Genomic DNA, 66295 nt, shown 5'->3' with positions numbered 1-66295 from the left:
GCGAGGGGGGCGGGTTTCTGGAAAGGGCGTGGAAGTGGGGGAGCCCCGGGTCCTCGTGACTCGGCTCATCCAGGACCGCCCCCGCCCCCAGCTTCAGGTCCGGCGGGTTCGTGGGGTACAGGGACCCAGCGGCCGGGCGGAGTTAACCCTTAGTTCCCACACAGGTTTAGGGATGGGGAGCTGGGGTGCGGGGGACGACGACCGGGGACCCCCGGGGCCGCTCCCGGAAGGCAAGTGTGAGTTTGTTTCGGGTTTAGGGGGATATTTAAGTGGGATTTGCAGTGGCGGCGGGAGACGGGGCTGGAAACGACCACCGGAGGCGTCCACTGGGCGCCGGGTTAGGGGTCCTGACCGCCGCCGCCTGTCCCTGTTGTGGAGCCGCTCCGCCCCCTCGCGGCGGGCAGGGGTCACTGACCCCCTTCGCGACACCCGCCCGCCGACTCTGCGTGGGCTGAAGGTGAGTATGCGGACGGTAGTGCCTTGGAGGAGCCTGCGTGGGGCTAGTGGTCGTACTGAGTGATCTGAGCACCACAGCGCAGAGATGGATAAACTGCTAAGAGGCCCAGGTGAGGATTTAACTTTTGCTTGCTTTGGGACCAGGAAAATCTCCCAAGAGAAATAATTCAGCAAGAGTAGAACAATGAACAGGGATTCTGTGCAGAAAGCAGAATACGGAAGTATATTCCCTATTTCTGGAATTTTTGGAGAATTTTGGGACCATTTTTTCTTATGGTCTAGAACAAATGGTATACCCCTGGGACCAACTTCAGATGCAGGAATGTTTTGTTCTGACTGCATTCTCTTTCTCTATATTTGACTTAATTGCCTACACTTAAAAATCAGCAAATGAGGGGCACCAGGCTGCCCCGGTCAGCAGAGGGTGGGACTCTTTTTAAAATTTTTATTTATTATTATTAGCTTTTAAAAGATTTATTTATTTATGCATGAGAGACACAGAGAGGCAGAGACATAGGCAGAGGGAGAAGCAGAGACATAGGCAGAGGGAGAAGACCACTCCTAATGCAGGACACGATCCCCGCACCCCAGGATCACCACCTGAGGTGAAGGCAGATGCTCAACCACTGAGCCACCTAGATATCCCCTTACTTTTTATTTTTAAAGATTTATTTACCTATTTGAGAGAGTGAGAGAGAATGGGATGAGGAGGGGCAGAGGGAAAGAGAGAACCTCAAGCAGGCTCCCCACTGAGCACAGAGCCCCTCACAGAACTCAACCCCAGGAACCCCAGATTATGACCTGAGCCGAAATCAAGAGTCTAATGCTTAACGGACTGAGTGAGCCAGGTGCCCTGAGGGTGGGACTCTTTGATGGCCTGAGTTCAAGCCCCAAGTTGAGCACAGAGCTTATTCAAAGTAAATAAATAAAATCTGCAGATGGCACATGAACATTTGGATTTCTGACTTGTCTTGAAATATCAGAGGGCTGGCAATAGATAAGTCTTGCATCCCTTCCTTGAGGTGAATCTAGTCTGTTACAGATCCTTCCTACCCACCCTGTCCGGTCATGTGCTCCACCTGCCTGGCTGCTGTAGGAGTTTATGTCTTCAGTCCAGAGCTGTGATGTAAGCATGCAGGAATGACTAGGAGAGGCAAGAGAGGGCAGTAGAGGGCAGGTCATGCAAGCTTTTGTGTGGTAGACCTAATGTCTGTCCTATATGGGGTGCTCCAGAGGCTAAGAGAGATAAATAGGAGATTGGGACACTTTTTTTGGGGGGGCATTCTTAAAAATTAGTTTTATTGAGGTATAACTGATATGGCATAAACTATACATATTTATTTATATAGTTGATGAGTTTGGACATACATACTACACCTGTGAAGCCTCACCACCACATCGAGGTAATAAACATATCCATCACCTCCACTGTTTCCTTGTGTCCTTGTGTGTGTATTAACAACACTTAACATGAGATCTACCCTCTTAAGATGTTTTTAACTAACCCCTTTATTTTTTTATTTTAAAAATTTTTTATTTATTTATGATAGTCACAGAGAGAGGGAGAGAGGCAGAGAGAGAAGCAGGCTCCATGCACCGGGAGCCCGACGTGGGATTCGATCCCGGGTCTCCAGGATCGCACCCTGGGCCAAAGGCAGGCGCTAAACCGCTGCGCCACCCAGGGATTCCCCTGTTTTGGTGTTTTTTTAAAGATTTTGTTTATTTATTCATAAGAGAGGGAGACAGAGACATAGGCAGAGAGAGAAGCAGGCCCCCCACAGAGAGCCTGTTGTGGGACTGGATCCAGGATCCCGGGATCAAGCCCTGAGCCAAAGGCTGATGCTCCACCGCTGAGCCACGCAGGCATCCTTAACCCCTTTATTTTTTTAAGTAAACTATCCCCCACTTGGGGCTCAAAGTCATGCCCCTAAGACCAAGAGTTACATGTGCTACTGACTGAGCCAGCCAGATGCCCCTCCTTTTTTAAATATTTTATTTATTTATTTGAGAGAGAGTAAGCAAGCAAAAGAGAGCGATAAACATGAGCGCGGGGAGGGGCAGAGGGAGAGGCTGAACAAGGAGCTGGATGTAGGGCACGATCCAGGACCCTGGGATTATGACCTGAGCCAAAGGCAGATGCTTAACTACATCCCAGGTGCCCCTCTTAACAACTTTTTAAGTGCATAATATTGTTGACTATAGAGAAATATTTTATATGTAGAATCAATTGGACTTCAAGAAGAAAAGACAATATACACATAATTGAAGTTTATGTGACATCAATCCATCTGCTGAAGAGCTGAAAAAGCAGGTTTTTGGGGAGTGATAACAATTTTAGTTTATTGGGTGGGGGGGTGCCTATAGATCCCCAAGTGGAAGTGTCCAATGGCCTATTGGATTAGTGGAGTGGAGCTCAGGAGAAACGACTACATTCAAAACTAATTTAGTAATTGAGCCCCTCTTTCAATAATGAATGGAACAATTTGCCCAATCCCTGAGCTGAAGACAACTGAAAATGTTAGATGAAGTACTTTGAAGACTCACAGCACTAATAAGACAGTGAGGAATTATTGGTGTTAAGAACATGAAAGACAGGAAAGCAGAGAGGGGAGACCAGTAGTAGGACTGCTTTTATCTTGGGGTTGTTTGCAGATTGGAACTGGTGGCAGCAAATGAGCTGTGTGGGGCAAATGAGACAAAAATTATAGTCCAAATGTCCCCCGAAATGAGAAACATGGCAAACCACCTTCTGATTTGGGTTTAGGATCCTGAAAACTGCCCTCCTAAGGGAAGCCTTGGAGTTGGGTAAACCAGAAATAAAAAAAATTCACAGCCCTAAAAAAACAAACAAACAAACAAAAAACCCACAATTGGGGACGCCTGGATGGCTCAGTGGTTGAGCGTCTGCCTTTGGCTCAGGGCGTGATCCTGGAGTCCTGGGATCGAGTCCCACATCGGGCTCCCTGCATGGAGCCTGCTTCTCCCTCTGTGTCTCTGCCTTTCTCTCTGTCTCTCATGAATAAATCAATAAAATCTTTAAAAAATAACATAAGAAAATTAAGAATCAATCAATAGGTTTACCAGTAAGACTCAATTGAAGAGCAAGTAATGCACTGGAAGAAAGAATGGAGGAACTACCCAAAATGAAGCACAGATTAAACAGGAATGTGTTTAGTGTTAGAGACAGATAGGATGATGTGAAAAAAATCTGACATACCTTTATCTGGAACCCAGGAAGGAGTGGGGAATAAAGCCACAGATTCAAGTTCAACAAATCTCAAGATTAAGAACGTCTACATTTGGGGGTTCCCCGGGTGGCTCAGAGGTTGAGCATCTGCCTTCAGCTCAAGGTATGATTCCAGATTCAGAGATCGAGTCCCGCATCCAACTCCCTGTAAGGAGCCTGCCTTTCCCTCTGCCTGTCTCTCTCTCTTTGTGTCTCTCATAAATAAATAAAATATCTTTTAAAAAGGACCTCCATATTTGAACCCACCAGGGTGAAATAGCAGGAAATTAAATCAAAGGCAAAATCTTTAACATAGGGACACGTGGGTGGCTCAGCCTCTGCCTTTGGCTCAGGTCATGACCCTGGGGTCCTGGAATTGAGTCCCACATCTGACTCCTGCATGGAGCCTGCTTCCCCCTCTGCCTGTGTCTCTGCCTCTCTCTCTCTCTCATGAATAAATAAAAAATAAAATCTTTAAAAAATATTTAAAAGAGAAAAAAAGATGACTAATTACCTTCAAGGGAGCAACCATGGGATCCCTGGGTGGCGCAGCGGTTTAGTGCCTGCCTTTGGCTCAAGGTGTGATCCTGGAGGCCCAGGATCAAATCCCATGTCGTGCATGGAGCTTGCTTCTCTCTCTGCCCCTCTCTCTCTCTGTGTGACTATCATAAATAGATTAAAAAAAACCCAAAGGAGCAACCACTAGGTTGGCCAAAAAAAAAAAAAAAAGTTTTTTCACAGCAAAAATGGAGGCCAAAGATAGTAAACTAATATAGCAAATGTGCTGAAAGAAAATAACTTCCAAGCTAGAGTTCCTTATCCAGAGAAAATTATGGGGCACGTGGGTGGCTAAATGCCTGTGGAGCCCCAACTTTTGATCTCAGGCTCCTGAGTTTGAGCCCCATGTTGAACTCAGGAAAGAAATAACAAAAAAGAAAGAAAAAAATACATACAGGATTTAAGTTCTGTATACATACACACCTAACAAGAGAAATGCACGCAACTGGCCCCAGGACTCTTGCACACAGATGTTCCCAGCGGCTTTATTCATAATGGCTCCCAAGTGGAAACAACCCAAATGTGTTCCCGGGGCCCAGTACGTGGGAGACTCTACAGGGGAGTGGACGTATTGATGTCATGGAATGCTACTCATAACTAAAATCTGCACATTGCTGATACATGCAAACACGTGGGAGGGTCTTGAACCGTGTCAAGCAAGAGAAACTGGACAGAAAGTACAGACATTTCTGTGAAGTTGAGAACAGACGCAGCCAACCTGTGCTCACAGAAATTGGAGTTGGGGTGGCCCGTCGGGCGGGCAGAGGGTCAGGAGCGCAGACACAAGTCCTTTGTCCTCATCTGGGTGATGGTTGCGCGGCGGAGCCCATCACTCAGTTAAAGTAGAGGAAAAGCTTGCGGTCCTGCATGTTGCTGTGGCCGTCTCTGAGAGTGAATGACCCAGCAGCCACCGCGTGTGACCCTGGGGCTGCAGCGGAGTCCTCCCTACACTGTCCACCAGCGGGGAAGCACACAGACCGCAAATCTCTGCTGAAAGTAGAAAACGTGCGGGAAGTGAAGTAAACGTATCCGGTGCAGAAGGCGAGAAGCCGGAGAGAAAGGACCCGGGAGGGACCGGCTGCCCGCGACCCGGGGGCGGGAGAAAGAGCGCCTGCCTATGCGCCCTGGGAGCCACCTGGCGGGGGTGGGGGGCAGGTGCCCAGGGGGTCGCGGAGGGAGGGGAACCTGGGGGAGCGAGACCTTCCCCAGGCGACTCGGGTTCCTCCTCCTCGGCAGCCTCCCCTCATCGCTTTTTCTGAACTTTTTTTTTTTTTTAAGATTTTATTTATTAATGAGAGACGCACACAGAGAGGCAGAGACACAGGCAGAGGGAGAAGCAGGCTCCAGGCAACGAGCTTGATGCGGGAATACATGTAAGGACCCCCGACATCACACCTTGAGCCACCCAGGTGCCCCTGAAGGGTCTTTCAAAGGCTGCCTCGGTTTCTCCTTTAGTCTAACCCGTTGTCATCAGGGCTTTCCGTCTGATAGTCTGATCGGCTTCTCTTGCCTCAGGTTCCCGCCTTCGGTGAGCCCCGCCCAGGCGTGTAGCGTTGCCTGAAATCCCTTCCCATCCCCTTCACTGCATTTTGGCAAAAACGGTTCTAAAGGCTGCATTTTTGAGGGAGGAAAAGGTGATTGTAAGCACTGAAAGGACGTGTAGCACCCAAGTTTTAAAAAGATATAGCACCTCATAGCAGAGGATGGTTTCGATCCATCGACCTCTGGGTTATGGGCCCAGCACGCTTCCGCTGCGCCACTCTGCTACTGCTGTTGTTGCTTTTTCAGCATCCTAGACAAGCTCTGTCCAGTCATCTTTGCACCGCGCCACCTAGTGCCTGGCTTAAAAAAAAAAAAAAGGTTGTTACTGTGAAATCTGTTCTTATTGGCTAATTTCTGACACAGCAGGCGCTTCTTATTGGCTCGCAGGCCGGTCTGCGAAAATAAGCCAATGGGCATTAGCGGCGGCGTAGAGCTGGGGCCAATCGGGCCAGAGTTTGTTGGGACGCTCCGGCCAGCCGCGTCTCTGGTGTCTGCTCCTCGGAGGCGAGGGGCGGTTAGGGTGGCTTCCATTGTTCGGGGCTTAGGGCGCCATGAGGTAAGGGCCGGGGCGGGAAGGCGGCGGGCGGAGCCCAGGGGCCGAGGATTGGGCCGGCCGGGGCCGGACGGCAGGGCGGCGGGCGGACTGGCCTTGACCTGGGGCGACGGCTCGGGGAATCCCGGGGTGTACGTCCCCCGGACGCGCGGTTGGAGCCCGGGCCCTGGGAGCGGGGAGCTCGGCGCGGTGGCGGTGCCTTGGACGCAGTGAAGACCTCCGGGAATGTCTGCCTTCCTAGGGGTGACCGAGGACGAGGGCGCGGCGGGCGCTTCGGGTCCCGAGGAGGCCCAGGAGGCGGGTGAGTGCCGGTCCCCAGTGCCCGCCAGCCAGAGGCACCGCTCGCGGTGAGAGTTGGCTGAGGAGTAACGGGGATCCCTTTTCCTCTTTCAGGTTCCGGCCGTTTGTGCCACATATTCCATTTGATTTCTATCTGGTGAGTAAGTGGCTCCTTTTGAGCCTCGTTGACCTCGAGTGCCCTGGAACCCCGTGCCTCGCCGCGGGTGCGCGGGGTTCACGGGGAGCTCGGGCCTGCAGGAAGCAGCAGGGTTTCGGGTCGCCTGCAAAGCCCGTGTGCTCACGGGGCTCCTGTGGGCGCTAACAGGACTGTGGTCTCTGCTCGGGATGATGAATGCCCTCTTTGGTATATCTGTTTCTGTAGCGCAATGAGAACTTAAACGATGGCTGGTCCTTCCAGCAAGTACTCTGGTTTGAGTACCTTAACGAGTAAAAACAAGTATTTTTGGTAAATAGCATGTCGTTTCTTTGTGCCTTAGTGTGAGATGGCTTTCCCCCGGGTCAAGCCAGCCCCTGACGAAACTTCGTTCAGTGAAGCCTTGCTGAAGAGGAATCAGGACCTTGCTCCTAATTCTGCTGAACAGGTCTACTCCTTGGGCTTTCTCCCTGAGATTTCTCTAAAAACCTCCCACCCAGGTTGCTGTTACCAGAGCCTATACTCCGCAGAGGCTCAGCTGATCTCATTTCTCACTGTGGGTACAGGGAGAGAGTCACAAGATTATATCAACAGATTCCATGTGCATTTATGTTTTTATTCAGGGATGCATCTTTAGGTCAAAAAGTTATGGAAAAATACCCCAACTCTGAGAAGTTGCTTATAATTTTTCACTTTAGGGTATCTTTGTTTCCTGCTGTTTTTCAGGCATCTATCCTTTCTCTGGTGACAAAAATCAACAATGTGATTGACAATTTGATTGTGGCTCCAGGGACATTCGAAGTGGTGAGTTTTAGTGATTTAATCATTGGAAAGGGCAGCCTTAGTGGTGTGGGTAGTGTTTCCTTTGCTCCTCCTGTCTCTTAAGTCTTCAGTTACTTATTCACCAAAGCCAAGCCTAAGATGGGAAGGAAAGTACAGTGGGATCCCTTTGTGGTGGTGATCTTGGGGACAAGACTTGTATCAGTGTTACCAGCTAGCCGTGTATTAGGCTCTTCATGTGGTGGATTGATTGATTGGTTGATAGATTATTTTAAAGATTTTATCTATCTATCTATCTATCTATCTATCTATCTATCTATCTATTTATCTATCTATCTATCTATATCTATCTATCAGAGGGAGGGAGAGAGAGAGGCAGAGACACAGGCAGAGGGAGAAGCAGGGTCCCTGCAGGGAGCCTGATGTGAGACTAGATCCTAGAACCCTGGGATCTTGCCCTGAGCCACAGGCAGAGGCTAAACCACTGAGCTACCCAGGCATCCCCATGTGGTGATTTTATGATTTGACTTCTGCTACTTCTAAACCTGGGTAATAATTGTGTTGTAATTGAGTTCTGAGAAGGACTAGGCAGTCCTTTATTAATTTTAAGGTTTTATTACTTATTTGAGAGTAAGCACGTGTAGATGGTGGGGGGGGGCAAGGGAGAGGGACAAGCAGAATCCCTGCTGAGCCGGGAGCCTGACTGATCCCAGGACCCCAAGACCACCACTGGAGCCAAAGTCAGACTCAGACATTTAACTGACTGAGCCACCCAGGCCCCTCTAGATAGTCTTTTTCACTTCTGCATCTCCCAATCCCTTTTCCAACAGCAAATTGAAGAAGTGCGACAGGTGGGATCCTATAAAAAAGGAACAATGACTACAGGACACAATGTGGCTGACCTGGTGGTAATCCTAAAGATTCTGCCAACATGTGAGTGCATCTCTTTCTGGCCACAGGAGCAGAAAGTTGAGTTTGAGGCATAGGTGTCTTCAAAGCCCAAATTTCTTGTGAGAAAGGTCATTTTTTTTTTTTTTTTTTTTTTTTTTTTTTTTAGAAAGGTCATTTTTTAACGTGTGTTGGGGTAATAAGGGACAAAGTCCGGACTGTGTGTCTGAAAGAACGTATGGCTGTTACTAAAGGGTAGTGTTTCTCAATTGGTGATTTTTTTCTTCCATGGACTATTTGGCAGTGTCTAGACACAGTTTGGGCTACTGGCAATAAAGGAATAGAGATCAGGGATGATGCTAAGCATCTTACAGTGCATAGGACATGTTCTGCCCTTCAGCCCTCAAAGAATTATCCAGCCCCAAATGGCATTTGTGCCACTGATGAGAAACCCTACTATAAAAAAAAAGGGTGTGGGTGTAGGAGGTATCCTGTTCCCTGAGTCTTCCAGTTTTTGTGTTCAGGTGCTAGTTTCCCTTGTAAAAGTGTTAATTCTTGCTTACCTTTGCTCCAGCCTTGCCTGTGGGGCAGAAATCAGAGTGTGGAGTGGTATAGACATGTATAGAAATCATTATAATATTCATGATGTCCTTTTCTCTCAATCTAGTGGAAGCTGTTGCTGCCCTAGGGAACAAAGTTGTGGAAAGCCTGAGAGCACAGGATCCTTCTGAAGGTTTGAGTTTGTTGCTGAACATGTATTTAATGGTCATAGGAGGCAGGTCTGTAACTACAAGGACACTTTTAATAAAGCCAGATCAGGCTAGAAGGAGGAGTGAATGCAGAGTTCAGTGTTGGGGAAATTTTTGCCACTGATCTCCAGTGTTTAAGATCCTGTTCATCTCTTTTACTTTTATATATATATATATATATATATATATATATATATATGATTATTTTTTAAAGACTTTATTTACTTGACAGCTCAAGTGCACCCACACATGCATAAGGAGGGAGGGGGAGGGGCAGAGGGCCAGGGAGAAGTAGGCTGGATCCCAGGACTCTGGGATCCTGCCCTGAGCTGAAGGCAGATGCTTAACTGAGCCACCCAGGCAGCCCTAGTTGGTTTTTTTTTTTTTTTTTTTTTTTTTTTTCCTTTTTAAGATTTTATCTATTTAGAGAGAGCAGGAGGAGGAACAGAGGGACAAGCTAATTACGTGCTGAGTGGAGAGCCAGATGCAGGCCTCCATCCTACAACTCTGAGATCATGACCTGAGCTAAAATTAAGAGTAAGACACGTAACCTGAGCCGCCCAGGCGCTCCTGCTTTTTATGTTTTTTATTATTTTATTAAAATATTTAGGGCAGCCCCAGTGGCCCAGTGGTTTGGCACTGCCTTCAGGCCAGGGCCTGGTTCTGGAGACCCGGGATCGAGTCCCACGTGGGGCTCCCTGCATGGAGCCTGCTTCTCCCTCTGCCTGTATCTGCTTCTCTGTCTCAGTGTCTGTCATGAATAAATAAATAAAATCTTTAAAAAAATAAATATTTATTCATGAGAGAGACAGAGAGGGAAGCAGGCTCCATGCAGGGAGCCCGATGTGGGACTCAATCCTGAGACTTCAGGATCACGACCTGAGCCAAAGGCAGAGACACTCAACCACGGAGTCACCCAGGTGCCCTTTTTTTTTTTTTTTAAGTTTATTTAAGTAAGCTTTACACCCAACATGGAGTTTGAACTCATACTCTAAAGATCAAGATTCCCATGTTCTACTAATTGAGCCAGCCAGGTCCCCCATCTCTGTTACTTTAAAAATTGTATTCTGAATCCTCATTCTGGACTCTTGCAATTTTTTTTTTAACGTTTTTATTTATTTTATTTGAGTGAGAGTTCCTTCACAGGGAAGAAGGAGCAGAGGGAGAGGGACAAGCAGACTCTGCTCAGTGCAGAGCCAACACGGGGCTTAATCTCATGACAGGTCAAGACCTGAGCCAAAACCAAGAGCCAAAAGCCCAGTAGACTGTCCCCCAGGTGCCCCTGAACTCTTGCTGTTTTTAAAAACCTATCTGTTCCCTTATTCCCACTGTAGATTTATCTCTGGTCATGTAAAGGAAATAGGAAAGTTATAGTCTTTTACTTTCTTTCAGTTTTAACCATGCTTACCAATGAAACTGGCTTTGAGATCAGTTCTTCTGATGCTACAGTGAAGATTCTCATTACAACAGTGCCACCCAATCTCCGAAAACTGGACCCAGAACTCCATTGTTAGTTCTTTTTTTTCTGTTGCTGGGATAGTTGGGGGAAATTCAAAACATGGTATATAAGATTGCATTTGAGTTTACTTATTAGCTTGTTGCTATTCCATGTGAAACCTTCTGGACCTAAATTGACCCCTAGACTTTTCCTCTGGAATTTGGAGACTGTTTTACCAGGTTGTTAGTGAAACTGTCAAATGGGATAGCCAAGAAAGCAACTGGAGTGCAGGACTTAAAGATTGAGGAAATATTTATGGAGGTTGTAGGCTCTCCGGGAAAGTGGTAGATCTTGCATGCTTATAAATTTGGTTTGGGGGAGGAATAGTGATTTTTGGACAAGTGATTCGCTAATCTGAGAAACATGGGGTGGTTTAAGAAGTTAGGAAGTTACCCTGTCTCCTTCCAAGATTTTGAACTATGCTAATGGGGTCGAATGAGCTGCTCACTTAATAACAGGAGTGTTTCATCGTGGCTTGTTGTATTTGTCTTATAGTGGATATCAAGGTGTTGCAGAGTGCCTTAGCAGCCATCAGACATGCCCGCTGGTTTGAGGAAAATGCTTCTCAGTCCACGTGAGTCCTTATTTGAGTTAAAATAATCTAATCCTTCTAATTGTATTAGTAATAAGTAGTAGCAAGATCTCCCATACTACCTCTCTCAGAACTTTTTTGGGTATAATTTGTTAGGTTTTTTTTTTGTCTTTTCTTTTTTTTTTTTTAACTTTAAGTAAACAAATTTAGATTGAGAGAAACAGAATGTATAGTTTTGGAAGTAGCATTAGCTCTGTACCTCAGGGATGGAAATACATGATCTTACTACTTTTAATGCCTGGGTCCCTCTTATCTTCAGAGTTAAAGTTCTCATTAGACTGCTGAAGGACCTGAGGATTCGTTTTCCTGGCTTTGAGCCACTCACACCCTGGATCCTTGACCTACTCGTAAGTTAACAAGGGCAGTTGGGAGTTTCTGATCATCCTTCTTTAACAGTAGTTATTCTGAAACCTATCAGGGTCTGAAATTTGGTGAATCTGAAAATAAATTTTCGTGGTGGACAAGTAATCCAGTAAATACTCAGATGTTTATTAATTACTGTTGCGTTTTTGGAATATTCAGTTGAAGGAGTAATTGATGCCACTATGCCTTTTCGTTACTGATGTCATTTTAGTAATGTGATAATGGAAGGAAGTTACTGAAGGAGCAACCATTTCATAATTGCTTCTCAACATTGTAGCTAGGCCGTAGTAACCAGTTTTCTCTGTGATGATTTGGGGTTTCAGTTTGCTTGGCTAGATTTGTCCTGTTTATAGGACACCAACCAGATTGTTTATTTTTCAGGGGCACTATGCTGTGATGAACAATCCCACCAGACAGCCTTTGGCCCTAAATGTGGCATACAGGTATAACATGCTGCTTTGGGTCTGGGGCTGGATATATGTGGTCTTGTCTGTTCTTTCAATGTTCTTGTGTTTCAGGCGTTGCTTACAGATTCTGGCTGCAGGACTGTTCTTGCCAGGGTCAGTGGGAATCACTGACCCCTGTGAAAGTGGCAACTTTAGAGTACACACAGTCATGACTCTGGAACAACAGGTATTTGGACGGCTCAGATACAGTCTGTTGTGACCCACTTTTGAATCTCCAGGTCAGAAGGCAAAGGGAATGTCTTTAGGGGTCAGGATTTGGGGGTTCTCAGACTTTGGTCTTGAAATTAAAGTTGTCTTCATCTTTATTTTCATGAGAATGTTCGTCAGGTAAGTTATTTTGATTCACCTTGTTTACCCTCACTTGGTTCTCCTTCAGGACATGGTGTGCTATACAGCTCAGACTCTGGTCCGTATCCTCTCACATGGTGGTTTTCGGAAGATTCTTGGCCAGGAGGGTGATGCCAGCTGTGAGTGATCACTGCATCAAGGGTTGTTAATGCTACTCTGTGGTCTGTAAAGCAGCACTGCACTACTCAGATAGTCTTGGTATTTCCACTGTGTAGATCACTAATTGTATGCTGGGCTACTTGGCCTGAAATCACTTTTTCTTTTCTAGATCTTGCTTCTGAAATATCTACCTGGGATGGAGTGATAGTGACACCTTCAGAAAAAGCTTATGAGAAGCCACCAGAGAAGAAGGAAGGAGAAGAAGAGGAGGAGAATACAGAAGAACCACCTCAAGGAGAGGAAGAGGAAAGCATGGAGACTCAAGAGTGACCTTCCTTTCTCTTCACCCCCTTTCTTGTCCAAGGGGAAGACTGCAGCCTAAGTTAACTGCTCCTGGCTTTAATAAGGGGGCATTTTTGAGGGATAGGGGAGACAGGAAGTGTCATTCCACTGGGTTCTGATTGGCTCAGTAGCCAGAAGTCTTCCATTTTTTACCTATGCCATCCATGTATAGTGAAACAATACCAGCTTTTCTCCTAAGACTTCAGAAAACCCAGTTCTTGAAAACCTCTCCAACCAGTACTTTGTTGTTGAAATGTTGTGAACTGTTAAGTGTCTGGATTTTTTTTTTTTTTTCTAAGAAAAATGATTAAAATACTTCCTAGTAGGGCTCTTGGGTCTTGTTTTTCCTTGGCATCTGGCAACTTTTTTTTTTTTTTTTTTTTTGCTTTCCATAGTCTTCAGTGAAAAGGATACTTGAGTCTTTTCATCGTAAACTCTAGATCACAATTTAAAGCTTTATTAGAATTAATGCATGAAGACTCTTGGGAACCTTTCCATATACCAGAGTAAAGTAAAAACACTGTTTAAGAATTTATTTAATTAAATGGTTCTAGAAATACTGCCACTATATTCAAGCCAAGTGCAATCAATACGAGGGTAGGCAGAGGTCATTCCCATGACTTTGCCTGCCCTCTTCTCCAAATCCTCTATAAATAAAGGAAAACTAGTCAGAGAACATGCAACCCGGGAAGTGCCTCATTAACAAGGGCTGAAGGCAGAGGAGTTGGACTTTGAATGTGTAGAGGCATCGCTTTTCGGCCTTTTGGCTAAGATCAAGTGAATGTGTAGAAGCCTCAGCTCATTCTTGGAAGCAAGAGCCATAATCCTTTGGGATCTTGAGTCCCGCTCTACACGGGTAAGATATAAATGCTTCCGACACACGCCAGGGCTGCCTTCTCCATGTCCTAAGGTCTGCGGGCGCCCCGGAGGACACAGGGCAGGCCGGAGGGCGGCTCGGGTTCCCTCTTCCTGCCGGTTACTTGCTTGGGGAGCCAGGGGGGTAAAGTCCTGAATCCAGCATGGCCCTCCTGCGGGCTGTTTCTTTGGCAACGCTGTGGTTTAGCCGCCTCAGCCGTTCCTAGGAGACAAGATGTGGGACGCTGACTGCTGACTGCTCCGTGGAAGACCTGGCGTTCCCTGTGCCCCCAGGCTTGCTCCATCCAGGACGCAAGCCCATACGGGGGAGCAGGGGGCCCTCGCAGGCCGCTCCCTCTGCATTCGCAGCTCGGGGAGACGATTTACCTGCGCGTTCTGCAGAATGTTGTTGACCAGGACGACTCGCCGCCGCGCGTTCAGCAGCTTCTTCACGTACGGGTCGAGGTCTAGGGCCACCTTCTGGTCCTCGTTGATTCGGCACAGCTCTGGGGTGGAAGGAGGGAGCCGCTGACACCGGATGGAGGCCCCGCGGTCACCTCAGCCCAAGGCCCCGAGGGTGCGGGGCGCTTACTCACCAGTGGCTAGGTTGTCGATCTGTTCCCGTAGCTCCACCTGGCTCTCTCTGTGAAGAGGGACGAGGCCCACACTGGAAAGCCCACTCCCTAGGGTTTCCCCTAGCGCCGGAAGACGCCGCCACCACGCGCGCCTTCCCGCCAGCCCCACCGCCCCTTCCGACGCAGGCCCCGCCGCTTCCGGGCCACCTCCGCCCCCCGCCCCCGGCCAACCCGCGGAGCGGCCCCGCCCCGCCCCTCCGTCTCGGACCTGACGGCGTGGACGTGAGAGTCCAGCTGCTGCACAGCCGGTCGCAGGAACTCGAGGAGCCCCTCGGCGAAGAGGTCACGGCCTGCGGGACCCGCCACAGGGGTCCCTGCCCCAGACACTGCGGCGGAACCAGCCGCCGCCATCACGAGCAGCCCTTCCGCCGGGAACTGCCGCGCGGGCCGCCGGGAACTGGAGTTGCGCTGAAGTGCGCCGCGGGGGGGCGCCGGGGAGCTGCCGGCTGGACGTGGCCTGGGGACTTCCGGGAAACCGCGTCTCCGCGGGCGGGGCCGGGCTCCGGGTCCTCCAGATCTGGGGGGCTGGAAGGAGCCCTGTCGGGGCGGCTACTTGTGCTGCAGAGGAGAAAACCGATATTGTGTGGCCAGGTGTGCGTAGCTGCCCCGCGCTGCCCCGGCTGCCCTCAACAGGCCGGGCTCGTATTTGTGGAGGGACAGGTGTGCCGGGGACGGTGTTCATGCCCCCCACCCCCACCCCGGAGCGTGAGCCGCGCAGGCTGTGTGCATAGCTGGGGTGGGGGGGCAGGTGTGCAGGGGACAGTGCTGGTGTCGCCCCCATGAGGAGGCCGAGCCGCGCAGTCTGTGTGCACTGCTGCCAGGGGCCGGATTGGCGGGGGGACACATTACGTCAGGTGCCCAGAGGTGGAGATAAAATGGGGTGTACGGTCTTTACCACATCAGGGTAATTAGACAGTAATTGCGACACAATAATGTGAATTTACTCAATGCCACTGAACTGTACACTTAAATATGGTTAATGTGGTAAACTTTATGTGTATTTTGCCACAGTAAAGCAATATTTGAAAGCTGTATTTCCATATTTTAATTTTTTTTCTTCCTTTAAAAAGTTCCCTTAGGGGATCCCTGGGTGGCGCAGCGGTTTGGCGCCTGCCTTTGGCCCAGGGCGCGATCCTGGAGACCCGGGATCGAACCCCACGTCGGGCTCCCAGTGCATGGAGCCTGCTTCTCCCTCTGCCTCTCTCTCTCTCTCCTATCATGAATAAATAAAAATTTAAAAATTATTTAAAAAAACGTTTCCTTAGTTTTGTTGTTTCTTTTTTTTGTTTGTTTTTTTGGCTTCCCTGGGTTATGTGTCCTGGTGTGTTCAGTGGCTCGTGGTCCTGTGGCCGCCAGCTAAGGTGTGTGCACTGTGCTCCTGGAGGACCAGGGGGTCTCACAGCACCAGGGTCCAGCCTGGAGCTTCATTCTCAGAAGAGGAGGGACCAGGGTGGTCTACAGATGGAAATCTGAGGGTTCAAGCCTTGTGCACTTGTATATCATCTTTATTTCCCTGTATCATTCCATCCAGTGATTACAGTGGAAAGTCTCATGAGAGGCTGAAGGTTACAGTGGGTCAGTGAGGTGACTGGCCTGTCGCGCTGAGCCACTGGTGACCATGTTGAAGAGGAAAGGGAGAGGGCTGAATCCTGGACAGAGAACAAGGCTTGTGGCTCAGCATCTCCACAAGAAGCCTTTGGGTTGGGCCACAGTCCTTTCAGGTACCTTGATGAGGTAAGGTTGTGAGATTGGGAAAACAGAACAATCAAGAACCCGGGGATACTAGATAGGTTTGAATTTCAGATAAACAACAAATGACTATTTTTTTTTTATTTTAGATTTTATTTATTTGAGAGACAGAAGAGAGGGGGCAGAGAGTCCCAAGCAGACTCCTGCTGGGACAGGAGGAGCACAGGGCCTGATGTGGGGCTTGATCTCACGACCCCGACATCATGACCTAAGCTGATATCAAGAATCACCCACTCAATTGCACCATTCAACAACAAATAATGTTTGAGTGTAAGTATCTTGTAATACTTCAAAGGCTGTTTCTTTTCTTTTCTTCTTCTTCTTCTTCTTTTTTTTTTTTTTAAAGATTTATGTATTCATGAGAGACAGAGAGAGGCAGAGACACAGCCAGAGGGAGAAGCAGGCTCCTTGCAGGGAACTCCATCCCAGGTCTCCAGGATCAGGCCCTGGGCTGAAGGTGGCGCTAAACCGCTGAGCCACCCGGGCTGCCCCAAAGGCTGGTTCTGAGAAAAATCACTCACTGTTCTGTTTATGCTTTCCTTTCCACTCTTCCTCTCACCGCCAGCTGCAACACCTCCTGACTGGTCTTGCCTGCGCTCTGTAATATCAGGTCACAGAAGAACCTCCTCAGAGAACACAGATGCTGAAGGGAACCTGTATTTATTTTTAAAGTAAGCTTGACCCCAAGGTAGGGCTTGAACTCACCCCCCCCAAGGTCAAGAATCTCATGCTCCACTGAGAGACAACCAGTTGCCTCTGAAAGGGATTTTATTTTTTTTATTATTTTTTTTCTGAAAGGAACTTGAGAATCTTTCCACGGTCTCTTCGACACTTCTGTAAAGGAGGCCAGGCAAGAGTCTTGAAAACCAAGGGCCCAAGAAGGAGTCACTTAGGCCAAGTCACCAGACCTGGATTTTATACCTGACCAAATGGCAGTTTCACCATCCCTCAGAAACTCAGTCTTAACTGGTCAGTCAGGCCGCCTGTCACGAGGCCCATCCCCCACCCCCCCTGGAAGGGGAGGTGATCTGCCAGACTGACCCCTCTGCTTTCCCCCCCCCCAAAGGAAGGGGGAAAGCCTGGAGCAATACTTCCCTTTCTTTTGCTGATAACTCTTTGCCCCTCTCTCCCTTCCAGTCTGTGTGACTCTCCGGAGTTGCCCTCTCCTGCCTGATTCATGACCTGCTTAATAAAGCCAATTAGATCTCCAGATTTATTGAGTTGAAATTTGCTTTTTAACTCTGAGATTTGGTAACAGTTTTAAGTCCAGTGCTGGCTGAATTATTCATTCTTTAAATGTTTATCGAATTCCAGGCATCAGGGCACAAAGTCTTTGTTGTAGAAGCCTTCCCTCCCTGCTGGTTACAGAGTTAGAACCGTGGCCTTCAGTTCTTGGCTTGCCCATAGAGGCCATAGGAGATTTTAGGTTGACCTGCCCCCTCTTTGCTGGCCATGGGTCAGGATAGGTCCTGAGGACCATGCACAGGAAGAAGCTGCATTGGCACTGGGTACAGCCACACCATGCCCCTTGCCCAGAGCCTGGGTGGGGCAGTGGGATGGGTGGTCAGGGTTTTCAGAAGGTCCTGATTGGCAGAGGGGCCCTAGAGTCAGGTCCTAATGATGGGGGAACACAGGGGTAGCTGAGGACAAGGCACAAGCCTGGGGCAGCACGTTGACAAGTCCTTGAAACAGACAAAGGGACATTCCTCTACGGACTCCACTGCCTCAAAGTTCATACTTTGCTGAGGGCAAAAGGCAATCTTAGCCCGACCCCCAGGAGGCTGGAAGTCTACTTTAACATATAAAAATTCCTTCAGGGGGCAGCCCTGGTGGCGCAACAGTTTAGCAACGCCTGCAGCCCAGGGCGTGATCCTGAAGCCCCGGATCGAGTCCCACGTTGGGCTCTCTGCGTGGAGCCTGTTTCTCCCTCTGCCTCTCTCTCTCTCTCTCTCTCTCTCTCTGCATCTCTATGAATAAATAAATAAAATATTTAAAAATAAAATAAAAATTCCTTCAGAAATTTCCTTTATCTCTAGCCCCCAAGATACATGTTGGCAGTCATCCTGCAAGTACATGGCCCACCCATATCCATCTGAAGGGTCTCATGACTCAGTGTTTATTAGACAGTAATAAGTGACCTTTCCCCAACAACAGCTAGCCCCTCAAGGTCCTGGAAACCTTGCTCCCAAAATTCCTCAGAGAGTACGCTATCGCCAAACCCCGCCAAACCCCTCCAACTCCCGGGTATATAATCAGCCACCCCTCACATCCCCAGGGCAGCAGCTCTTCCTGCCCGCGGGTCCCATCCCAGGGCTTTAATAAAACCACCATTTTGCACCAAAAATGTCTCAAGAGTTCTTTCTTGGTTGTTGGCTCCAGGCCTCACCTATATTCCAAAACTTCATCACAGATAGGGGACAGGAATTTCCTCATCCACCCTGCTTTCTGGGAGATCAGAATTTGGTTGAGGGAACCCTATGATGCTTCAATGGCAGAGAGGAAGGAAGGATGAGCACAGGGATGGGGGTGGAAATGGGGAGAGCTGGCAGAAGGCCTTCTGGAGAGCAGCTGCCCCCACAGACCCCATATCTAGGCTCACCGGTCAGACTGCAGGATTCCTGCTTACAAATAAGGGGTCAGAAGCTGAGGTGGAGTCCTGCCTGGCCCTGGCAGCGCTGAGGAGTGTGGGAAGGCTGCAGAGGCCTGGCCTGTTATCTCTCCAGGTTCCTTGAATCTCCTCTCTCTGGTTGCTAACCTGGCTTTCTCCAGAAATGAAATGAAATTACTTTAGAGGATGTGCTTTCAGTTTGATAAAGAGCAAAATTTCAACTTAATGAATCTGGAGATCTAATTGGCTTTTTTAAGCAGGTCATGAATCAGGCAGGAGAGGGCAACTCTGGAGAGTCATACAGACTGGAAGGGTTTTGTAGGGGGGAGGGTGGGGCAAAGAGTTATCAGCAAAAGAAAGGGAAGGATTGCTCCAGGCTAGGTCCCCTTCCCTTGGGGGGGAAAAGCAGAGGGGTCTGTCCTGCAGATGACCTCACCTTCTTGGGCATGGGGTACGGGTGTAGGGGGTGGCGGGCTCCTGACAGGTTAATCCCGACTGACCAGTTAAGACTGAGTTTCTGGGGGAGGGTGAAACTGCCATTTGGTCAGGTATAAAGCCCAGGTCTGGTGACAATCTAAGTGACTCCTTTGGAACATGTGCATTAAACAGGTTTAAGCAGAATTTAAGAGGTAAAATGCAAAGGAGAAAGCTCTAGGGCATTTTAGAAGAACTCATTTCGCCCAAGACGTCCAGGTAGCTTTTCCACTGTGTGCACATCTTACTCCAAGGTCTTTTGGGATCTGAGAACCAGTGTCCTGGCCCTACCTCACCTGAGACAGCACCGGATCCCCCAGGTTAAGTGAGTCCCACACGATGGGTGTCCCCCTTCAGACACCAGTCACAGGCAAGCACAGCCTGTCACCTGTGCTTCTGGCTGACCAGCTGTAGCTTGGAGGTCCCCAGAGCCCCTGCCTTGGGCTCAGTTATTTTGCTGCAGTGGCTCATGGGTCACAGAGAAGCATTTTCCTTACAGGAGCGCCGGTTTATTATATAAGGATCTAGCTCCAATGCAGAGGGGTACACGTGTGGGAAGGGACACAGAGCTCCCATGCCCTCCGGGGGGACCACTCTCCCCACATCTCCAAGTGCTCACCAACAGGATGCTCTCAGGAACCCTGTCTTCTGGGTTTTTATGGAGGGTTCATTCCAGAGGCATGATTGATTAAGTCATTGGCCACTGGTGATGGACTGGACCTCCAGCCCCTCTCTCTGTCCTGGAGGTCTGGGGCAGGGGGGGGGGGGGCTCCAATCACAGGTTGGTTCCCCTGGCAACCAGCCTCCATCCTTAGGCTGCCTAGGGGCTTTTATGTTATTAGCATAACAAAAGACACCTTTATCACAGGAAATTCCATGGGTTTTAGGAGCTGTGTGCCAGGAAGGGGATGAGGACCAAATACATGTTTCTTATTATAAACCACAAGATCACACCACAGATACGTATAAATATTTAGCTGATAGTCATCTTACACTAAAGGGCAAAGAAATCCAATAAATCAAGCCTTAAATAGAGAATCAAGTGAATCCTTTAAAGAGGTGGAGGCTGGGCCAGCCTGCCCGACACAGTTAGAGGACTATGACCGAGGACTGTTACCGCTATCACAGGCCCCATGACCGTCCTGGCCTCTGTCTCCACCCTCAGGTCCCCCTATCCTGCTGTCCTTTGCCCCTGGGCCATGTGGTCAGTCAGGACCCTCACTGATCAGAGTGCAGGGCAGGCCAGAGAGCCCACTCCTACAGTAGAGGGCAGCCAGTGGCAGCTCAACACCTGTCCCACACATCAGGAGCCTGGAGATGGTATCTGGAGGTCCTGGGTCAGAACTCAAGACCGTGTCAACTGGGTCTGTGTTTGTGGGGAGTGAATCCCTAACAGGTCCCCAGAGCCCAGAGAAATGGAGGATGGGGCCCCCTTGCCCCTCCCACATTGCCTGGGAAACTGGGGGAAGGGCATTTAGGCTTCAGAGGGCTGGACAGGACAGCTCATAGGAAGAGGAGAGGGGACAGAGGCCAGGCCCTTGTCCCAGGTCCCAGCTTCTTGGGCCTGGCTTATGGTGCTGGTCTGGGCATAGCCTTGCTGTCGGGGCTTAGTAAGGACCCTCAGGAAATCCCTGAGAGGGGAGGGAGATGCGGGGGGCCTGATCCTCAGCCAACTGCTCTTACCTGGAGGCCTGGCACCTTCTAGGGTATGAGGCCGTAGGAGTGGGAAACAGTGGTGGAGGCTCGACTGGACCGTGGGCAGCAGTGCTGCCATTGGTTCCAGATCAGACATCATGGGGTCACCATGGGGACAGGCAGCTTGCTTGGGCTGCTCCAACTGCCTCTTTGTGTCTGACCGATGCCCAGATGTCCCTGCGGAAACCGTTGAGGGTGTGGGCCTCTCCACAGCCACATTGCCACTGAGCAGGTTCAAGCCCGCTCCAATGGTCACACCAACCCGACAGCCACAGGGTCTCCCAGCATCATGTGTATGTACATCATCCCACGAGCTTCCTTGAAAATTTGCAGACTCCCCATTACCCAAAGCATGAAGCCCAAGCTCTTTAGCAGACAGGTGGGCTCCAGGCTACATGACCTTGTGTCTTGCCTCCCACCCTGGCATGGAGGCCCACTGAACACTCCCTCCCCAGCAGGCAACTCACCTTTAGGCTTCTGTGCTTGGGAGATTCTTACCCTTCTGTGAAACTCTCCTGACTTTAAGTAGGCTCCACACCCAGTGTGCGGCTTGAACTTACGACCCTCATCAAGATAGGAGCAGAAGGCAGCCCCAGTGGTGGTGGCGCAGTGGATAGCGCCGCCTGCAGCCCAGGGTGTGATCCTGGAGACCTGGGATCGAGTCCCACGTCCGGCTCCCTGCATGGAGCCCGCTTCTCTCTCTGCCTCTCTCTCTGAATAAAGAAATCTTTTTTAAAAAAGGAGCAGAGATCAAGTGCAATGCGTAACACACTGAGTCACCTAGGTGCCCCAAACTGTGACTTTCAAGGTCCAGCTTTTTTTTTTTTTTTAAGATTTTATTTATTTATTCATAGAGACACAGAGAGAGAATGAGAGGCAAACACAGGCAGAGGGAGAAGCAGGCTCCATGCAAAGAGCCTGACATGGGACTCGATCCAGGGTCTCCAGGATCACGCCCCAGGCTGCAGGCAGCACTAAACCGCTGTGCCACCGGGGCTGCCCTCAAGGTCTAGCTCTAATCTCTTTTCTGTGGTCCCAAGATCCCTTTAAAAACTTAAAAACAAAACAAAACAAAACAAAAAACAAAAACAAAAAACAAAAAACAAAAAACCTCTTTGCACCTAATGTGAGGCTTCAACGCACAGATCAAGTTACATGCTCCACTGAGGCAGATGGGCCCCAATCTTCCTAACAAACAGCTGGGTCACTGTCTGCACAGCAAACCCTTGGCAGATGGTAGCTGAATAGCAAAAGGATGACCCAGTAATCGGGCTCAATATCCTTGACCTTCTCTACCCTGGACACTCAGATGGAGGGTCGCAAAAATGGTCACAGGGCTCAGGAGAGGACAACTGCACTGAGCAGGAGGAGTGTCTGGGGCTGGTAGGGAGTTCCTTGTGCCCACTGCTGGGAATGAACTTCCTGGGATGCCTGGGTGGCTTAGCGGTTGGGCATCTGCCTTTGGCTCAGGACATGGACCTGGAGCCCTAGGATCAAGTCCCACGTTGGGCTCCCTGCATGGAGCCTGCTTCTCCCTCTGCCTGTGTCTCTCAAGAATAAAATCTTAAAAAAAAGCTCCTTCCTAATGTAGGGAGGATACACTGGAAGGTCCACTGGGACCTTCAGAGTGCCCCCCATGCCTCAGGGTTCCCAGCATTCACACAGGTGCCAGAAACAGCAAGTTGGGTCCATTCAACAGTTGAATGCAGAGGCCATGGGGCAAGTCCTCCTGATGGCCACCTGTGGGCAAGAGCCCAGTGCCAGCAGGATGGTGGGGCTGAAAGAGACTGATCTATGAGGGAGCAGCAAAGCCATTCAGCAGACCACACCTCTGCTTCTCTAACCCAGGAATGGGGTGGGAACTATGTTCCATACAAAGGAATTCAACCAGTAAACCAGAGGGCAGTGCCGTGGGCTTAGCGCCACCACTCCATGTCTTGCACTGGCCGTTTCCCAACTCACACATTTTGCTTTAACCCTGGAATCTTGCCCAAGTGTGGGGTCATCTGTGAGTAAATCAAAGAGGGGACACCGGCACAGAGGTGTGGGGAGCACAGTGTTTCCTTTCTCATTCACCCCAAAGCCTTCCGTGAATCTTTTAGAGGAGCTCAGTGGATTGGTGGTGGTGGGGAGTGTTCTAAAGCCACTGGTTGGGGAGCCTGGGTGGCTCACTGGATTCTTGGTTTCAGCTCAGGGCCGGCCCTAGGATCAAGTCTTGCATTGGGCTCCAACTCAGTGAGGAATCTGATTGGGGTTATTCACTGCCCCAGCCTTGCGCACACTCTAAAATAAAATCTTAAGAGAGTCATTGAATAAATAACTTCAGGGCAAGTACTAAGTTAGTAAAGTCTTATTTGGGGGCACACACCTGCTACCTTGAGGATGGGTCATCCAAGGTTGTGTGAAGGGGGTAAGAACTTCCACACCCTGCAGTTAGTTCCCTTTCCTTCTTTCTAAAGGTGTCCTGGAAAGTCCCTGATGTAACCAGTGGAGGTGTTTGCAAAGGGTACCCTGCCCACTGCCAGTCAGCACCTCCCTCACATACCTTGGGTGCTGACCAATCTGGGGTCTATTTAACGACCTATCATTACGACTGGCCTTGGCCACATAAAAATACTTAGCATCCTTTCTACTTATGGGTTATGAACGCCTGCCTGAAGACCTCTAGGCTCACAGTCCATTCTTTATAAAGTGATTATAGTAGACACTTCAAAATCAAACCAGGTGGGATTCTGAGAGTGTGGTTCTGTCCTGACACCAAGTGGTCTTACCAATCTTGCTCTTCCACAGGACTAACTAAGCCACTTGCCTCACAATCCGGAAGTTATGAAGCCCAAGTCCTACAGATAGGACTCAAGTCCAAGCTGTCTTTACCAGAATTTTCTCCCCAGTGTGCCACACACACCTTCTAACAGTTTAGGGACTTGATTTTAATACACCTAGGAAGGACTCTGAATTCCACAAGGGGTAGGTCAGGATATTGTTATAGTGGCCACAGCGTTTCAAGGAGCCCAACGATAGAAGAAAAAGTCCTGACTAGATTTGAGAACGATTTCTTGTTATGATAAACCAGAAATACAAGATTCCACTGAAAACTGGAACAGTTGACCGAATATGGTTGAACTTATTTAAACCTTCAAGGGAAATAGAGGTTCAAACAAAGCCAATGAATGGAGAGGCTCAGGATTGGTTTGGGATAAACATAAGGACAATAGCATTCCAGGGTGGGTATCTTCTGACTCCTAGAAGGTATGTGCTATCATTATAGCCCTTTCTCTGAACAACCTGCCAAACGATTTCCTCTCTATTGCAGGTGTAAGCCAACAGAACAGCAGCTCTTAGGACATGATACAAAGCCAGGAGCAAAGTTATTTCAGGGTCGAAGTGCACAGACCCAACCCACCAGCACACTTGTCATGTGGTGTCAACTTACACGGGAAGTAACTTTAATCAAATCTGAAGTGCTACCACGTGTAACCTGTTATGCGGCCCTGCGGCTACATCAGTGTCCCTAATTTACTACCCCAAAAAATCAATGTGGCAGAATTCATTTCTGAGCTTCAGATTTTCTAAACAGTTCTAAGAAGCTATTAAAGATTATGTAGAACAGAACTGTTTCTCAGAAACCCAGGAAGTAACACTGATGGGCTCTTTCTGGGGCTTTATCCATGGGGACACAGAAATGACGAGAGGAATGTCAGAATATCAGAGCATATGACAGATGAAGGGAGGCAGAGGTGGGAAGAGTGTGTTCTAGCCACAAGGCCACCACATTCATGTTTAGAAGTCAGAGCGACTGGGGAAAAAAAACCCCAAACACAAAACAAAACCCAAGTCAGAGGAAAGAAAGGTTTCATACAACACAGTATCAAAAAAAATAAAAAGGAACACACTAAATGCACAAACTGGTGGCAAATAAGTCCATAGCCTATTGTGATAGGTCCTTCCAGCATCGATCAGGTTTCTTCTCCATCTGTTATCTCAAGGTTATTTACAGATGTGGTGACTTTTGAATAAGAGTCTCTCACAGTAGGGTGGACAGGTTTCAATCATTGGTTTCTGGATCTGTTTGTGCCATGTAGGCATCCAACTCGGCATCCAGGTGTCCTTTTGTTTTCGACATGTATGCATCCAACTGGTTGTCCAGCTGCTCCTTGGTCAGCACAGGGCGAGTGAGGGCACCTCTCCCTCGTCCACGACCTCGGCCTCGGCCTCCAAAGCCCCCTCTTCCCCGACCTATCATACCCCGACCTGGCCCAAGGGGAAAAAAAGGAGACAGTTACAAGTAGGTTTAATGGATGTTATGGCAAATGCCCCTCAGAGCAGCAGGGCCTAGCTGAGAAAGGCTGAAAGGGCAGGGCAAAGAGGAGAAATCTGGAAAATAGGAAACACATTGGGTAGAAAGCAACACATGGAAAGCACACATAATGAATCCCTGTTTACATGCTCATCTCTATGTGCTGTTTAAAGACTTTATTGTCAACAAAGGGAAATTAACTGACAATTAAAAGAATCTTAACTTCTCCTAAAACAAATGTATCTCAAGTTTGAGACCCACTATTGATTCATAATTAAAATACATTCTAGATAACCCCTCAGTAAGATAGGAAGTAAAAGGGGCACAGAGAAACAGGGGGGAGGGCTAAACAGTTCTTAAAGCCTTATTGGAGATCTTTCTGGAAAATTATCTTATCTCTTCTCAATTTGTTAAACCTAATGAGCTCACCCACCCCACATTGGGAGCCTGATGAGTTATTCTGACATAGGAACAAAGTGAGAGGATGGGCGGGGCGGGGTGTGTGTGTGAATACATTTAGAGTAGCCACTTCCATCTCAGATTCTAGTCGCATTATAACAATGATGGTTATCTGAGAGGTGGTTTCAATCCACTTAACAAAACGTAGGCAAGGTTTCTGGAAAGCTCCTTTAGACTCCCCCAAGCCCTGTAATGCTCTCTCAGAAACCAGGTCAAGATAATCTGGAAATATGCTATTTCATCCTGAAACCCAAACTAGCTTGTACTTCACTCAGAAAGCCAAACATATAATGGGAGCGAAGAAAACAAGTCCTTGGCTATCAAATTTCCTAACAGTTATTACCCTTTGGCAACTTCAAGGTCATCAATTATGGAAGACCCACCACACACTGCAAAAGACCAGAGCAGATAGAGGCAGAGGCCACAGGAATAGGTTTTCTATCCCGCCCCGGGCAGGTGTTGTTGAGAGTTTTCCACTAAGCTCTAAGTCAGAAAACTCCCATGAGATTTGGATTAACGACAGCAACACCATTAAATTCTTTCCCATCTGGGTCATGAGGTCACAAGACAAATATCACTAAGTCTCAAGGGTAAGATTATCAACAAGAGTCTGTCAGTTAACTGACAAGGTATGTTCTTGCTTTCTAAATTGATTTAAAAAAAAAAGTCATCTCTGATTTCCTGTAGACACAAACTGTGCCCTGACTTTACTTGGCTTCAAAGTCAATACCCAGTTCCAATCTCATCATCCTTTTAAACTGCTTCATTTTTGTATACCTCCCTTCTTTATTCTCAGACTCACAGTGGGGTTTTGAGCTGGGTTTTGATGGGTGTGTGTGGTGGGGCAGGGGCACAGAAAGGTAAAACCTTAAACTGACTATAGGACTTAAATTTGCAAGAACCTGGAAAAAGACTGCATATAGTTTGGCCGAGACATGTACCTGACTGGCTCTCAGACAACCCATGACAGACTTTCGCACTACCAGCATGTGAATTTAGAAAATAAGCCAGTTTCAAAAAACAAAACAAGACAAACAAATAAGCCTGCCTATGACTTAAAGCTGTGCAGAAAGGTGGCTCTGAGTTTTGAAGGGAGAGAAATAAGGGGGAGCTATTCTCTGAAGTTGGTAGCTGACTAACCTCTACCACCGATTCCGCCACGACCCATAGCTCCACGCCCTAGGCCCCCTCTCCCAGGACCTCCACGACCTCGAACACCACCTCTTCTTAAGCCCATTCGGGGAGCTACGGCTCGTCCACCTCGGAGCAGGTTTTGACCTTGGAGAGGAGGCATACAATGTATATGCAGGTAAATCCAAGAGAGACAAAGTAGACTCTAACCAAAGGAAGGAGGTGAGGGTTAAGTGAGTTAATTCAGTTAATTTTTAGGTTGGGTTGGGGCAAGCTGTACACCAAGTGTGAACAGATCAAACTGCTCTTTATTCAATCAATTCAGTAAGTCTGACCACAAACCCATTGAAGAAGCTGGGAGTTAATTAGTAAGTACATACAATGAATATCTGAATAACCAGATAGGTGCGCCTAGCATTACCATAGATTTAAAAATAAATGATATGGTTCCTGCTCTCAATACATTCTTACAAGGGACAAGAACAACACAGGGAACAGTGTAACAGTGCCCAAAATATAACACGTAGCTATGGGTCAACTTGTTCTCTTTTCCAAATAGAACAATGTTTCACTAGCACAGAGATGGTTAGTTAAGATACAGGCCATGGGACCAAATATTTCTCAGATCTGACTTATTTCTAGAACTTGCATGTGCTTTGATTCAAGCAGCAGCAGGGTGTTTAGACGGAATGGAGATGACATGAATTACCTGTCGTTATGCAGGTCATAGCCTCTCACCATTGCACATTATCAGAAAGGGAATGGTATCGAGAAAAGACATGCAGCACTATTAAAAATACGTGATTTCAAAAGTTATTATATTAATACAAATTCAGGATTCAAGATGTTAAAACAAATGTGTCCATAAGCAGCCCAAGAGAAAAGGGGGGGGGTAGGCCCGACAATGATCAAGTACACAGCACTGACCTCGGAGCGACATCCCGCCCCTAAGCAGGGTTCTGGTGGCACGTCCCCCACGCAGTCCTCCTCGGGGTAAGCCTCTCTGGATTATGGGCAGGCCTCGTCCTCCGATTGCTCCCCTGGCCAGGGTCCCTATGGGTCGGCCTAACCGTGCCTGGATGTTACTCTTACCCAGGCGCTGCTTTAAGCTCTTCTGGAAGAAAAGGTGTTGGGGGATTGAGATCAAAAAAAGCATTCCAGTGGGATTCAGCAACTCAAAGTGCAGAGAAAAAGAAGCAAGTGAGATGGCTGTGTGCAGGGAGATAAATAAACCTGCTGTAGGTGTCACAAAGATCCTAAACCAGAAACTAGCCTTTGCCTCAGGACATGGTATAAAAGGAGGAGAATTCTGATCCAGCTTCAGTACGGTCCCCTGACATTGGCCCCAACAAAAGTTACCTCTCTAGTCTGGCTACAGAAGCCACAGACCATTCCTCGGACTCTGTATCTCAAATCCTGGATTCTGCTGTTTTTGAAGCACAGGTTGACAATGATATGACTTGATTCGTACCTGCCCAAGGACTACCACTGTCTTCAGAAGCTTACTCAAACACCATGGGAAGTTCATCACACTCTGGGAAATATTTAAATTATAAGTTCATTTGAATTCTTGTCATTTAAAAACAAGATTTGATTTTTTCAGTCAAAGAGGCCAGGGTGTTCCATTTTTCCTTTGAGTATCTATCTCCAGACGGTCCACTTTTTACCTTAAGATGTAAATAAACACAAAAAAGTCAAACTTCCTTTCCTTACATTTCTTAAATCGCTATTAATTCCATGTCTCCCCTTGCAAACACCTCCATTAAGCCAGTACAATGACCTTTTAATTAAAAATACTCAAATGTATCTCCAGTGAAAAGGCCAACTTGCATTAGAGTTAAGACAGGTGACCTACAATCACAAAACTCAGGGCTGTATTTGAGAACAAGGACACACCACATATGGAGATTTTCAATACACTGTCCCTCAGAGAGAAACTATTAAAACCATATCTCAGCGAATTAAATTCCTTCAAAGTAAAAGGAAAACTGTGTAGCCTTGAACACAACCAAGGCCCTAGCAAACCCGTTTTCCTATAAAGCCATCAGTATGAATGAAAATAAATTCTGTGTATCCTCAGACTTCACTCATATAGATGGTTACCAAGGACTTTTTCTTTTGCAACCACATGCTTTGAGTTGTTATTACTAGCTTTCTAGCACAACATAATAAACTGCTTCTAATTAAAAGGGCCAAGCTCTGAACATTATGCACCTAGGCATAACCAACCCTAAGAGTCTGTCGCATCATTCCCCTGATGGCACACATTAGGAGGTCAGGACTTCATTCTCCAAATCCCTTCTGTTCAGTGATCCTGAGTATATTCTCCCAAAACCTGTGCTTCAGGGAATAACGTATAGAGACCTCAGCAATAGAAATCTCTAACATAGTCAGCAAGCTTAAGGATGTTCCTATACCATCTAGCTTTTACTCTAGAGGTAGGCTGTAATGCTAAGATTACATGTGGCTATTTAAACTTCAAGTATATAAAATTAAAAAAAACCTCCTCAGTTACACTAGCCACATTTTGAGTGTTCAATTGGAACACATGGCTGGCTGGTAGCTACCAAATTTGGAGAGCAGATAAGAATATTCCCTTCACCGCGCAAAGTTCTATCAGACACCTCTGCTCCAGAGGCTACTTTCTGCCCAGCCTGTATTTAAAGCTTCTTCTAGAAAGGTCCCTTGGAATGATCTGCCACAGATTTATCTTTATAGCAATTTAGAACTGCCTCTCTTGGAAAATGGTGGGGCCCTTTTTACCGCTTTCCTGGGTCAGGGACAAATACAGGAACTCCAAGGCTTAAGGTAGCTGAAGCAGAAGGCCCTGTTTATTTTTGGTCAGTGAGCCCAACAGTTCAGGGTGGGGGTGGGATGGTGTTATATTTAACCGCTGAATTTATGCACAGCCATGCAGTGCTACCAGTTAAAGTCCTTACAGTTGCATGGCATCGCCCTCCAGACGCCCAGCCACAGCTTGGACATATCCTTCCACAGCCACTGTCCGGACTTGCACATAAAGTCTATGAATAATAAAGAGCAGGTTTTATTTCAAGTCTGAATAGGATTATCTCCTACTGGAAGTTTGAAAAATAACCTACTAATTCTTAATTATTCAGTGCTCTCATTCTATTTTACTGACAAAACTTTAGGTGCTGTGGAGATGAGGGTCACCTTACTCTTTCTCTATTTTAGCACTGAAAATCCTTGACTAAGGCTGTTCAGACTTCCTATGCTCAAGGAAGAAACAAGAAAATTATTTCCCTCACGTGTAAATCACTCAATAGGGAATAAAGCATTTTTTGAAAGTCATCTAAAACAGACACCAACATTTCTTTGTGGGAAAATCCAGTCAATTTACTTTAAGGGCAAAGGATCAGAAAGAAAGAGATTAATACTCATTGAGAACACAGAAACAGGCCACTGATGGCAAACTACCTAAAAGAGAAAGACAACGAAAGTTACTTATTGGTACCTGCCAAAATGGGAATTCTCTGAACTTCTCTTTCCTCCAGAGAAGTTTCTGCTTTTGCCCTGATCCACCTTACAATCATCCATCACGTCCTGACAGCCTCAGTTGGACTGCCTGACAGAGATCACCAGCTGCTTCTGGAGCATTAAGACTCATCTTCTCACCTGCTTAAGTTTTAATGCTGCCTGGACAGAGGGTCTATTCTCCATCTGCTGGGCCAGTCTTCTGTTTCTGGCACTGGCTAGCTGCTGTTGTTGCTGCATCGAAGCCCGAATATTCACTGGCATCGGCTGTTTGTTCTTCAGCATATTAGTAAAGCTTCAAGGTCGAACAGAATGGATGTTTAAATAAAAGCTTTATTACAAAACATTTATTGGCATTTTCATGGCTTGCTAGACCAGGAGCTCCAGATCCCACGAACTTTAAGTAAAAGTGGTACACTTAGATCAAGGCTGATGTGGGTTAAAGACTCCTCGGCTTCCACAAACTTGCAAGAATCAGAAACTCAGAAACGCAGCTAAGTGCAGCAGCACATTCAATCGAAAGTGATAACAAGGGCTCAGGGTAACGGCTTTTAGAGAGGTGGGAGGTATGAAAAACACGCAATAAGCAGATATGAGGACAACAAAAGACAGAAAACGTAGTTTCAAAGACAAACAAAGAAAGCCAAACTCTTGGGGGAATGGGAGGGTGGCTGTAAGGGCGAATGTAGGGAAGGACCAGAGCACCTTCACAGCCCATGGAAGCAGTACACCCATGTAAGTCATCAGAGTAGATCTCACTTTCTTCATGTATTTGTTCGTTCAGGAACATAGAAGTATGGAAAATCAGTATATCATAGTGTAAGAGATAAGAAGCAGTACATATGCTTCAGAAAAGGCAAAAGCAAACATCAAGCCAATCTTCTGGATCTTTTGTGGTCTAACATCAACTAAATAAAATCACTGGTCAAAGGCACTCAATAAAGAGCTTTTGGCACCCTAACTTTTTTTAGTCTGATCTGATTACTTTTCCTGACTGCATGTGATTATTTCTGACAAAATCAGATTACTTTAATCACTTAAAAGCTTGTGAAGACACTCCTCTGTTACTCCTGTCAAAGTATGTTTAATTGTACAAAAAAGAACACTTAACTGTAAAAGAATCTAACACAAAAACAAACTAAAAGCAGAATTCAAAGAAAGAGAAATGGAGCAAAGCAAGTGCCTCTTACAAGGCCCAAGAATGGCATTCAAGGGCCTTTGGACATATCCACAGCTTGCTGCCTGCCTCTTACAGGCCAGACACAACACTGCTGGCCTTGGACTGAGCAGCAAGCCTCCCGCAGCTGAGGTACCATGCTACCGAGCTGCACCACCCCTGTATCAATGTAAAAAATGTGAAGAAGAGGGAGGGTGTGAGGAGTCTTTTTAAAATACATCCCACCAGCTAAATATTTCAGACAGCTTAACATAAAAATCTACTGATAAGGGGTTTTGAAACAACCGCCCAATTTGTTTCGTGTACCACATCAGATGCAACTAAAAACAGAGGTCTGTAGCCTTCTGTTGGTATTTACAACTGGTTTTTGTGCATCGGACCCCAGGGCCAAGTTAAGTAATGTTTTCTTATGAACGAGCTGAAGTTGCTGTTGGCTGCCTCACCGCTCATTTAGAGACATCTTGGTGGTGCTTTTTAGCACAACTTTCGGCGCTGACTGTGCAGCCATCTTCAAATCCCGAGAATCTACAAAGGACAATAAGAGGATAAACCAAGTCAGACCAAGGACCCCTCGTCTCAAGGGCAAGGGCCCGACAGGCAGGACAACGGACGACCTGTCTCGAGGACCGACGCTCGCCGTAAACACCGCTCTGGGGGCTCCAGTCCCCACACACTTACGGCCAATCCGGGCCTGCAGGCCACCGCCCGACCCCCAACGCGACAGAGCGGACTGGTCTTAACCCGGACCGGTCCTCATCAGCCGGGGCCGCGAGGAGCCTCCGCACACACACGAGGGTCCGAAGGCCCTCACTGGCCCCGGCGGAAGGAGGACCCACGGGGCGCCCCCCTCAACGCTCCCCACCCGGACGTTGGTTTCCGCCGCCCGCTCCCCTCCCCGCCACCGCCCCCCACCGCCGGCCCCGCCCCCCCGGGGCCCGCCGCCCCGCCACTCCCCCCACGCTAAGGAAACGCACCGAAGGAAACGGACGCCAGTGCGCCTCCCGGGGCTGCCACCACGGCTGCGGCGCGCGGGCCGGGGCCCGGCGGAACCTGACTTGACTTGGTGGGCGGTTGGTTAGAGATGTAAGCGGTAGGTTGCTAGGTTAGCTCGTTGTTGCCGGCCGGCTGTCTGGTCGGCCGGGTCCGCCTGCTTGCCCGGCCTGCCCTTTCCTGCCTTGTGTCGGTGCCACCACAGCCGCCGCCGCCGCCTCCCGCTCGGTGTCCAAAACAAAATGGCCGCCACGCCCAGAGCCGACTGGGACCGGCTAAAATGGCGTCGACGCAATTACGTCAGACGTCAGATCCGCGCACAGCTAGGGGGCGAGGCGTTGAACGCTACGCCTGCGCGAGGCTTGGGGCGGAGCCCTAGAGAGTAGGCGGGGTCCGGGCCACTACTCGCCCCGCCCACTGAGGGGCGTGGTTAGCGCGCGCCGGCCCGTCTCGCGGAGCACCGCGCGGGGGCCGGGGAGACAGCGGTTCCTCTGTCTTCGCGGCGCGTCGGCCTGGCTCAGGGCAGCGGTCCGCAGCTCTGCGCGCGGGGTGTGCCCCCTGCCCCTGGCCGAGCAGCACCTGCTGCTGTCTCCGAGCCCCGAGCCCGGGAGAGCCAGGGACGCCCCCGCTTCTGCTTCTGTTCCTCGTCTTGAATATTGTTAAACCCCTGTGGGCGTTGTGTCCGTGTTCCCCTGATGATGCCCTCCCCATCCGCCAGTCTGCACCTCCATGCACACCGACTTGGGACTTTCCCTGGGCCTGGGTGCACAGTAGGAACACGCCGGGGTTGGGCAAATGAGGCACAGGCGCTTCTTTGACTCTTCTGCGCGCAAGTGCATCAGGGTCTTTTGTTTCCCTCCCAGCACCTGCACGTGTGTGATGGTCTGCCATCCTTACTGAACTTCACCGCTCCTTCACAACGTCTAGCGCACGGTAGGTCCTCAGTAAATATTCTCTGCAGACTGAAGGGGAATTCTGGCTTTGTAGCTGAGAAGCTTAAGTCTCCTACATTTGCAGCTGGAACTTCGAATGCCTACCTTCCTGGGCCTTGAGCATTCCTCAGCCAGGAAGATGTAATGCCCCCTTGACCTCTCTCACAATAAGATCCTTTACCAAATAAGGTGACTTGGGAGTGAGGAACCTTGACTTTCCCACTCACTTCCAGACCCCAAAGGAGACAGACAGCAGCTGGCCAGAGAAGAGCCTTTAATGAAAGATGAGTTGCAGGCCTGGCCCACTACTCTTGCGCCCTTGGTGGAGGGTGGGCAAGGGTAGGAGTGTAGGGAGGGAAGCAGGGGGATGGGGAAGGGCGCTGGCCACTGGGGGTGTCTGCTCAACTGTTTTCCCAGAAGAAGTTGTTACAGGCCACTGTGAGGGCAGCCACCAGCACCACATACTCCTGGAAGTCCACCTCCCCATCTCCATTCTCATCTAGCTCTTTCATCACCTTGTCCACAGCATCCGCATCCTTCTGGGCCTGTGGAGGGAGGAGATGGAGAGGTGGGTACATCGGGAGATAGATAGTATGGAATTGGGCTAGGGAGGTGGGTGATTGGGAGGAGGTAGGAGGGAGAACTACATCTAATTATGGGACTGTTCTGAATCCTCTTTAACACTTGGGCAGCTCAGGTGGCTCAGCGGTTTAGCGCTGCCTTCAGTCCAGGGCCTGATCCTGGAGTCCAGGGATCAAGTCTTGCCTAGGGCTCCCTGTATGGAGCCTGCTTCTCCCTCTGCCTGTGTCTCTGCCTCTCTCTCTGTGTGTCTCTCATGAATAAGTAAATAAAATCTTAAAAAAACAAAACAAAACAACACTTGTGGCCTTCTGTTACCCACCAAATAAGCTCCTTAACAAGGCAGAGTAATAACAACATTGATGACCGTATGGTGAGTGCTTATATAAGAGTAGTACACTCGAAGCTTTACAAGCATTGTCTTGTAAAATTGTTAATTCTAGCACAAATGCTAGAGGAATAAACAAATTAACAGTTGGCGGTTAAATAATGTGCCCAACTCACAGCTGGAAGGTGGCAGGATCAGAACTGAAACCCCAGGGCTGATAAAACCTCGAAGCTGGTGCACTTACTACACTAACTACTGGCTTCTGTATCATAGAGCCCCTGTCAGCATTTGCAGCCTACTTTTCTGCATCTTTCATTCGGGTCAAAACTACTGAGCGTGCTCCATATTTTTTTTTTTTCATGCTTTTGTTTATGCAGATGCCTCCTAAAATGCCTACATTTACCCTAATAATATTCCAAAGGAAATCCACGGTTCAAGTGCTGCTTCTTTGGAGAAGCCCCGTTCAGTCAGGTTACTATTGTCCCATAATCCTTTTGGGCAATTATGTTAATGCTCTGTGTAGCTCCTAAGTGGCTGGCCAGAGACTTCATGGGGAGGGGGTCTAATTGCTTCCGAGTTTCCTGCCAGCAGACTGGGGGCCTCTTTTGGTCCTTCAACTCCTCTGACCTCAATAGTTCACTTCCCAGTGTTCATGGTTTACTTTCATGTCAGTCTTTCCCTCCTAGACTGTGAGCCTTCTTAATGATGCATCTGCACAGGTTCTAGCACTTAACAGGAGATGAACAAATTAGGGTATTTTTGTCTTGAAACAGGATAAGTATGGGAGCCCAGAAAAATCCAGGAGAGAAGTCTGGCAGAGGAAGAAGATGATTGGAATGGGTTGGGGGTGGGGTGGGAAGGTGGCAGAGAGGTCCCCAGGTGTTCCTCCTCCCCTCACCCATACCACCCTGTACGCCTGCCCTGTGCTCACGTCCAGGAAGCCGGAGAGCTCAGTCTGCAGCAGCTCCTTTAGCTCCTTCTTGCTCAGCTTGTACTTGTTTCCCTCCTTGCCCGAGTGGGCATGGAACACATTGATGAGAGTCTCCATCGCTGTCTCCAGCTCAGAGCCCATTGCGTAGCTCACCTACCCACCCCCCACCATGGAAGTAAGTAGGGGACCATGCTCAGGGTATCTGAGGTTGGGGTGAGGGGAGCCCTCAGACCTGGCCTGGTCCCTTACCTGAAACCACTATGAGATCAGAGCCACACTGCACTTTATCTCTCACTGAAACTTTAGAATGTGGGAACCCAAGCAGGCCTACCTCCAGGCTTGTTCTCTCCCTCAATCCATATCCCAGCCAGAGGGACTCAGGGCTTGGGCTGTGGAGGTGGAGCAGCTCTGGACCTCTGCAGTGGCTCCAGTGGCCTCTGCAGTGGCTCCTGGCTGCCACGGTGGACACTGAGGAGGGTGAGGCAGGCAGGCGGGAGTGGTCACAGGACACTGCCAAGCTTTCTCTGGCTCTATTTTTACTCTGCTCTGCTTGCCTAGCACAGCCCAGCTCTGCTGCTGAGGGTGGTGGGCTTCGTTCCCCCCCACAGCCTTGATTCTGCTGTCTGCTCCTAGCAAGGAATCAGTCTGATGCCCTCAGCCAGCCTGATGGAGTCAGCCAGAGTGGCTGGCCTAAGGCTTCATGTGGGAGGGGGATCTAACTGCCTCTGAGCTTCCTGTTGGCAGACAGGCCTCTTTTGGTCCTTCAACTCTGCTCTGTCCTCAGCAGGTCGCTTCAGCTGTGCTGGGGTGCACCTCCATTACTTCTAGTTTGGTTCCTCCTACTCCTCTGCAGAATCAGGCCTTCCATCAGGTGATGGTGGGAAGGGAGAGAGGAATGGCCAAGCCTTTCCCCAGAGCCAGGTGAGAGGAGGCCTCTGGGGCCTGGTCCCTCCTGCTGCTCACTCCCCCACCTAGGCCCAGCCTGGATGATGTGAGGACAGTTCGCAGGAGAATGGGGCCATGTATTGGGGGACATGAAAGGCTGAGTGTGTCCTCTGAATTCCAGAGGCTGGTGAGAAGAGGGAAACGGAAGGCTTTGTTGAGGAGGGGGACTGCCATGCCACTGGGTCTCTTTCTTTTGGTCTTGGGATGGTCATCCCCTCTGCAGCCTCAGGGGACAGCTCTGGTGTCTCAGATCAAGTGTCTTTGTCCTCCCCCAGGCCTGAGGGCTGAACAATGGGCCCTGATCGAATGACATTCCATCTTTACAATGGGAGCCTTGTGAGTGTCACCTGAACTCTGGACATGAGGAACAGTCATCAAAGAGATGTGGGGAGATGGAACCCAAGCTGAGGCTGATGGAGAGAAGAGGTTGGCTGTCCGTGGCCCCATTATTGGCCCCATCCAGTAGGGGCACTTGAGCAGCCTGGGATTTTATGTGGGGGGCATTTGGAGAGGACTTGGGCGGGGGGTGGGGGTGGCACACAGCAAAACAGAAGGAAAGAGTTGAAGGAAAGAGGAGTTTGGAAGTCTGCGCCAAAGAAGGAGGAGGGGAAAGGCAAGGTCATGTGCGAGGAGAGTTGGGAGTGGGTGCAGGACCTGAATGCCCCCTCCTCTTGATCTCACGTGGTCCATGCTCTGCCACCCCCAGACTTCCCTGGGACCTGAGTTCTTGGCAAGGCTAGGGGACGGTCAGGTGGGGGCAGAAGCAACAGTTCCATTTGCTTTCTTCTGCTTACCCAACTGGAAGCAATGTGGGGGCTGCCCTCCCTACCCCACCCCCTGGGAGATTGAGGGAACTTTGGAGGGCTTCAAGGAAGCTTGGTGTCTGGTTTCCCCACTGGCTTCTTCGTTCTCTGAGGAACACTGCACACCTCCCTCTGACCTCCACTGGCTTCCCTGCACTACCATCCACACCTTGTCTCTCCCAAATCCCAAACTGCTGTCCCTGGAACTCTTCCCAGACCATCTCTTCCCACCCCAGACTTTGGGAGCACCATCCAAGCCCCCTCTCCCCCTAAGCTGGCCACAGAAGAGACCCAGCACACAGGGTGCAGGACACTCACCGTCAGTCAGCCTGGACCTGAGGTGGGGGCAGGTTCTGGACAGATGGACAGTCTGCAAATGTGGTTAACGGAGCTGTGTGGGGAGACTAGTCTTCAGGCCTTCCCCCGCTGCCCCCCCCTTCCCACCGGCTCCACCCCTTCCCAGACAGACACCCAGGGGGCCAAGGGGCCCAGAGTGGACAGAGGCGCCCTCTGTCTCCCGAGCTGGAACAGGTTGCCCTGTGTCCTGTCCAGCCTCACTGGCTTCCCCTCCCCCACGGTCTCCCAGGCAGGGCCCGGGAGGACAGGAGGAAGGGAAGTGGGAAAGGTCCTGGCAGAGACATGAGAGGGACGATCCTGATCCTGCTGAGGGCTCTCAGGAAGGGGGCCTCTCCGTCAATCACTTCATCTCGGGAGTCTAGCTGGGGGGCCCTGGCCTGATACCCCCTCAGAGGTTTGAGTCCTAATTTTCCTCCACGGAGGTCTCAGCGGGGTCCCCCTCTCAGGGGTCTTGGGCTGTGAGGTCCTTCTTAGGATCGCATGGGGGGTTCTTTGCGGTGCTTCTCGGACTGCACACTCAGCCCTCCAGGCCGCAGAGCGGAGAGGGCCAAGCGGCTCCCTACCGCCTCCCCCTGCTGAGGTCCCACCCGGAGGCTGAGGGGCCACGGGGGGCCACTGGGGGCAGGCGAGGCGGGTGGAGCGGGGCGAGGCGGGGGCGGGGCGGGCTGGGCGGAGACTCCCTCCAGCATCCAGGCCGCGGCAGGACACCTCCGGGCCGGGCCTCTGCTGCCTCCCGCCCTGCGGTCCCTGCGGTCCTGGCGGTCCCTGCGGTCCCTGCGGTCCCGGCGCCCACCGCCCACCGCCCACCTGCCCCTGGCCCGGCCGCCGTAAGTCCCGCGTCCCCGCGCTGGGCCCCGGGCAGTCCCTGAGCCAGGAGGGCAGTGCTCCCGGAGGGGAGGGCGGGAAGAGGCCGCCGGGCGGGGTCCCCAGGCCTGACCCCGGGTGTGGGCGGGGTGGCAGGGGTCCCTGCGCACACAGGCCAGGAGACAGCCTCCTGGGCTCTGGGGGCCGGAGGAGCCTCCCAGGAAGAGCCCTGGGACTGAAGCCTACAGAGAGGCCACTCCGCCGGGCGTCCGCTCAGACCACGCAGAGGGTCCCCAGGAGCTGGGGAGAACCAGTTTCTGAGCGCCACCTCCCTTCCCCCACCGCCACTCTTCCTGCTCCGCATCTGCATCCCTGTCCCCGCCCCCTCCCCGTTGCTTCCCTGTAATTCTTCTCTCAGGCCGGGCCCAGGTGGTGATGCCCCGGCAGGGGCCCTTGTGTCTGTTCTGACTCTTGCCTTTCCCTCCTTTCCTGTCCTGCAGAGTCCTGATGGCAGCAGAGCCCCTGACGGAGCTGGAGGCCGCCATTGAGACAGTGGTCACCACCTTCTTCACCTTTGCAGGGCAGGAGGGCCGGAAGGGCAGCCTCAGCATCCATGAGTTTAGGGAACTGGTCACTCAGCAGTTGCCTCACTTGCTCAAGGTATGTGGGGGTCTTATGTGGGGGTCTCTGGGCCTGAGACTTTAGGAGACAGTGGCTACAGGATCCTGTGGGTGTGAGGTGATATTCCTGACACAGTACTGTGAACACAGGGTTTGAGTGACTGCGTGTGTAGCTCAGTGGCTGTGTTGGTGAGCATGCAAGTGTGCTACCCTCAAACGGTGCTGTGGGCACTTGTGTCTACTCTGTGCTTCTCTGGTCTCATTCCCCCAGTATAGGAGGGGACCCAAAGGTGCTTCTGGGAGAGTTGTAGACCATCAGTGCTAGAAGGAGGCCAAGAGAAGACAGTCCAAACGCCTCACTTCACAGAAACTGAGGCCCAGCTGCAGAAAGGGATTTGCCAAAAATAATAAAGTAGTGATAAAAGCTCAGGGTAGGAGGGACCTGTAAGTAACCATTGGCTACTTCTCACTCCCTCTGGGAATCCCCTTAATAATGACCCTGATAAGGTCATTCTTTCTCTCCCACTTGGTGGACAGAGTAGGAATTTAGAGTTCGTCCACTTGGGTTGCCTAATCATCCCAGGCTGTTAACAGTTTCTTTTACACCCTTTCTGAGAATTCACTGGCAAATGAAGTGTGTGCATACGGATTAAAACAAAAAACAAAAAACTAGTCTTGGAAGCTCAGTCTATCATCCACAAACCCCCTACAGTCTTAGACTTCTCAGACCTTTCCCTTAGTCTTCTTCCAGGAGACTTGAGACTCCACAGGAGGTATGACATTCCCTGCGGCCTTACCACATAATGACTGGTTTTCCCTCCAAATCCAACTCCCTCTGGGCCTGGAGATGCAAGAAGTGACCTCTTTGCTTTTTGTCACTGCTTCCAGATCTTGGTTTCTTCTTCCTAAGATGCACAGCTCCTTGGAAGCTCATGGGCCACCTACCCGCCTTTTCCTACATTCCTTGTAAGTTCAGCTCCTGCCTTGCAGTCTCTCACCACTGCTTTCATTGCGGCCCTCAGTCTGCACACAGAAAATTCATCCAACACCTGGGCCTTCACACTTCATCAGCCCCTCACCTTCAAAGATTCTGTCCTGTTTCAGAACAGCCACTCTTTTTTCTGTGAACACCAGCACCTGCCATTCCAGCTCTGTTTATCCACTCCAGCATTTCCCCGACTCTGTGGGGACCACCACATTTTCTTTCCCATGCAATCCCCGCCTGTCCTCATTCTCTTCTCACCCAGAGGGGTCCTAAGGCTCAATCAACTCCCTTGATTCTTTTTTTTTTTTTTAAGATTTTATTTTTTTATTTATTCATGAGAGAGAGAGAGGGGGGGGGGGCAGAGACGCAGGCAGAGGGAGAAGCAGGCTCCATGCAGGGAGGCCGATATGAGCCTCAATCCCAGGACCCCAGGATCACGCCCTGGGCCAAAGCCAGGCGCCAAACCACTGAGCCACTCAGGGATCCCAGCTCCCTTGATTCTATTTCTCCCTGTCCTCATTGTTTGACAGAGTCTTAATCTAGGTTAAGGCCAGTATTTCACTTGGATTAACTTGATGGTTAAATCTATCATTTTTTTCTCAGATCCAAAATAAGGCAAAAATTTCCATTCTCAGAAAAAAAAAAAAAAGAAAAACCCAAAACAAAACCCAGTCAATGAATCTGCAAACCATCCTGCGTTTGCTCTTGTGTAGCTGAATCTGCCTGCAGAAAAAGGTGCTGCCGTGTTGACTTGTCCCACTTTATTAATTTTATTATTTATTTTTAAAATTGAAGTATTCTTGGTACACTGGGTTGACTTGTCTCGAAATCTTTATTTTTTTAATGATTTTTACTTATTTTATTTTATTTTTACGAAATCACTGTCTTTTTTTTTTTTTAAGATTTTATTTATTCATGAGAGACAGAGAGAGAGAGAGAGAGAGAGAGAGAGAGAGAGAGAGAGAGGCAGAGACACAGGCAGAGGGAGAAGCAGGCTCTATGCAGGGAGCCCGACTTGGGACTCGATCCTGGGTCTCCAGGATCACGCCCTGGGCTGAAGGCGGCGCTAAACCGCTGAGCCACTTAGGCTGCCCGATTTTTATTTATTTATTCATGAGAGACACACACAGAGAGGCAGAGACTAGACAGGGAGAAGCAGGCTCCTCGCAGGGAGCCCAATGTAGGACTCGACCCCAGCACCATGGGATTATGCCCTGAACCAAAGGCAGATGCTCAAGTGCTGAGCCATCCAGGTGTCCCATCTCTAAGTCTATAAGGACAAGCTCCAAGGGGGCCCTGGGCACAGCCAGCCAGTTCTCCATTTCCCAATTTGGTTCACTCACCAGCCCTTTCAGATGATAATTTCATAATGTTTCCTGTCTTCTCAAAGGTCCCTCTCTCCACATTCTTCTCAGTGAGAATTTTCTTGGAGAAAATAAGAGCAATCAAGAAACTCCTGTGTACTATCTCCCCAAATCTAGCAAAGAGCTGCATCTCCCCTGCCTGCCTGTTACCTGAAGCATCTGTCTCTGCCCCAGGCCAGTCTCTCCTCTGCTGCCTGGCTCCATTCTTCTCACCACTTAAAATCTGGACTCTTTCACTTTCTTCTCTGTCTTGCATCATCAATTTTCCCTCTCCACTAGATTGTTTTGATTGGTTCCCAAATATACTGTAATATCTCCCATCTTAACAAATGAAAAAAACCCTTCTCTCTTGGCTCTATAACTCTCTCCAGCTATGTCTTATATCTTTGTTCCCCTTTATAGCAAAACTCAACAGCAGCAAAGTTACTTATACATATTTGTTCTCCTGTTCCAAAATGCTCACTCCTTAGGTATTGGCTAGGCTTATTCCTCACTGAAATCCAATTTCTTTTCAGATGGCAAATCCTCAGCTTGCTTTCCTTCACCTCTTACCTCCCTTGTGCTCTGTTCCTTTACCCTCTTTATTTTCTTTCACAACACACCCATCACAACCTGACTTACGTTACACACTTGCATGTTACCAGGAACATAAGTCCCATGAAGGAAAGGAATTGCTCACTGTTTTATCTCTGGCACTTAGAGCAGTGCCTGACTTCTAGTAGGTGCCCAGCAAAATGTCAAGTAAGTGAAATTGTAAAAAAATTATTTAAAAAGAGTGAGAATTGTTGAGTAAATGAATAAATGCATCTTACCTACTGTTCTACAAATGCCTTTTTAAAATTGGAACCATGCGGGCCCACCTGGGTGGCTCAGTGATTGAGTGTCTGCCTTTGGCTCAGGGCCTGATCCCAGGATCCAGGATCCAGTCCCACATCGGGCTCCCTGTGAGGAGCCTACTTCTCCCTCTGCCTATGTCTCTGCCTCCCTCTCTCTCTTTCTCTGTCTCTTATGAATAAATAAATAAATCTTTAAAAAAATGGAACCATGCATATAGGATATTTTCCCATTTTAAGAAGATGATGCACTGCGCATGATGGTACATGGGTTAACAAATGTATGCAGCTGAGTTTTTATTGATGGGCATTCTCATGTCCGTTTTCTCTCTTTTGCAAACTTCCTTGTTTACATATCTTTACATACTTGAGGGAAATATCTACTTAGGGTAAATGTGTGGCAGTAGAAATGTTAGGTCAAAAGGCATGTTTGTTTTTCATTTTTATGGCTATTTCAAGTTTGCCTCCCAGCCAGGCTGTATTAGGTTTCATAGCCAACAGTGTATGCAAATGCCTGTTTCCATGTGTCCTTGTCCAAATCAGGTCTTATCAGATTTGATTTTTGCTAATCTAATATGTGGAAATGATATCTTGTTCTGATTACACTTACTTAGTTCTGACTGAAATGGAACATTAAAAATTTTTTTTGATGGACATGTGTAATCCTTCTGTGAACTGCTTGTTTATTTCTTTTATTAAAGAGATTAAAGAGATTTTCTTTTTCATACTGATTTATTGTACTCTTTGTAGAATAAAGAAATTAGCCTTTTGTCTGTTATATGTGTTGCAAACATTTTCTCCTAACTTGCCCTTTGTTTGTCCTTTGACTTTATTTTTGGTAGTTTTTGCCATACAGAATATAAAAATTTGTTATGTAGTCAGATCTTTCAAAGTTTTGTGAATGGCTTCTCTGTTTTATGCCACATTTGGAAAGGTCTTCCCGAGTTTAATGTATCTTAAAAAAAAACAATTTATTTTATTATTAAAATTTTCTGGGCAGCCCGGGTGGCTCAGCGGTTTAGCACTGCCTTCAGCCCAGGGCCTGATCCTGGAGAACGGGGATTGAGTCCTACATTGGGCTCCCTGCATGGAGCCTGCTTCTCCCTCTGCCTGTGTCTCTGCCTCTCTCTCTCTCTCTGTGTCTCTCATGAATAAATGAATAAAATCTTTAAAAACAAATAAATAAATAAAATTTTCCTACTGATGTGAAATACCATCTCTGTTATTTATTCAATTCCCGTGCGTATTTTGGGTCTCGTTACTGTGTTTCATTAACCTTTTTATTATTTGTTGAGTACCAATTGTGTTTACTGTAGTTTTACTATGCTTTAATTACCTGTAGCATTGGTTCTCTCATTATTCTCATTTTTCAAAATTTTGTGGTGGGTCCTGCAGTTTGTTTTTCAAGAAGAATTTTAGAAACATTTTTAAAAATAAGATCTTATTTATTTATTTAAGAGAGAGTGAACAACAGAGAGAGAGAGAGAGAGAGAGAGAGCATAAGCTGGGGGAGCAGCAGAGGCAGAAGGAGAAGCTGACTTCCTGCTGAGCAGGGAGCCTGCCTTTGGGCTGGATCTCAGGACTGCGGGATCATGACCTGAGTTGAGGGCAGAAGCCCACTGAATGACCCACCCAGGTACCCTGAATTTTAGAAACATTTAATCATGTTAAAAAGAATCCTTTGGAGGGGCACCTAGTGGGTTCAGTTGGAGGGAAGCATGTGACTCTTGATCTCAGGATTGTGAGTTTGAGCCCCACATTGGGTGCAGAGGTTACTAAAAAAACATAAAATAAAATAAAACTAAAAAAAAAAAAAAGAATCCTGTGGATATTTTATTTTATTTTATTTTATATTTTATTTTATTTTATTTTCTTATTCATGAGAGATAGAGGCAGAGACATAGGCAGAGGGACACATAGGCTCCCTGCAGAGAGCCCCACGTTGGACTTGAATCCTGTGGATATTTTATTAGCATCATATAAAATTACATTTCAGGGAAAATTAACATCTTTACACTGTTGAGTCTTTCTCTTAAAAAAAAAAAGGGTACATTTTTCTTTTCTTTTTTTCACCCTCAGAATTGACTTTTATTTCTCCAAAAGTTGTTAAGGGTACATTTTTCTATTCATGTTTTAGATTCTTTAGTTCTTTTTTCTTCACAAAAGCTTAATAGATTTCTTAATTTATGCCTAATTGCTTTATTTCATTTTTTTGCCATTTTATTTTATTTTTTAAAGATTTTTAATTTATTCATTTGAGAGAGAAAGAGCGCAAGCAAGGGGGAGGGGCAGAGGGAGAGGGAGAAGCAGACTCCTCACTGAGCAGGGAACGTGATACTGGACCTGATACTGGACTCGATCCTAGGACCCTGAGATCATGACCTGAGCTGGAGGCAGATGCTTCACTGACTGAGCCGCCCAGGAGCCCCATTTTTTAGTGTTTTAAGCAGGATCTTTCATATACTCTATATGGTGTTAATATAACACCTAAAAAGTACTGGGTTTGTGTGTTAATGTTGTAAGCAGATACTTAATCATTTCTGATAGTTTTCTTGGGGAAGAGATGCAGAATAGTGGATTAGAGCATGAACTTTGAGTCAGGCAATCTAGGGCTCAAATGCATGTCTAGCATGTCTTCCTTGGTCATTTACTTTTTCTGAGTCATCATTTTTTACCTGTGAAATGGTCTCCTAATAATACCTTTCTTGTGGGATTGGTCTTGCATTTATTCAGTCAGTATTTATCGAGCATCTACCATGTCCTGGGCTTTGGGTTGCAGTGATGAACAAGCACGTGCTGTGTGCCAGATGTTCTCTCTGGCTCTGGGGTTGTGAAGGTGAGCAAGGTGGACAGAGTCACCATCACACTCAGAGATTGCGAAGTTCCATGGGGGAAGGCATGTACCGTGTTTAGCAGAAGACTTGGAACAGTTGGCGTGATCAAGGGCTTACAGTTGTGGAAATGTTAGTCATTATCACTCTTGGTTTCTCCTACCTATGCAATTACATACTTGCTAATATAATAAGAGGTGAATTTGCCTCTTCTTTCCTAGTACTTACAGTTTTTCTTTCTTTCTCTTGTATATTTTCCCCCCTCCCAATACCCTGGGCATCTTTGCCTTCCACTGACAAGGCTTATAGCGTTTTACAATTAAGCATGATTATGGGCCGGCGGGGGTGGGGTGGGGCGGGGCACACGCCTGGCTGGCTCAGGGGTTAGCATCTGCCTTTGGCTCAGAGCGAGATCTTGGAGTCCCGGGATCAAGTCCCACGTCGGGCTCCCTGCATGGAGCCTGCTTCTCCCTTTGCCCGTGTCTCTGTCCGCCCCCCCCCATGTCTCTCATGGATAAATAAATAAAATCTTAAAAAAAAAAAAGCATGACTGTGGGGGCACCAATGCCAATGAAGCATCAGCTCAGGTCATGACCCCAGGAGGGTCCTGGGATTGAGCCCCATGTTGGGCTCCCTGCTTAGGGGGGAATCTGCTTCTTCCTTTGCCCTTTCCCCTGCTCTTGTGCACTCACTGTCTCTCCCCCCCGCAAATATATAAAATCTTATTATTTTTATTTATTTATTTATATATTTTTTAGAGATTTTTATTTATTTATGAGACACACACACACACACACACACACACAGATTGAGAGAGAGAGAGAGAGAGGCAGAGACACAGGCAGAGGGAGAAGCAGACTCCATGCAAGGAGCCCTACGTGGGACTCGATCCTGGATCTCCAGGATCACGCCCTGGGATGAAGGCGGCGCTAAACCTCTGAGCCCAAAATCTTATTATTTTTAAAAAGTATGATTGTGGCTTTTACAAAGTTCTTGCTTAGTGTTTCTATGAATGAGCTTTAGCTTCTGTGCATTTGGCATGGCTTCTTGGCCTCTCTGCAATTTTTTTTTAAGATTTTACTTAAATAATTAAGATTATTTCATAGGCCTGTCATGGGAAACTTTGTCACAGACAAAATCCTTTGTTGCCATTGCCCTGGTCAATCAGGCTAATAACCAAAGTGGAAAAAGGAGACTATATAGGGGTCATGCAAATGAGCAACTTAGGGCTGTGAATTTCTCTAGCTTTCTGTGGAGGACGAAGGGGCCTGAAAGGGTGCTACTGATGGCCTCTGGGGCTGCCCAAGCATCTTTTTTTTTATTTTTTATTTTTTATTTTATTTTTTTAATTTTATTTATTTATGATAGTCACACAGAGAGAGAGAGGCAGAGACACAGGCGGAGGGAGAAGCAGGCTCCATGCACCGGGAGCCCGATGTGGGATTCGATCCCGGGTCTCCAGGATCGCGCCCTGGGCCAAAGACAGGCGCCAAACCGCTGCGCCACCCAGGGATCCCCTGCCCAAGCATCTTGTAGCAGACCCACCTCACCTGTAGGCGACAGCGCATTGTGTGCATGTCTTGTCAGCTCTGTGTTCACTGACACCACGTGTGTGGTCCTGCTGGCAAACACTACAGGTCAGGTCCCCCATGTCCTACTGCTGCCACCCTTGGAGCCCACACAGCTTGGAGAGGTTATTCAGTGGCAGACACCACGGCAGTGCTGTCCTGGGGCTACAGCCTCGTCCCATAGAAAGAGAATGGAGATTAGTTGTTCTCTCCTCTCTAGCTGTCTTGAGAACTCTCACTTCTAACCCGCCCTTTCCTTTGGTGTCCTTTCAGGACGTTGGATCCTTAGATGAGAAGATGAAGAGTTTGGATGTGAATCAGGACTCCGAGCTCAAGTTCCATGAGTACTGGAGACTGATTGGGGAGCTGGCCAAGGAGATCCAGAAGGAGAGAGCCCTGGAGATCCGGAAGAAGTAAAGCCCCTGACCAGGATAGGCTGGGCTGGGCTGGCCAGCAGAACCCCACTCCCCTCAAATAAAGTCTCTTCCTGAAAATACACGTTTCTCCTACACACCCTGCCCTGCTTTCTTCTCTTGAGAGTAGGTGGTGGGAAAGCTCTGCCCTGACCTGAGAGTGGGTCCAGAATTATGAGCTCTTTAAGGACCAGGAATATTACTCCTCTTTGAATACTCTACAGCATCTAGCACCAGGTCTTATACAGGGTAGCTGTTCAATGAATGGTTGATGAATGAGTATATGAAAGGGAGAGAATAGATCTCTGGGGCAGGTGAAGTGACTCCTGGGGCTCAGGCTCCCACTTTTCTAGTTCCTGAGTTTTGTGCTATAGGATGATAATGATAGCAGTGAATTTGTGTTGAGGGCTGGCTATGTACCAGGCACAGTACCAAACAATTCCTGTGTTAACCTAGTTAATTCTCACAGCCCTTTGATGTAGGTAGTATTCTTTTTACATATTAATTACAATCTTTTTTTTTTTTTTAATTTTTATTTATTTATGATAGTCACAGAGAGATAGAGAGAGGCAGAGACACAGGCAGAGGGAGAAGCAGGCTCCATGCACCGGGAGCCTGATGTGGGATTCGATCCCGGGTTTCCAGGATCGCGCCCTGGGCCAAAGGCAGGCGCCAAACCGCTGCGCCACCCAGGGATCCCTTTACATATTAATTAAATACTTGGTTATTTAAAGATTTTATTTATTCATGAGAGACACAGAGAGAGGCAGAGACACAGGCAGAAGGAGAAGCAGACTCCCCTCAGGGAGCCTGATTCAGGACTTGATTCCAGAACTCGGGGATCATGTCCTGAGCCGAAGGCAGATGCTCAACCGCTGAGCCATCCAGGTGTCCCTTTTTTCCACATTTTAATTTAGATTCTAGTTAGTTAACATACAGTATGGTATTGTTTTCAGGAGCACACTTTAGTGATTCATCACTTCCATACAATACCCAGCTCTCATCACAACAGGTGCCCTCCTTGCTGCGGGTCCTGTCTAGCCCATCCCCGATCACCTCCCTCCAGGGAGGTGCTATTTTTAAGTCTTGTATCAGAGATGAGGAGACAGATTTTAGAGAGCCTGAGCTCACCAGGACAAGAATAGGGGGAACTGGGTTGCTGTTCCATAATGTCTGTGATGAACTGGGGTCCTCTCTGGATGGGTGGCTTGGGAGAAGCAAGCACAGAGAGTCCTTCCTCCCACCATAGCAGGGGTGAAGCAGAAGAATGGACACAAGGTGTGAAGGCTGGGATGGGCAGTGGTGCATCCTCTCCATTCTTCTGGACTTGAAGGGTATGTGGTTTGCATTGCCCACCACCAGAGGGAGCAGAGGTGGGGCAGCCCAGGGCAGGGCAGGGGGGGCGGGGGGCTGGTAGAGGGGGTAGTGGCCTTGTGGCCTTCCAGCTGAAGTCACTCCAGGGTTCGGTGTCCATTAGTCCAGAGGAACATTTAGGCTGAGGCAACCTCTGTACCACACACCAGAAAGGGTCCTAGATTGAGACCTTTGATCTAAGTGCCCTCAGACGACTGAGAGACTCTAGAGGAACCCCCAGGGGGGGGACCATTCCAGGGGTCATTTGGCTGAGACATCCCAGAAGGGATCTCACAGGAGCTTCCCCACAGTGAGAGACCCTAGGAGAGTCACCCAGACGGAGACTTCTCACAGGGACCCCAGGTTGAGACACACTTGGAAAAGCCCTCAGATTGAGATGAGATGCTCTTGGGAGGGCCTCTTCATGGAGACACTTCTGGAAGTACAGGGGAGTCCTAGCAGGAGACACAGGGAAGGGCATTGGGAGACATGCTCCTGACCTCAGATTTCAGGCTTTGGACCCCACCTCATCATGGGCTGGACCCCCCTAACTCCCCTGCCTGTCTCCCTCCCCTTCCCCATCTGGTGGTGAAGGGCCCACTGGGGATGTCATCCTGGGCACTGGATTGGGGTTCAGGAAAGGCGTGGGAGGGAGGGAGGAGTAGGCAGCCCAACCTGTTTGGGGAGGTCACTCCCTGCCAGCTGAGCCATGTGGGTGTCTCTTACACTGTGCCCTTTCTGAGCTCCTTCCCCACCTGAGTCCTGACCTCTCAGCTATGGGGACTGCAGGTTTGAGTGTCCCAGCCCAGACTGGCCCAGCTGGGAGGAGTAGGAATGTATGTGAGACTTGTCCAAGGACAGTGCGGTCCAGGGGGACTTCTCAGCTCATGGGTAGCTTACTCCCTCTGGACCATGAGCCTCTGCTTCTCCTTTCCTGGTTATTGACTAGAAGCCCCTCCACTTCCTGCTCTACAGTTCCTCCAAGATTTCCCCCCAGGCTTGACACTGCAGTGTTGCCAACCCCCAACTCTTCTTTCCCTGACCTCTCCTTCCTTCTTTCCTGCCCTGAGTTGGCCTGCTGGTCTGGAGCCAGGGGCAATCCAGGGTTCCCTCCAAGGGCAGGATGGGCGGGCTTGGAGTTCTGGCCGGTGGAGGGTGGGGCCCCGCACAGCTGGCTCACAGCCCGGATGACTGCCAAAACAGGGGAGGCTTAGGAGGAGGCCCAGCCCCCTGTTTTCTCTCCCTGCCCCCAGGTATAAGCACTAAGCTCAGGTGAGCTGACTCCTAGCCTCCTGTCCCAGCAGCTGCCAGCAGGTAAGGAGATGCAGGGCTCTTTACTCAAAGGGGCTGCCCCCTGTCCAAAGGGTGACACTTCATTATTCTGCCCTAGCCAGCCAGGAGAAAGGCAGGTCCTGGAGGCTGGCCTGTGTGTGTGTGTGTGTGTGTGTGTGTGTGTAGCAGAGGTGAGTGGTGGGAAGAAATGGGAGGGCTGATCTGGGGTGAGGTCCAAGGGATTCCCTCTAGATGGGTGGGCCTGGAGGCTGTGACCTTAGCTCCTGGATCCCCTGCAGGAACTCAGCCTCATGTGGAGTTGGCTCTGGCCTCCTGAGTGAGGCACAGAGTATCTGGGGTACAGCTAGAGGGGATAGTTGAGAAAGAAATGCTGACACCAACCCCACTGTCTCCGTAGATCTCCAGGCAGATCATGAATCTTCCGCTCCTCTAGGGCCAGCTGTAGGACGACGCAGCTCTCACCAGGACCAGCACACCAGTCGCCATGGGACAGTGTCGGTCGGCCAATGCTGAGGTGGGGCCAGTCCATGCCTTTCTGTTCCCAGGCTCGTCTTCCACCCTGAGGGTCTGCATCCCTGCTGACTTGCCCCCTTTGCCTGTGCCCTAGACCTTGCCCAGGAGACCCCAACTCCTCTCTGGGGTTCACACAGGGTGATGTGTCCACACAAGGAGCCTTCTGGGGAAAGGGTATCTCTGCCTCATGCCGGGACCATGCTGCGTGGGGGCTGTGGGTGACAGGGAGGAGGCCTTGCTCAGCCTGAGGCTCAGGGCAGAGGCCAGCGGGGGGCGAGGGGAGCTGTATGCTGGTCTCTGTGGTGGGTGAGAGCCCCTCTGCCTTCCAGCTGTCTTCTGCCCTGTGGACCTTGGGGGGCTGGGGAGGTGGAGTGTGGTTGGGTGGGCAGGGCCTCCTTAACCAGTGCTCCCCCCTCTCCGGTCCTCAGGATACACAAGACTTCAGTGAGGTGGAGAGGGCCATCGAGACCCTCATCAGGAGCTTCCACCAGTACTCTGTGGAAGGCGGAAAGGAGACGCTGACTCCCTCAGAACTGCAGGCCCTGGTCACCCAGCAGCTGCCCCACCTTATGCCGGTACTTGGTGGGCCTGCCCTGCCCCGCCCCGCCCCAGGCAGCACCCTGACTTCCCAGGCAAGGTCCTGACTTTCCAGGCAAGGGCCGCAAGACCGCACCCACAGCTGGGCTGGCCCCTGCACGAGGGAACCCTAGCCCTTCCCCTTGCCAATGGCAGGTAGAATCAGGGCCTGCTTCCTGCTGGGCAGGGTGCGGCAGGTGCCGCCTTGCTGAGTTGTGCTGTCTTCCTTCCCCTCAGAGCAACTATGGGCTGGAAGAGAAAATTGCCAACTTGGGCAGCTGTACTGACTCTAAACTGGAGTTTGGGAGTTTCTGGGAGCTGATTGGAGAAGCAGCCAGGAGCGTGAAGCTGGAGAGCCCTGTGCGGAGCAGCTGAGAACCTTTCCCTGGGATTCTTGGGGGATGTTGGGGGAAAGGGGACCTTGGAGACTGTGGGCCTAGAAATTAAACTCCTCTCTGCCAGCACCACACAGTTCCCCTGTCTGTACCTGCCTCACCTCTGCAAGGGCCAGGCCTCAGCAGCCTTTCCCAGGGTCTCTGAGAGCTCCCCAGAGGCCCCCGCTGAGGGGGGCGGGTGGGGGCCAGGGATGGATTCGGTGAGAGGCTGGGGGGACAAAGATGGTGTAGGGCTGAGTGATTGGGTTACAGAGGAGGGCAGCGGGGAGCTGGGCTACTGGAAATGTTTTGAAGCAGGGGGTTAGAGGTTTGGTACTCAGAAGGGCCTCTGAGAACCTGCCCTTCCAGATCTCTTCCCCAACCCACACGGTAGCTGTCTGTCCAGTGCTACACCTTCCTGCCTCCCGCTCTGCCCCTGGGCAGGAAAAGAGAGAGCAGGCTGAGGAGGGTGTGACTTTGGGGAGGATCAACAGGGTGCTTGGGCATTTAAAGAAGGATGGTTGTTTTGTATCATTTGATGAATAAAAAAATGGAAAAAGTGAAAGATGTTGTCTTGACTGGATGCTTCCCCCTTGGTCCATGGGTGCTTGGGGTGAATGTCAGAGTCCTTGGAGGCACGGGACTTGTGGGGCTGCAGTCGTTGCAGTGAGAGTGAACGGGGACTCACTTCCCCCATGGATATCAGTGGAGGCCCCGAAGCTGGGAGACCTGGTCTTCTCTGAAGGGTAGGCTTCTCTTTGCCAAGTCACTTGTTCTCAGACGGGAGAGGAGGCACTGCGTGCTCCCCTGAGAAAGCGGGTGTGCTGGAGCCTGGCTGACTGGCTGTAGGGGAATGCTGGGCTGAGAAGCAGGCTGAGCTGCCTGGGTGTGCGCCTAGCTCTGCCACTGACCATCTCTGGAGCTTTGGGCATGCTCCCAGGGTGTCAGTTTCCTCCTCTGTAAAATGGCCTGTCCATATCTCTCACAGATTTGTTTGGAGAATAATGGACACCTTGTGTAAAGTCCTTAGCGGAGAGCCTGACAGAGCCAGCACCCAGAGCTGAGGTCTCTACTGTAGGGGTTTGCTCTGTTGCCTCCATATGTTGAACTGGCCGCTCCTCTTGGGTGTCCTGGGGAAGGGTGGAGGGGTGTTCCAGTGGTGGACAATCCTCCACTGCATACTGGGTGTCAGCTCCTGGTGCTTGAGATGGGGGTGGGAAGGCCAGGGGCCAGGCTCAGCTGCTGCCTTCTCATGGGACCCACAGAACTCAGGCAATACTCCTGAAATCCTAATAGCAAGGGGGTCTGTGGCCAGCCAGGCTGGCCTGCAATGCTGACTGAATGTGTGTGGTGGGGGGAACCTTGAAACTGGGCTGCTAGGGATCCAGGTGATCAGGGCAGGTGATAGCCTTTCCCTTTCTTTCTCCACTGACTAGGTTCTTTTCCTCAGGCGCTGCAGGGCAAGGAGGGTGGAATCGTGGGGGGTGCCAGCTTCCACCACTCCCTTTGGGGTGGGGGTGGAGGGGTGTTAAAAAAGGTGTGTATCCCTTTAACGAGGGCCCAACCCCAGGGCCAAGTCAAGAGGGATCTCAGTCACTACCTCCCCACCAGCCAGCTCAGCCAGGCACGGCTGAAGGGAGTAGGACAGATTCTGGGAGCGAAGCGGGGAGGAGTCCTGGACCGGCTGAGCGGGGGGGAGCTGCTTGGCAGTGCCAGAGCCCAGGCCCCAGAGCCCTGCTGCAGAGGACGCCGTCCCAGGAGGCAGGTGAGCACCCCCCGCCCAGCCTGGGAGGTCTGGGGGCTGCCCGAGAGGCCCTGCCGGCATTTGGGGCCAGGAGAGGGGGCCGTGAAAGGGGCCTGCAGACCCCGGGCAGGAAGGTTTGGTTAATTGTTAATTTTCCCACAGGCTGGTTTGAGAATGGAGACATCTGGGGGGGTTGGGGACTGGAGAGGCCTTCAGAGGAGCGGCTGGGGCAGCCCCCTCCCCACCCGGATGCTGGTTGGGCTCTCGGGCAGGGCCTGTGCCACAAGGCAGAGCGTCAGGAGCTTTGTCTCAGCTGCTCCGGTCCTGCCTTCAGAACAAGGGCAAGTGCGTGTTGGTGGCTGCTGGGGGTGGTCAGACCTGGACATAGGCCTCACTGGGCTCTGGGAACTCTGTTCTGAGAGAGGAACCGGGCAGGGCCCAGTCAGCCCGAGAGCCCAAAGACAGGAGGCTTATTTCCACTCCGGGACCCAGGCAGATGGTGGCTGGACTGGCTGTGGTTGACGGAGCCACCTGTGCTGTGCCCTGCCCTGGAGGGTGGGGATGAGGGCAGGGGCGCTTGGAGAGGGAGCCCTGGGGGTGCCTGTGCTCTGGGCTCAGGCTTCCTTGCTGACTAGTAAAGAGCTCTCTGGCCCTTGGTGAGACCAGGGGCAGCCGGGTGTGTGAGACGCTACACCATCCTCCAACTCCACTTGTCTGGACAACGCTCCAGAGAAGCAGCCTTCTTCCTCCAGCGACATTGCTCTGAAGCAGAAGTGAGTGCACGGCACCTGGGGGCTCTATGTGTGGATGTGGGAGGTGGATGCAGTGAGTCCTGTGAGGTCATGGAGGGTGGAGGGCGGAGGGCGAGGCAGGGGTCCTGGGGTCATGCATTAGCCTCTGGAACTGGGAGCACAGAATGGGGCCATTAAGGTTGGAGACATTCATTTGAAACAGCCTTGCAAATGGAGTGACCGGTTACTAGCCAGTTTAGATCACACTTCCCCTGTGCAGGGCAGGTACTTGGGGCAGACAAATGAATGAAGAAGGAAATGAGTGAGTGAATGAATGAGAGAACCAGTAGGTGAATGAAGGAGTGAATAAATGAGGCAATGGATGAAGAAGGAAATAAATGATGAGAAACAAGTGAACAAATTTGAGGTGGATGGAAGGGACACATGAAAGGCCAAATTCAGGCTTGAGAGAGGGCCAAGCTCTAGAGAGGACAGTGACCAAGAGGTAGAGAAGTTCAGGGACATCACTGGCCCCTAGAGACCATTCGAGACTCTGGTGGGAGAGGTGGATTGTGTGTGGTGGACCCAAGGGGGCTGGGTGTGGTTAGGAGGCACTTGGAGGGGTAGAGCCTAGAACCTGGGGGTGGGAGGCGGGGCTGCAGTGGCTGAGACCCAGGGTCAAGTGTCAGAGCGCCCACAGAGTTTGGGAGAAATCAGCAAGCTGGACTGAGGTGGGCGGGGTTGGGGGGTGGGGCCTCTTGGTTGCTCAAGGGATGAATCAGCTGAGGAAGGGACAAGGAGGACATTGGGGGAGGATGGGGGGCTCTGGGTGAGAGGACCCTTTGGAGGACAAGTGGTCCCCCACTCCCACTTTTTGGGCTCTAATGTCCATGTCCACAGCTTGACCCCTCCGGCCTAGTTCCCTCTGGCTGGTGGCAGAATGGGGCAGGTGGGAGAAGCAGGTGTGGTGAGTGAGTGTGGTGGCAGAGCTTGTCTCCTGGCCCCCAGGGGAGGGAAACAGGAGGACCAGGGTAATGGCACCTGACCATCCCACTCTGATAGCCTTCCTTCAGAAAAAGCTTCGGAGAAGCCCTTATCCAGATGGCTATCACCAGCATTCCCATTTGACTAGAAGAAGGTCGGGGCGTGGGCTCGGACTGCTAGGGACCCGAAACTAGGGTGTTGAAGGAGACAGCAGCTGGCGGTCCTGGGTGCCCAGCAGTGTCTGGCCTGCATGGCTGCCAGAGGCCAGGTCGGGGCCAGAGGAGTCTCCCCTGATCAGAGAGACCAGACTCTAAGAAAGGCTTTGAGGGGAAGGTGGGTCAGGGTCAGAGTGTAGTACCCCAAACCTGATTTTTTCCTCTTTCCTCTTGCTGCCTCCCACAGGGTTCCTCATTTAGGGAAGGAGGTCTGGGATGGTTAAGTTTGGGGGGTTCTCTTCAAACTCTTGAAGCTTGATTGGGAGTAGGCTTGGCACACAGTCCCTGTGGAAGTGAGTAGAGCTTCTGGAACCCCTAGGAGTGCTGGCCGTGGGCCTGGGCCTCCCCTGACTAGGGCCAGTGGAGCAGCATTTTGTGGATCGGAACTTTTCTCCCTCTTCGTTGGTGAGTGTTAGGATGTTTGTATGAAAGTCTCACAAAGGTGGGAACGTTGGACCTCACAGTCACACACTTGATAAATGAGGAGCATGGGGAAAGAATGTGGTTTCTTGTAGTCCCACTTCCACACTCTGTCCTCTGGCCCTAGACCAGAGTGGTCAGGTGGGTGAAGCAGGGACAGAAGGCAAGGGCCCGTCTCAGAGACACCCTGGTCTGTTCCTCTCTCTCAGCCCACCTCTCTCCCTCCATTAGGGCCTCGTCCCTCTGGATGTTCCTCCTTCATAAAGAGCTTCCTAAGGGACAAATGATAGAAGGGTGGTCAGGGGCTCTGGATATCTGGTTCCAGGGCTGGAGGGAGGTATCATATCTATAGAACGTCTACCTCCAGTAAGCCACTGGGCCAGATGATGCAGGCAAGGGGAAAGGTAGAAATTAAAAGCAGGGAGCTCATGGACCCAGGATTTTAAAAAATGGTCCTAAAGTCTGTGAGTCGTGCATTTTGGTTCAGAAAACACAATGGTTGCACATAAGAAACACTATCCTTGCCTCAGGAATTGCCTGGTACCTGGGGAGACCAGATCCTGGAAGAGTCAAGAGTCGGCAGCCCCTGCCAGTGCGGCCTGTGAGCCTGTGAGAGCCAGGGAAGCAGAGGGACGCTGGCAGGGCACGAGGCTGTGTTGAGGGAGGCCTGGCCAGCAGACCTCTCTTCCAAGTTGGGGCACACGATACTCAGGCCCACGTAGTGGCTGTGTCTACCTTCCCTTGCTGGGACCTGATGGGCAGGGTGACTGTAGCTCATTCCTGGGCTTGGGGGCGGGAGGGGAGGTTCATTTGCCCGGGTTCACTTGTGGGGGCTCTGGGCATGGGCGGCGACTCCTGGAGTAGATCCGCCTGTTCCCCTCATATCCTGTTATTCTGAAGGCTGTATCCGCTTGGACTGAGTGCCTTTTGTCCTGGGATGAGGGGGTGATGCGTGTAGTCTCTGACTGGCTGCAGCTCTGCCTCCGGCTGGGGCAGAACCAGGCCTAGCTCCTCCTTAGGTAATGGGGCAGGGCTCTTGCGGCCTCCTATGTATTTGGGGGTGGATATTAAGGAGGGCAGGCTAGCGGGAGGTGGCTGGGGGTCTGCAGAAAGTCTAACTCAGTGAATGAGGACATTGTCCTTTCCTTTCCCTGGGCTCCTGCAGTCCCTGTCCTGGCGCCTGGCTGAAGGGACTGGGGAGGGCCTAGGTGCCTGCCCTTGCTTTGCTGCCTGGGGTGGGGACATGGCTTCTGCCTCCTGGCCCCTCTGGCTTGTCCTCGCAGTCTGTAGCTGTGCTGCTCCTGAGGAGGGCCCTGGGTGGGTCAGGTGTGGAGAGAGCAGAGGGATAGGACCTACTGCTCTGGCTGGGGCCCTGACAGGCCCGGTGCCTGGGGCTGGGGCAGGGCCTCGGGAATGTGCTGGGGGAACCTGCTGGGGCGGTTTAGCTGGTGAGCGCCTGGATTACTGCAGCAGCCACACACTTCTGTCCCAGGCCCACCCAGCTGCCTGGCTGCCCCAGTCAGGCTTCCCTGTCTCAGCCTCATCTCTCCTGTGGAGCACCTGCAGGGGTGGATGGCGGGCAGCAGAAGGATGGGGGCAGGAGGCTGCAGGGGACTTGGCCTGCAGGGTCTCCTCACCTCCCCTGTGCTCTTGATTCCCAGGCCCTGAGGAGTGAGGTGGTGAGATGGCAGACAGCTACACGGAGCTGGAGAAGGCGGTCGTGGTCCTGGTGGAAAACTTCTACAAATATGTGTCTAAGCACAGCCTGGTCAAAAACAAGATCAGCAAGAGCAGCTTCCGGAAGATGCTCCAGAAAGAGCTCAACCATATGCTGACGGTGAGGCACCCCCAAACCAGGGTCCCACCCCCTACCCTGCCTGGGCATGACCAGGGAAGGCTCGGTCCACATCTTCCAGGGTAGCAGCGCTCAGGCCAGAGCCCCAGGCCGGACTCCTGCCCTCAGCGCCGCTGACCCTCATTCCTCTTCAGGACACGGGGAACCGGAAGGCGGCAGACAAGCTCATCCAGAACCTGGACGCCAACCACGATGGGCGTATCAGCTTCGACGAGTACTGGACCTTGATAGGTGGCATCACCAGCCCCATTGCCAACCTCATCCGCCAACAGGAGCAGCAGAGCAGCAGCTAGAGGACCCCTTCCGGCACCCTTCATGGCACTGCCTGGTGCCCAGCCCTGGTGCTCTTCCCGGCTCCCCCCTGCCTCCTCTACCCCCCTGCCCCCACCCCTGCTTCTCCCTCCAGACCTTCTGCTGGCCCTTTGTGAGTGTCTCAGTCTGGGGGTGTCCCCTAAAGGTCTTACTTCCTGGAGCCAGTTGGCTCTGGGGGCCCCTCTGTGAGTTTCCGTGCTGTCTGGGGACCCCACGGGATTCCATGTTCTCTCTGATTCCTGGCCTCTCCTGACCTCTGGAGGTCAGCTTGCTGCTTGAGGTCTTCCTGCTGAGGTGGCAGCAGCAGCCCTTGCCCCCTCCTCTCAAGGCCTGTGCTGGGTGCAGGGGATGCCTAGGGGGTTCCCCTCAGCTGCCAGTGGGTCAGAGGACAGCTGAGCAGGCCTGGGCCTCCACTGTCCTGCTCACTGAGGCAATGACTGCATTTGGAATGTGTACCCATCCCATCCGGTCCATCTGTGACGCTCATTAAAGCCTTTCCACTCCCTGGAGCGTCCTCATTCCTTGGTGGTCTTTGCCCTGGGCTCTGAGGCAAGGGGGTATCTGGCCAGACAGAGAAAGGAGCCAGAACGCTTGATCCTGGCAGGGCTGTTAGCCTCCCAGGGCCCTCACAGCTCACCAGGGCCCTCAAAGCTCACCAGGGCCACACATTCCACTTCGGGCGCACAGGGTGTCCCATCAGGTCTCCTTCCAGTTTTCTGAGCAAGCAGCCGCCACCCTCGGCCTGGAGTCGCAAGCCGTGCTGGGGTCCTGAATCCTTCTCAATAGATCCTTCTAATAGTTTATGCAACCAGAAAGTAGGAGTGAAGAGGAGGGACAGAGTGGCCAGATCTGGACTGTGAGGTGGGGACGATGCTGGCTGCCCCCTGCACAGGGACAGTGCCCCATGGCCCCCCAGGAGGGCAGGAGACCCAGCCAGCAGGCTCTGATCAGGGCTTTTCAGTCTGGGGCTGGGTACTCCAAAGTTTCAGTCTTCAAGATGTGCAGGCACAGACACTTTTATTAGACTCCATTTACAGATCCTCAACTTCTTAGAATAATCTGCTCAGGACAGGTCTGTAGTCAAGGTGGCACCCCCACCCCAACAACCCGTCGCCAGCTCCCCTGTGCCTGTCCCAATGTCCCTAAGTGGGGAAGAGCTTGTTCACATTCCTTGGCAAGGGGGCTCTCTATCTTATTGTGGTAGAACAAACGTAACATAATTTCATGCCCAACAACTTTCAAGTTGTACATCATGGTTGTTACCTCCCTGCACTTTGTCATGGTCCTGCAGGGCCTGAGAACTCCCACGTGCCCAAGACTGTGCCCATCCCATGGCAGGCCCCCTAGCCCCTGCCAACCACTACTCCACTTTGTGTTTCTCTGAGCTCAGTGACTTTAGATAGATAAGTGGAATTATGCCATATCTGTCTCTTTAGGGTTGGCTTATATCATGTCGTATAACATCCTCACAGTTTATCCCTCTTGTTGCGCACAACACCGTTTCCTTCTTTTTAAAGGCTGGCTAATATTCCATTCAATGTGTACCATATTCTTTATCACTCACCTGTGGGTGGACAGACATGCAATTTGCATCAGTGTCTTGGGAACACTGACATCTATTCAAGATTCTGTTTTCTTTCTTTCTTTTTTTTTTTTAAGATTTTATTTATTTATTCATGAGACACACACACACAGAGGCAGAGACACAGACAGAGGGAGAAGCAGACTCCTCTCAGGGAGCCCGATGTGGGCCTCGATCCCGGGACCAGGATTACACCCTGAGCCAAACAACCTGAGCCAAAGGTAGACACTCAACCACTGAGCCACCCAGGCGTCCCATTCAAGATTCTATTTTCAATGCTTTTGAGATATACCCAGAAGTGGGATTGCTGGTAGTTCTATTTTTAAATTCTTGAGGAACCTCTACACTGTTTTCCACAGTGACTGCACCCTTTTGCATTTCCACTGACATTGCCCGATTTCTCCACATTCTTCTTTTTTTTTTAAAAAAAGACTTTGTTTATTTGAGAGGGAGAGAGAACAAGAGAGAGCACGAGTGGGGTGAGAGGCAGAGGGAGAAACAGACTCCCCACTGAGCAGGGAACCTGATGTGGGTCTCAATCCCAGGACCCTGAGATCATGACCTGAGTTGAAGGCCAACGCTTCACCAACTAAGCCATCCAGGCGCCCTGATTTCTCCACGTTCTTGCCAACACTTGTTATGTTCTGTTTTACTGATAGTGGCCATCCTAATAGGGGTGAGGTGATATGTAGTGGTTTTGATTTGCATTTCCCTGATGTTGAGTATCTTTTCATGTGCTTATGGGCTGTTCGCATATCTGCTTTGCATAAATGTCTATTTGCTTTTTTTTTTTTTTTAAGATTTTATTTATTTATTCAAGAGAGACACACACACACAGAGGCAGAGACACGGGCAGAGGGAGAAGCAGGCTCCATGCAGGGACCTGATGTGGGACTCGATCCTGGGACTCCAGGATGATGCCCTGAGGCAGATGCTCAACCACTGAGCCACTCAGGTGTTCCCTATCTGCTTATTTTTAAATGAGGTTATTTGTGTCTTGTTGTTGTTAATATTGAGTTGTAGCAGGTCTTTATGTATTATTTTTAAAAAAAGATTTAATTTTTAAAAATTTTATTATCTTTAGTTATGTTTTTCAAAGATTTTATTTATTTATTCATGAGAGACACAGAGAGAGAGGCAGAGACACAGGCAGAGGGAGAGCCCCAGGGAGCCCAATGCAGGACTCAATTCCAGGACCCTGGGATCACATCCTGAGGCACATCTGAAGGTAGATGCCTAACCACTGAGTCACCCAGGTGTCCCTTACTGTTTAAATTTAATAACTTTTTTTCTAAGTAATCTCTATACCCAGTGTACGGCTTGACCTCACAACACTGAAATCAAGAGTTGTCTGCTCTACTAACTGAACCAGTTGGGTGCCCCTTTATATATCCTTAATATTAACCTCTTGTGCAATGTATGGTTTGCAGATATTTCTCCCCTCTTGTGGGCTACTTTTCACCCTGACATTTCTTCCTCGCTGCAGAAGTTTTGAAGTTTGATGTAGTCCCATTTGTTTATTTTTGCTTTTGTTACCTACCTGCTTTTGGTGTCATATCCAAGAAATAATTGCCTGTTACAATGTCATGGAGATTTCCCCCATGTTCTCTTCTAGGAGGTTTATGGTTTCAGGTCTTTTGTTTAGGATTTTAATCCATTTTGAATTAATTTTTGTATGTCGTATAAGGCTGAAAATCATTTGACCAAATAAATGAGGCTTTATTTCTAGGCTCTTCATTCCATTCAGTTGGTGTATATGCCTGTCTTTATTGTCTTTTTGCCACTTCCATACCGTTTGGATTACCGTAGTTTTGTAATATGTTTTGAAATCAGAATGTATGATACCTCCAACTTTGTTCCTCTTTCTCAAGATTTTTTTGGCTATATGGGGTCCTTTGAGATTCCATATGCATTTTAGGATAGTTTTTTTCTATTTCTGCAAAAAAAAACCACCCTTGGGGTTTTGATAGGGATTGCATTTAATCTGTATATCACTTTGAGTTAGACCAACATTTCATCAATATGAAGTTTTCCAGTCCATGAACATGGAGCTTCTTTCTATTGATCTCTTCTTCCTTTCAGCAGCATGTTCTATGGTTTTCAGCAGATGAGTCTTCTGCCTGGTTGATCATTTGGATGTCTTTTATTTCTTTTCATTACCTGATTGCTGTGGCTAGGACTTCCAGAACTGAACAGAAGTGGCGAGAGGGGTGTCCTTGCCCTTTTCTGACCTTAGAGGTGAAGCTCTCAGTTTTTCACTCTTGGGTATGATGTTAACTGTGTGTTTTCATATATCGCCTTTACTATGTTGAGGTTGTTCCTTCTTTTCCTAGTTTGTTGAGTGGTTATCAAGAAAGGGTGTTGAAACTCAAAGTATTCTTTTTTTTTTTTTTAAAGATTTCATTTATTTATTCATGAGAGACACACACACACACACAGAGAGAGAGAGAGAGAGAGAGAGAGAGAGAGGCAGAAACACAGGCAGAGGAAGAAGCAGGCTCCACGCAGGGAGCCTGATGTGGGACTCGATCCCGGGTCTCCAGGATCATGCCCTGGGCTGAAGGCAGGCGCTAAACACTGAGCCACCCAGGGATTCCCTCAAATGTTTTTTCTATATCAGTTGTGATGGGCATGTGTTTTTTTCTTTCTTTTTTTTTTAAATTTTTATTTATTTATGATAGTCACAGAGAGAGAGAGAGAGGCAGAGACATAGGCAGAGGGAGAAGTAGGCTCCATGCACCGGGAGCCCGATGTGGGATTCGATCCCGGGTCTCCAGGATCGCGCCCTGGGCCAAAGGCAAGCGCCAAACCACTGCGCCACCCAGGGATCCCGTGTTTTTTTCTTTTATTCTGTTAATGTGGTGTATTATGTTTATTTTATTTTTTTTTTTTTATGTTGAACTTTTCTTGCATCCCAGGGATAAATCCCATTTGGTCATAGTGTATAAGTTTTTTAATGTACTGTTGAATTTGATTTGCTAGTATTTTGTTGAGGATTTTGTGTTAATATTTATCAGGGATATTGGTATTTAGTTTTCTTATAGTGTCTTTGTTTGTGTTTGGTATCAGGATAATTCTGGCCTCATAGAATGAGTTTGGAAGTGTTCTGTTCTCTTCAATTTTTTGGAGGAGTTTGAGAAGGATTGGCATTAATTTTCTTTACATGTTTGGTAAGATTCTCCAGTAAAGCTGTCTGGCTGTGGGCTTTTCTTTGTCAGGAGGTTTTTGATTACTCATTCCTTAGGTCTTTGCAGATTTTCTAATTCTTCATGATTCAGTCTTGGTAGGTCGTGTATTTCTAGGAATTTATCCATTTCTTTTATGTTGTACAGTTTGTTGGTTTGTAATCGTTCACAGTACTGTCTTATGATTCCTTGTGTTGTTTCAGCATTAGCTGTCATGTCTCCTGTCTCCTTCCTTACTTCCTTCCCTCCTTCCTTCCTTCCTTCCTTCCTTCCTTCCTTCCTTTTTTCTTTTTTTCCTTCCTTTTTTCTTTTAAGATTTTATTTATTTATTTGAGAGAGAGAGAACACAGTTAGGGGGGAGGAGCAGAGGGAGAAGCAGACTCCTTGCTGAGCAGGGAGCCCAATGCAGGGCTCGATCCCAGGACCCTGGGATCATGACCTGAATGAAGGCAGACGCTTAACCCATTGAGCCACCCAGGTGGCCCTTTTATTTTTTACTTTTATTAAAAAAAATTAAGTAATCCCTATGCCCTAAGTGGGGCTCGATTTCACCACCCCAACATCAAGAGTTCTACTGACTGAGCCAGCCAGGAGTCCCTGTGTTTTCATTTTATTTGTCTTGAGATATTTTCTGATTTCCCTTATGATTTCTTCTTTGGTCCTTGGTGGTTCAATTTCTACATATTTGTGAATTTTCTAGTTTTCCTAGTGCTATTGATGTCTAATTTCATTCCACTGTGATTGGAAAAGACACTTGGTTCCAATCTTCTTAATTTTGTTAAGACTTGTTTTGTGGCCTGACATGTGATCTGTCTTGAAGAATGTTCTATGTGTGCATTCTGCTGCCATCTGTATGTGTGATGGATCCACCGCACATAGTGCTAAGTGTCTCTGTCTCCTTACTGCTCTTCTGTCTAGTTGTCTATTTGTATATAAAGAGACAATGGATGGTGTCAAACCATTGTGATGTTTAGATTGTATTGAACAGACATTTATTTATTTATTATTATCTTTAAAGGTTTTTAAAAAAATATTTATTTATTTATTTATGTATTTATTTATGTATTTATTTATTTATGATAGACAGAGAGAGAGAGAGAGGCAGAGACACAGGAGGGAGGGAGAAGCAGGCTCCATGCAGGGAGCCTGACGCAGGACTCCATCCCGGGACTCCAGGATCACCCCCGGCTGAAGGCAGGCACTTAACCACTGAGCCACCTGGGTGTCCCTGAACACACATTTAAAAACAGTTTAAAAAACAAAACAAAACAAAAACAGTCTTAATGGGGGCACCTGGCTGGCTCAGTTGGTTGAGCACCTGACTCTTGGTTTCAGCTCAGGTCATGATCTCCAGGTCATGGGACTGACTCCCCATCTTGAGTTCCACATTCAGCATGGAGTCTGCTGGAGATTCTCTCTTCCTCTGCCCCTCCTGCAGCTCACTGATCTTTCTTTCTTCCCACCAAGTGCTCTCTCTCTCTCTCTCTCCTTCCCTCTCAAATAAATAAATGTTAAAAAAAAGTCTTAATGGTTTTATTTAAAAATGTTACAACACTTAGGGGTATCTGGGAAGCTCAGTCGGTTTTTGAGTTCAGGTCTTCATCTCAGGATCCACACTCGGCGTGGAGCCTATTTTAAACAAGAAAAGTCATGACATCAGAAATATCCTCTGTAATGATTTAAACTAATGACAAAAAAAAAAATTAGCTGTCAAAATACATTCAAGGTAGTAAGTAGGTTTTTTTTTTTTTAAGGTTTTATTTATTTATTCATGAGAGACACAGAGAGAGAGGCAGAGACATAGGCAGAGGAAGAAGCAGGTTTCCTGAGGGGAGCCCCATGGAGGACTCAGTCCTAGGATCAGGCCTTGAGCCAAAGGCAGACACTCAACCACTGAGCCACCCAGGTGTCCCATGTAATTTCTTTTTCCCCAAAAATTCTCTTAGGGAGCACAGATGTGAAGACTATGGGGATAGACCGCTCCTTGGGGGAGCAGCAGGGTCACCTGAGTTGAGGTGTGGAGTGTGTGCTACTTGAGGAGGCTCTGGAGGATCAACGGGCTGGGCTAGAGGCAGGGGAAGGGCAGATCTAGTGGGCAGGGACGGAGATAGAGCAGGCACAGTGTTCAGGTCGGGGTGACTTGGAGCCATGAAGAATCCTGGGAACTCAGACTAGGGCAGCCCTTCCTGCTCCTCTTACCACAAACGACTCAGTTCATCTCCCACTTCCTATGCTGTGCTTGCTCCCTCCTACCCACTCAACATTTCCGACCTTCCTTCCAGAGGGACAGAGAAAGTGGGGAGGGAGGGGAAAGTGGGACAGAGAGGGTGCCTGGTCAGAGACCAGAGAGCCCGGTGTCTGGGGACCACTCCCAGCCCTGTTCCCCAGGACCCATTTTGGCTTCTTTGAGAGGAGAGGTTGTGCTTCTGGAAACCCCATCCCCAAAGACCTTAGGACGGCTGGTGTGAAACAAACGTGTGTGACCCCAATTAGAGGCCTGTTTCTAGAGGCCTAAGCCCAAGTCCAGAGCTCTGCTGTTGAAGCTGGGTTTCAGGGAGGCCAGAGAAGGTCAGAGGCAGCCAGGCCTTGGGCTTCACTGCCTGGAGCTCGAGTGGCCCCAGAGGACAAGAGCAGCTGCTACAGGTTCAGACTGCTCAGCTGGAGACTCTCCCAGGGAGTGAGTGTCCGCCTGAGGGAGCTTGGGGCAGGAGTGCCTCCTCCCTCACCCAGAGGTCTCTGGACCACAAGGCACAGCCTGAGCAGGACCTGAGCCACCCTGGGGAGCGAGTGGCAGAAATGGGTTTCTTTGAGGGTCCCAGAGTTGGGCTGGGCTGGGTCCCTCTGTCTAGGGTCTCGCAGTGGCCTGGCCTTGTGTCCAAACCATTGGACACTGAGGTGGTCCCAGGGAATAGTGCCCATCAAGCCCATCTGTAGCCAGACTTGCCATCGTCTGGGCTAAGACCCGGGCTTACACGTCGAGTAAGTTGTCAGAACTGCCGGTGTCAGCCTTGGTACTCGTATATTTGGTTTTTCTTTCCATCTGGATTCCTGGCAAAATTCCTTTTGAAAAACTGAACAACTTATTACCTTGTTTAATGTTAAAATTTTAAAAACGTGCTATCTTATCCAAGGCTCATTTGGTCCTTCTGACAACCGTGTGATGTAGGAATCATGATCCACATTTTACAGATGGAGACACTGAGGCTCATGTAGGCGACAGAACTCAGCCAAGGACACACTGCTGCTCCACCACACCTGCGACGCAGACCCTGCCTCTCACTAACTGGAGTCAGCGGCTTTACCCCTGTCACTAGGAAGGGCCAAGAGTGCCCCCTATGGACCCTGTGTGTTGGCTGTGGTTGCTTCTTCTGCAGACTCATTCATTCATTCATTCATTCATTCATTCATTCATTCATTCAGAATATAGTACTTGTATGTGCCAGGCAAGGTAGAATGCTGCAGCAAAAACAGTAGGAACCAATATGTCTCCTGATTTTACAGGGCTTTCAGTGTAGAGGGGAGGACAGCAAATAACCACACTATCACACAAACAAATGGATAATTACAAATAGAGGTAATTTCTGAAAGATCACATTTGTGGTAATTTTTAACAAAGAATAAGAATGTAACTTAGCCTGGGAGTGGGAAGCACCTTTGTGGAAGCCATGCTGGAGTTGCAATGTGCAAGATGAGCAGGACAGGAGAAGGGCAGAGCTGAGGGGAGGAGGGCCTCCCAGATGGAGGGACCATCACATGCAAAAGCCCTCTAGAAGGAGGGGGGCATGTTGAGCCCGAATTTCTGAGGGAAAGTGAGTGTGGCTGTAGCTCAAGAGCAAAATAGACAGAGATACAGGGCAAGACTAGAGAGGTGCACAGGACTCGAAGAGCATGTTGAAGAGTGGTAGCCACTGAATTTTTTTTCTTTAGGGGGAGAGGGGCAGAAAGAGAGGGAAAGAGAGAATCCCAAGCAGACTCTATGCCATGCACACAGAACCTGACCTGAGGCTGAATCTCATGATCCTGAGATCACAACCCCAGCTGAAATCAAAAGCAGACACTTAACCTACTGAGCCACCCAGGCACTCCTAAATGTTTTTTTTCAGCAATCTAAGTATGTGTGTGTGTGCACACTTGTCCATGTGATGTGATCAGTAATTTTGAATAATCTCAGTCTGCAATATGGAAAAGCTTGAGAGAAGAACGGCAGGGTGGATGCAGGGAGACAGGTGAGGAGGTAATTTTTAACAATAGCAAATAACAGCTATTATTATTATTATTTTTTTACCAAGTACTTATACTATACCAGGTGCTGTTCTGAGTACTTTTGTTGTTGTCATCCATGTCCTTCATGGCATCATGGTCATCTCTTGCTGAGCCTAGTCTGTAAGGTGGATGTATAGGTTATG

At 49.6% G+C, this 66295-nt stretch overlaps 8 protein-coding genes and 1 non-coding gene across 22 annotated transcripts in view; 4 read left to right on the top strand and 5 right to left on the bottom strand.

Annotated features, from left to right (window-relative positions):
• Positions 1-54, bottom strand: part of NPR1 (natriuretic peptide receptor 1) — a 14272-nt gene extending 14218 nt beyond the window's left edge. For all 4 annotated transcript variants that reach the window (XM_041756630.1, XM_041756646.1, XM_041756637.1 and 1 more), the window contains exon 1: positions 1-54. This exon is cut by the window's left edge and continues 1442 nt beyond it. The gene's annotated coding sequence lies outside the window, so the exon portion shown is untranslated.
• Positions 55-5934: 5880 nt separating this feature from the next.
• TRNAM-CAU lies at positions 5935-6006 on the bottom strand. The gene has a single exon. It is a non-coding gene; the product is annotated as a tRNA-Met (tRNA).
• A 224-nt stretch (positions 6007-6230) lies between these two features.
• On the top strand, positions 6231-13221 carry ILF2 (interleukin enhancer binding factor 2). The gene is made up of 14 exons (XM_041756661.1): positions 6231-6338; positions 6577-6636; positions 6729-6771; positions 7112-7216; positions 7495-7572; positions 8379-8481; positions 9104-9169; positions 10578-10694; positions 11179-11257; positions 11535-11622; positions 12020-12081; positions 12157-12271; positions 12482-12572; positions 12722-13221. Exons 1-14 carry the CDS (start codon positions 6334-6336, stop codon positions 12880-12882), a joined length of 1173 nt encoding a protein of 390 aa, XP_041612595.1. The 5' UTR covers positions 6231-6333; the 3' UTR covers positions 12883-13221.
• Positions 13222-13412: 191 nt separating this feature from the next.
• On the bottom strand, positions 13413-14775 carry SNAPIN (SNAP associated protein). Its single transcript, XM_041756672.1, has 4 exons — positions 14593-14775; positions 14346-14392; positions 14137-14255; positions 13413-13972 (listed from the first exon to the last, which is right to left on the bottom strand). The coding sequence occupies exons 1-4, from the start codon at positions 14733-14735 to the stop codon at positions 13871-13873; spliced, it is 411 nt and encodes a 136-aa protein (XP_041612606.1). The 5' UTR covers positions 14736-14775; the 3' UTR covers positions 13413-13870.
• Positions 14776-23947: 9172 nt separating this feature from the next.
• Positions 23948-32724, bottom strand: LOC121489498 (chromatin target of PRMT1). Of its 7 annotated transcripts, none has more exons than XM_041752591.1 (7): positions 32444-32723; positions 31913-31994; positions 30434-30587; positions 29737-29820; positions 27725-27911; positions 26807-26944; positions 23948-25161 (listed from the first exon to the last, which is right to left on the bottom strand). In XM_041752591.1, exons 2-7 carry the CDS (start codon positions 31975-31977, stop codon positions 24956-24958), a joined length of 834 nt encoding a protein of 277 aa, XP_041608525.1. In that variant the 5' UTR covers positions 31978-31994; positions 32444-32723; the 3' UTR covers positions 23948-24955. The 7 variants fall into 7 exon arrangements, with proteins under 7 accessions (XP_041608525.1, XP_041608542.1, XP_041608535.1 ...); XM_041752608.1 differs by having other exon boundaries at positions 27725-27908; XM_041752601.1 differs by lacking the exon at positions 32444-32723 and adding an exon at positions 32148-32314.
• A 924-nt stretch (positions 32725-33648) lies between these two features.
• S100A1 (S100 calcium binding protein A1) lies at positions 33649-37438 on the bottom strand. Its single transcript, XM_041752696.1, has 3 exons — positions 37296-37438; positions 35230-35382; positions 33649-33936 (listed from the first exon to the last, which is right to left on the bottom strand). Exons 2-3 carry the CDS (start codon positions 35368-35370, stop codon positions 33793-33795), a joined length of 285 nt encoding a protein of 94 aa, XP_041608630.1. The 5' UTR covers positions 35371-35382; positions 37296-37438; the 3' UTR covers positions 33649-33792.
• A 137-nt stretch (positions 37439-37575) lies between these two features.
• Positions 37576-46835, top strand: S100A13 (S100 calcium binding protein A13). Of its 2 annotated transcripts, none has more exons than XM_041752674.1 (3): positions 37576-37728; positions 38639-38798; positions 46613-46835. In XM_041752674.1, exons 2-3 carry the CDS (start codon positions 38646-38648, stop codon positions 46754-46756), a joined length of 297 nt encoding a protein of 98 aa, XP_041608608.1. In that variant the 5' UTR covers positions 37576-37728; positions 38639-38645; the 3' UTR covers positions 46757-46835. The 2 variants fall into 2 exon arrangements, with proteins under 2 accessions (XP_041608608.1, XP_041608616.1); XM_041752682.1 differs by lacking the exon at positions 37576-37728 and adding an exon at positions 37858-38161.
• A 1184-nt stretch (positions 46836-48019) lies between these two features.
• On the top strand, positions 48020-51426 carry S100A14 (S100 calcium binding protein A14). Of its 2 annotated transcripts, none has more exons than XM_041752663.1 (5): positions 48020-48086; positions 49359-49419; positions 49832-49912; positions 50340-50486; positions 50725-51426. In XM_041752663.1, exons 3-5 carry the CDS (start codon positions 49883-49885, stop codon positions 50860-50862), a joined length of 315 nt encoding a protein of 104 aa, XP_041608597.1. In that variant the 5' UTR covers positions 48020-48086; positions 49359-49419; positions 49832-49882; the 3' UTR covers positions 50863-51426. The 2 variants fall into 2 exon arrangements, with proteins under 2 accessions (XP_041608597.1, XP_041608588.1); XM_041752654.1 differs by having other exon boundaries at positions 48071-48086; positions 49796-49912.
• A 1043-nt stretch (positions 51427-52469) lies between these two features.
• On the top strand, positions 52470-57629 carry S100A16 (S100 calcium binding protein A16). Of its 3 annotated transcripts, XM_041759066.1 has the most exons (4): positions 52474-52626; positions 53272-53378; positions 56617-56792; positions 56945-57629. In XM_041759066.1, the coding sequence occupies exons 3-4, from the start codon at positions 56640-56642 to the stop codon at positions 57101-57103; spliced, it is 312 nt and encodes a 103-aa protein (XP_041615000.1). In that variant the 5' UTR covers positions 52474-52626; positions 53272-53378; positions 56617-56639; the 3' UTR covers positions 57104-57629. The 3 variants fall into 3 exon arrangements, with proteins under 3 accessions (XP_041600185.1, XP_041615000.1, XP_041607563.1); XM_041744251.1 differs by lacking the exon at positions 53272-53378 and having other exon boundaries at positions 52470-52626; XM_041751629.1 differs by lacking the exons at positions 52474-52626; positions 53272-53378 and adding an exon at positions 55846-55974.
• The last annotated feature ends 8666 nt before the right edge of the window (positions 57630-66295 follow it).

The sequence above is a fragment of the Vulpes lagopus genome, chromosome 1, assembly GCF_018345385.1.
Source record: "Vulpes lagopus strain Blue_001 chromosome 1, ASM1834538v1, whole genome shotgun sequence".
NCBI classification, from domain to species: domain Eukaryota; kingdom Metazoa; phylum Chordata; class Mammalia; order Carnivora; family Canidae; genus Vulpes; species Vulpes lagopus.
The sequence above is the reverse complement of the archived record's forward strand: the minus strand, read 5'-3'. Positions and strand labels throughout refer to the sequence as shown.

Bases quoted from the DNA above. Each gene is read 5' to 3' on its own strand.
- ILF2 (XM_041756661.1), top strand. The intron at 11,258-11,534 runs GTGAGTCCTTAT...TCTTATCTTCAG, and splicing joins GAAAATGCTTCTCAGTCCAC to AGTTAAAGTTCTCATTAGAC. The intron at 11,623-12,019 runs GTAAGTTAACAA...TTTATTTTTCAG, and splicing joins CCTGGATCCTTGACCTACTC to GGGCACTATGCTGTGATGAA.
- SNAPIN (XM_041756672.1), bottom strand. From the start codon at position 14,735: ATGGCGGCGGCTGGTTCCGCCGCAGTGTCTGGGGCAGGGACCCCTGTG. The intron at 14,393-14,592 runs GTCCGAGACGGA...CCCTCTTCACAG, and splicing joins TCTCACGTCCACGCCGTCAG to AGAGAGCCAGGTGGAGCTAC. The intron at 13,973-14,136 runs GTAAATCGTCTC...CTTGTCTCCTAG, and splicing joins ACATTCTGCAGAACGCGCAG to GAACGGCTGAGGCGGCTAAA.
- LOC121489498 (XM_041752591.1), bottom strand. From the start codon at position 31,977: ATGGCTGCACAGTCAGCGCCGAAAGTTGTGCTAAAAAGCACCACCAAG. The intron at 26,945-27,724 runs GTCAGTGCTGTG...CTCCTCTCCAAG, and splicing joins GGGCGGGATGTCGCTCCGAG to GTCAAAACCTGCTCCGAGGT. The intron at 25,162-26,806 runs GTTAGTCAGCTA...CCCTTGGGCCAG, and splicing joins TGGCGGAATCGGTGGTAGAG to GTCGGGGTATGATAGGTCGG.
- S100A1 (XM_041752696.1), bottom strand. From the start codon at position 35,370: ATGGGCTCTGAGCTGGAGACAGCGATGGAGACTCTCATCAATGTGTTC. The intron at 33,937-35,229 runs GTGAGCACAGGG...CTCCCTCCACAG, and splicing joins AGCTCTCCGGCTTCCTGGAC to GCCCAGAAGGATGCGGATGC.
- S100A13 (XM_041752674.1), top strand. From the start codon at position 38,646: ATGGCAGCAGAGCCCCTGACGGAGCTGGAGGCCGCCATTGAGACAGTG. The intron at 38,799-46,612 runs GTATGTGGGGGT...GTGTCCTTTCAG, and splicing joins AGTTGCCTCACTTGCTCAAG to GACGTTGGATCCTTAGATGA.
- S100A14 (XM_041752663.1), top strand. From the start codon at position 49,883: ATGGGACAGTGTCGGTCGGCCAATGCTGAG. The intron at 49,913-50,339 runs GTGGGGCCAGTC...TCCGGTCCTCAG, and splicing joins GTCGGTCGGCCAATGCTGAG to GATACACAAGACTTCAGTGA. The intron at 50,487-50,724 runs GTACTTGGTGGG...CCTTCCCCTCAG, and splicing joins AGCTGCCCCACCTTATGCCG to AGCAACTATGGGCTGGAAGA.
- S100A16 (XM_041744251.1), top strand. From the start codon at position 56,640: ATGGCAGACAGCTACACGGAGCTGGAGAAGGCGGTCGTGGTCCTGGTG. The intron at 56,793-56,944 runs GTGAGGCACCCC...ATTCCTCTTCAG, and splicing joins AGCTCAACCATATGCTGACG to GACACGGGGAACCGGAAGGC.